Source organism: Vitis vinifera, chromosome 13 (genome assembly GCF_030704535.1).
Source record: "Vitis vinifera cultivar Pinot Noir 40024 chromosome 13, ASM3070453v1".
NCBI classification, from domain to species: Eukaryota; Viridiplantae; Streptophyta; class Magnoliopsida; order Vitales; family Vitaceae; genus Vitis; species Vitis vinifera.
The window spans coordinates 12,855,981-12,928,069 of NC_081817.1; the positions used below are offsets into that span (position 1 = coordinate 12,855,981).

Below are 72,089 nucleotides of genomic sequence, written 5' to 3' on the forward strand. Positions count from 1 at the left end.
ACCATTTTACCATGACAATCTATATCAATTTCCTAAAACTGGAAAAAAAAAATCATATCATACATACAATTATTCTACAATTAATGAGAAGAGAGTGAAAAGAATTATTCTTCATGATTTAAAGCTAGACTAATACAATCATTCTCAAAACTAGACAATCTATTACCTAGTCACTGTAACAACAAAAATTGCAACCATATTATTTAAATTGCTCAATGTGCTAATAAGGATTCACCTACTCAATAATGAAAAGAGACCACACAAAATCTGAAATCAATATCTTCCCAAAATAAATAAAAAAAGGAATTCTATTATCTAAGTATAACCACTTGGTTGCATGAGTTTCAATTGCATAAATAATGGACATGCTACCCAACCTAGAAAACAGCTCTCGACGAAGGTTCATGGCAAGCTCTGTTCCTACTACCAACTAGACTTTAAGGAATTTAGCATTTTTTTTTTCATAAACCAAATATTTGAAATATAGTATCCAAGTTGTGAACTTAGTTTATAACGGCATTAGAAGTTTCAAGAAGTTAGGAACCAAAGCATATGGTGTGCTTACTAAACTAAGCAGAAAGATCACAATTACATGTTTGACTTCGAATGAGGTGAACTATACACTCTAATATGTTGAAGGAAATTATAATATTTGGTTTGGTTTTTTTTTTTTTTACAAAATCCATAGCAATGGTAAGAAATAAAGCAAGAGGATTGTTGAATCTTCATCAGATTGAATGGTATCCAAACATGACTGAAGGAAAAACTATCCATTGCATTGTAAATGTTTAAAAAAACATCTAATTTCTATTGATCAGTAATGATTAGACCTCCTAAGTCGTAGTTCACCAAACAAAGAATTTGGGATTTCCAGATCTCTATAGGTATAATGAACCTGTTGAGTATAATCCCATTCCTAGTTACCATACAAGCATGGCAACATCCAACCTTGATATAGTAGCCTCTTAATTTAAATTGCATCTCCTTTAATAGTTGTTGCCAATTTATGCCATGAAATCAAGTAGAAAAATATGACATCATATATAATTTTAATTTAGGTAATAGTTTAAATTAAATAATTCAAAAAATATGAATTTACTCAAGGATCATTTTGGCAGAAGAAAAATTGATTAATAGAAGTACTAACAAAAATAGAGATAAGAGCAAAACATCACATATTGCCTATGAATCTAGTGGAATCCTCCCATATTCAATTGTACGTTACAAGACCCATAATTACTAAATTAACACATATTCAATTGTGCAATATAGCCCTCAAATATATCCATAATAGGACTCTCCATTAAAATTTCCCAAATTATCACCAATATGGTAATTGATGGTTGAATAGAATCCTCCCATATTCAGTTGTACGTTACAAGACCCATAATTACTAAATTAACACATATTCAGTTGTGCATTGTAGCCCTCAAATATATCCATAATAGGACTCTACATTAAAATTTCCCAAATTATCACCAATATGGTAATTGATGGTTGAATATAATCCTCCCATTTTCAATTGTACGTTACAAGACCCATAATTACTAAATTAGCACATTTTCATTATTGTTCTTCATACATAAATCCAAATTGTAATCACTCTTGTGTTGTAGAGATGAAATAAAAAACTAACCTCCTTTGGTAAAAGATATTCCTTAGACTCAAACATACGAACAAATTAGCCCATTTTGGTATTTTCTCAAAATCTGGATTGACACATCTTAGAGTAGTTAATAGCAAGAATTGATAAAACAATTTTTAGCAATATTAGAACTTAACTCAACTTAGCCCATGTTAAAGTTTTTTTTTTTTTTTTTTTTTAATTTCATGATCAAGAAAATGAAAAGAGAGACATTTAGATGTAGAATTGAAAATGGTTAACTGTTATGTCACCATCATTGTCACTTCCACCATTATGAACACAAATTAGTTGCAATAACCATTCAAAAACTCCCATCATAGTTCATGGGCCTAAAATGAATCTCCAACTAATGGTGGAAACAACAAGCTGCATTTGAAATTCTTAAATTGGTAGTATATATCTTTTAGAACAAATATATACTTAAAAATCAAAATGGAATTAACTAAACTACAAATCATTCATGGACTAACAACCTAAAAATTGAAACTTCACTCAATCATTGCTAATTCAACTATTCTACATACTTTTACTCATTTTTTCAACATTCTGCCATAATGTTTCATTTATTTTTCATCTTTTCCTAATTATCAATTGGAATTCAAAAACCTCCTTTTTTACCCTTAAATTTTCTTACTAACCAAATAGAGTACAAACTTCCTAAACGCAAAAACCAATCTCATGAAACTAAATCTAGAAGCAAAGCACCTCCTTACTGAGATCTCTAATGTTTTGTGGGCTTCCAACCACTTCAGATGAAGCAGAATATTATCCCTTCTTTGGAATCAATTTCCCACAATTTGAGGGATTTTCCTAATTAATCCACACAATCCCAAATTAGGAAAAAAAAACCCTAATAACATAAATAAATAAAAACCGTGTAAGGAGAGAAAACTGAATCAATCAAAAGCTTACCAAATAGAGAATCGTGTTTTGGTGGAGTTTCTTGAACTTAGCTCATTGGTAGCTTTGCTAATCCAAAAGTCTCAACGACTTGTGAGCTTCTAGTTGCCTACGAAACTTGTGGAGGCTCATTAACCGAAGATGATGATTGTGAGTGCTGGCTAGAAGTGCTAGTGAAATTTTCCGATCACAACTCGTCGGTAGTTTTTCCTTTTAGAGTTCTCGGTATGTGTAAGGTTAACAAATGTCTAGGGTTTGTTGGGTTCTGGGTGAGATGTGAAGGTGGGGTTTGAGTATATTTTTAAGTTGGAAAACAAAGGTATATAATAGAAGATAACACTTATAAGAAGTGCCAAGGTTTTCAGATTATTGCAATAATGCTTAAAAAGGGGCCAAGGTTGAGTAATGAAACTATGACCCTTCGAAAAAGCTTTGTTGTACACTCAACTATAGCTAAATAAGCCACATCTAACAATGACACTTCTAGTAAGCATCATAGAATTAAAAAAAATTACACTAAACAATGACATTTCTAACAAGCGCCATTGCATATCCAATTATTAACTAAATAATGACGTTCTATGAAAGCGCCAAGGAATGAAGCGTCATAAATTTTAATTTTTGTAGTAGTGGTTCCACCAATTCTCCAATTGATATACACAAATCTAGCTCAAAATTATCCCATTTATTTGGGACGACAAGCCTAGATTCGTATTCCACTCAAAACCAGAATTTTTATTAAAAACTGAGAAAGATGCAAACCGATCAAGACATGGTTGTATATTATTTAAAAAAAATGAGATTTTGATTCTAAGGACTCTAAATGAATTTTTTTAAAATAGATTTTCAGATGGATCTTTTGAGAAAAGTATTTTATTTTAAAATAAAAGAAATTAACTTAAACACAACAAAACATAAGAAATGAGCAAAATAACATAAAACAAAATCACAAAGTAGAATTTGGACAACCCAACAAACTAAAGTGGTGAGAATGGAAGCCAATCTTTATTATTTTCTGATGGCCTCTGAAAAATAAATTTGACAATAGGCTTATCGAAGTAATAAATTATTAAAACATAGACAAAATAAACTAATAAGATATCCACCAAGAATTAATGACTAAGATTCTAGAAATGTCTAAATTGAGAATAGAAAATCAAGAGCTAACATAAGATCAATTAAACACACAAACACATTTAAACTAAAAAGAACAAATTAAATCGAACTAAATTGGAATAAAAAAAATGTCAACTTTATCTAACATGATTATTTAAACTACTGAATTAAAATTACTAACACTTAAGCTAAAAGATAGATTAAAACTAAATTAATTCGGAATTAGAAAAACATGAACTTTATCTTATTGGATCAATTAAACTAATCATCTAAAACTCTGAAAAACACACAAATTGAAATTGAACCAGATTAATTCAATTAAGGTAAACTAAAAACATGAATTTTTAGACATAATCAATCTTATTAATGAACTAATATTATTAAAAAAAAATACCTAAACTGAATAGATAAGTGAAACTAAATCAAAGTAAGCTAAAGACATAAACTTTCAAATATAGAATTGATTTTATTAATGACCTAAGATTATAAAAGCACCTAAAATAATTAAAATGAATCGAATTAAATGAAAACAAACTAAAAACGAATAGGAATTCATGGAATCAACTTTCTAAATAAATTTACATTATTAAAATGAAATCTAAGCTTAAAAATGAATTAAACAATAATTAAGGTAAATTTAAAATCAAATCTTTAACACACAAGATCAATTATTTTAACAAACTAAAATTTTATAAGAGCACTTAAACCTAAAGTCGAATAAAAAACTAACCAAAACAGATTTTTTTTTAAAAACTAAATCTTTAACCTATAAGATCAATCCTATTAATAAATAAATAAATAAATAACAAGTAATCAAATAAATAAAAAATAAATAATTAAACAAATAAAACTCAAATGTTCTCAATCTGATGCAATGAATCAAAACTAAATTAAATAGAGATCAAATCATTCTTTTTTTTTTCAATAATAAATCAAGGCTAAAACTATATGAAATCGAATTTTCTTAATTTAATATGATAAATCAAAACTAAATTTAAACAAAGTTCTAGCCTTTATGTAATAGATCAAAATTAAATATTAATGAAATTCATGCTTCCACACCTTGATAAAACAAATCAAAACTGAAAGTAGTTTAAAAAAAAAAAAAAAAAAAAAAGGATTAACTCAACCTTACATAATGAATCCCTATTGAAATGAAACCAAACTTTAAATTTTCCAAAGAAAACCCATAAAAAAAAAATTAACTCACCTAGCCAGCTATGGTGCTACAAAGCAAACCGAATGGTGCATGACTAATGTGGTGAGGTGTGAGTAGATGGCAACGGGCTGTAATGTGGAGATGCTATTGAAGGTGCTTCCCATGGAGGTTCTATTGGTGTGTGGACTATTCTCTTCTCAAAGTGGAAACCGTGTGGATGAAGAATGAATGCGCGGACTGGCGATAGATGCAGCCCATGGGGATGAAGACTTGATGAGTGGACTGTTCTCAGCGAGAAACCCATGTCTGGCGAAGATGGTAGTAATCGACAGCGTTACTAGAGCGAGGACTTCTTCGACGATATCCTTAAAGGCGATCACTCTATGAATATCAATCCATGAGGGCACGATCTGGATCCAACTGCTATTGTGTCTTTAATGATGATCAAGTTAGTGATGCTTCAAAACCGTCCTGATATACCCAGTGATGCGCATCTCTTCCAGTTCTTGAAGCTACCCAAATTGTTGATATCTTGAATCTAATGAGGACGTTCAAGAGTCAGAAAATCAAGAGCTCTAATGACGGTCATCATTTATAGTAGCCGATCCCTTTCCTTCCTCTCCGAAATGCTGAATGGTACATGTTATCAGAGGCATTAGTGCTTTCCCCAAAGCTTCAATGGTGCAGCTGCACCGTTTTCCTCTCAATGGTGAGGCTGCACCTCCTTCCTCTCAATGGTGCGATTGCACCTCCTTTTCTTAATGGTGCGGTTGCACTTCCCTGAGTTCTCAAGGGTGTTGCTCATGTGGAGATCCCCCTTCTTCCTCCATAATGGTGCTACCTACTCCTAAGAAATTCTTCTCTCTTAGTGATTCCCCCCCCCCCTCCCCCTTCTCAATGGTTTGGCTACACCCTTTTCTTCTCTCTTAATGGTGCGGTTGCACCCCTCTTTCCCTTCTCAATGGTGTGGTTGTACTTTTTTCTATTCTCAAGGGTGTCGCTCCTGTGGAGATCCCCCCTCCCTTCTCAATGGTACGACTGCACCTTTTTATTCCCTCTCAATGGTGCAATTGCACCTCTCTCATGTTCTAGAATCCTCCTCGCTCCTATTGAGATTGTCGTTTTGTTCATCGTGATTCTATCATTCCCTTTATGGTAAGTATTTTTTTCCATGTAATGCTTACTATTCCCCTCATAATTTGCATGATGCTCTCCAAACCGCCCCTTATATTTTTCCCCAAAACCAACTTCATTCATCCACCAGCTCGTGTGTCTTCCTCATTCATTTCCAAAAAAAATTCTGATCCTTCTCTGTATCTTCCCCAAAAACCATCATCATTCATCCATTATTTATATTCTTCTTTCATGTCCCGAATCCACCCTTCCAAAACCACTGCGGTCCCTTTCCATGAGCGTCATTTGCACACCTTCTCGTTGACTCCACCTACATGGAAAAACCACTCACCAGCCTGGAGAGAGCCAGCAATCATCCGCATGCTGCTGAGTCACCTTACCAAAAATATTCTCCATCCTCAAGGACATCGCTTTCCAACTCCACTTTCCCCATGTTTCCTCATGCCAAATAAAAATAACAATAAAAATTCCAAAAAAGAAAGCAAGAATCCTTGAAGTCGAAACCATTCCCGTCATTCAAAGTCAACATTCATTTCATTAAAATTTCAAGAAGTCGTTAAATCCCAAATAAGAAAATATCAATACATAGATAAAATGTATAATACATAAAAAAAAAAAGACATATTTAATAAAAAAAAAGAAATTAAATTAATGAAACATATAATAATAATCGAAGTGTCAAACTCAAACAACCAAAAATAAAAATAAAAATTCCTTTCATGCAATCATAAAATAAAATAAATAAACAAAATACAAATAATAATAGTGATGAAATAATATAAAATAAATCAAAACTCACTTAATCCTAAAATCAATCAATAAAATAAATAAAGAAAGAAAAACAAGAAAACAAATCTAAGTGAAACTAAACCTAGAAAAGTGTTTAAGTGGGCCTAAGGTGGTTCCTAATGAGACAAATGTATCCAAATGAGCCTAGGGTGCCTAAGTGGACTTAAGATGGTGTGATTACTACTCAAAAAGTGCTATTTGATAGCTTGTAATTCACTCTTTTAAACACTTTTGAGTAGTAGTTATTACCTTTTAACTCAATTAACATATTAAAGACCTTTGCAATCATTTCTAATCACTTTGTGTAAGTTTTGGCATTTTTGTTAGTAATTTGATCACCAAAGTAATCCGCGATTGAGGAGAGTTCTTTGGAATCCATGGCAAAGCAATGGAAAGCTCATAAACATGAAGAACCAAAGCTTTGAAGCTTTAAAGTCCTTCACCATAAGCAAATTCGGAATGCAAGGAGGGGAAGCAAAGAGAAATCTGCCATGAAGCATTCTAGAGGACAGTCACTTTCAGCCAATTTTGGAGCACTTCCTGGAGCTCAATTTATGCATACTATATGTCGTTTTGAAGTCTGGAAAGTTATCAATCCAATGCTTTAAACGGTATATGATTCGGAGTTGAAATGAAAGAGTTACAGCCATTGGAAGCCAATCACTCCAAGCTGAAGGCAAATTTCGCAAGGCTGCGAAATTAGCCTTTAGCTGCGAAATCACAAGAGGACGGCTGTGAAATCAGCCTTTGGCTGCGAAATAGTGTCCTTCATGCTGCGAAATTTCATAACCATCTTACACGACTGTGAAATCCTCCTGAAGCTTCCCGATATTTGCGACCGACATTTTGAGATTTTTTGCTTTAGATATTTGATGTCTAAATCCCCAAACTCTCCTTGTAATCCACCTATCATAGGATTCCTTAATCTTTAAGCAAGAACAAAGGGTAAATAACCCCATATATAATGCTTGTAAATTTCCATTACAAGGATGCGAAGCTTGTTCTCAGAACTTTGTATAGTTTTGCAAGGAAGTAAAATACAGAGTCTTTGCTCTGCCTTACCTTCTCGTTTTGATTGTATATATTTATTTAATTTTTCTTACTAGCCAAACAAGCTCTGAGGATGATTCCTCAAAGAATGAGTGGCTAGGCTTTTAGTTCCTTGGAACTAAGGTTACCGGGAAAGGTCCCAAATGCAAGAATTGGTAATTTTGTTGTTTCAGCTATTAATGAAGAGAAAGTGTGACCCATTAATGATTTCTATGTTTTTAGTTAACTTAAAACACCTTTAATTAACCTGAGCCAACACTTGGTAAGGCAAGTGATCTCCGTCCATGGAGATGCACTAGTTTACCTCTTGCGAGCTTTTGGAAGGTGACTTGAAGGTAGGATTTTCTAGAATTGCCAACACTTGGTAAGCTTTTGGACTCCAAGGAGACATCCATTAGTTATCTCTTGCGAGCTTGAGAAGGAAAGTCCAAGGTTAATGATCACCTTGAATGGAAAATGCTAGGTGAGAGGCACGAGCCATTGCAAGTTGCATCAGTGAGAGGGAATTAGTGCTGAAATCCATTAAAGGGAAGCATCTGTACAACACCGGTTAAAGAATTGACTATATGTTAATTCTCTAATACGAGGAAAAGAACCAAGTGATCGGAGCTCTGTTTTTGCATGAGGAGCCTCCCCTGTGAACCTAAAACTCCAAGGAATGTTTTTCTTCATAAGTAATTTCCATTACTTTCTTTTTAGTTAGCTTGAAACAAAACCTTTTTCAACCAAAGTTTATGTTTTCTTCTTAAGCTAACCTTGAAATGAAAAAGCACCAATTTAACTTTGAATTGGTGTCAGTTGTGAGTTAAAAACCCTTCCCAGTGAACGATCCTAGAGCCACTATGCTATATTAGCTAAGACTATCCTAATGCATGGTGATATAGGTTATAAATTTTGTTGATTACTCCCTTTTGAGGACCACAATCGAGGAACACCAGCTGGACATGAATCAGTTGAGACACCAATTGGGGACACGAATCAAATGGCGCTGCTACCGAGGAAGGTGCCAACTTCACAATGATATTATTTTAGCGGACTTGTGATTTTCATCACAAGTTTGGTGAATTTTCTTTCATTTTACTAACTCTTTTAATTGTTTCTTTTACTTGTTCATATTCTAACATAGCTTTTAATTTAATTTTAGTTAATCTAAGTATTTTAGGTAGTCTTGTTTTTTTTGTTTTCCTCTGTTTTTTTTTTTCTTTGTTACAGTTGATACTAGTTGTGTATGCCAAATTGGATATGAGATAGTGGAGGAAGGCTTGTTAAATGTGAAACACCTCATAACAAGGAATTGGAATTGGGCTTGAACATCATGGAAACTACACTTGAAGATCAGCATAGTCACCATGGTCATCAGGACAATCCTAATGAATTCAAATCAATGAGGGACCGCATGCATCCACCTCGTATGAGTGCACCATCATGTATAGTGCCCCCTACAGAACAGCTAGTGATCAGACCCTATATTGTTCCACTTCTACCAACTTTCCATGGAATGGAAAGTGAGAATCCCTATGCACATATCAAGGAATTTGAAGATGTTTGTAATACATTCCGAGAGGGAGGAGCTTCAATCGACTTGATGAGGCTTAAGTTATTTCCTTTTACTTTAAAGGATAAGGCCAAGATTTGGCTTAATTCTTTAAGGCCAAGGAGTATCTGTACTTGGACTGATTTACAAGCTAAATTCCTCAAAAAGTTTTTTCCTACTCACAGAACAAATGGCTTGAAAAGGCAAATTTCAAACTTCTCAGCTAAAGAGAATGAGAAATTCTATGAGTGTTGGGAAAGATACATGGAAGCCATTAATGCTTGTCCTCACCATGTTTTGATACATGGCTGTTGGTGTGTTATTTCTATGATGGGATGTCTTCCTCAATGAAGCAACTCCTCGAAAAAATGTGTGGAGGGGATTTCATGAGTAAGAATCCTGAGGAAGCTATGGATTTCTTGAGTTATGTAGCTGAAGTCTCAAGGGGATGGGATGAACTGAATAGAGGAGAAGTGGGGAAAATGAATTCTCAACCCAATGCTTTTCATGCTAAGGTTGGGATGTACACCTTGAATGAAGATGTCGATATGAAAACAAAATTTGAAGCTATGACAAGAAGATTGGAGGGGCTAGAACTGAAAAAGATGCATGAAGTGCAAGCTGTTGCTGAAACACCAGTGCAAGTAAAGCCATGTTCTATTTGTCAATCTTATGAACACTTGGTGGAGGAGTGCCCTACAATTCCAGTTGCTAGAGAAATGTTTGGAGATCAAGCAAATGTCATTGGATAATTCAAGCCCAATAGCAATGCTTCGTATGGCAATACTTACAACTCAAGTTGGAGGAATCATCCAAATTTTTCATGGAAGACAAGAGCACCTCAGTACTAACAACTGGCTCAACCATCTCAACAAGCTTCAAGTCTTGAACAAGCAATAATGAATCTTAGCAAGGTTGTGGGAGATTTTGTTGGAGACCTCCATCAATGCTCAACTCAGTCAAAGAATTGACAGTGTAGAGAATACTTTGAATAAAATGATGGATAGGATGCAAAATGACTTATCTAAGAAGATAGATAATCTTCAATACTCAATCTCAAGGCTCACTAATTTGAACATAGTGCAAGAAAAGGGTAGATTTCCTTCTCAACCTCCCCAAAACCCCAAGGGTATCCATGAAGTGGAAACTCATGAGGGAGAATCTTCACAGGTGAGAGATGTCAAAGCCTTGATCACTCTAAGGAGTGGTAAAAAGGTTGAGTCACCAACACCTAAGCCACATGTTGAAGAGGAGGAAGAAGAAGAGACAAAGAAGATGGAGGAAATGAAAGGAAAGAAGAAAGATATCAGTGAAGGGAAAGAGGACCATAATTCAATAGTGAATGCAAATCCAGAGAAAGAGCCTATTAAGGAAGAACTGATGAAGAAACACACATCTCCACTTTTTCCTCAAGCTTTGCATGGGAAAAAGGGGATCAGAAATGCATCAGAAATCCTTGAAGTATTGAGGCAAGTGAAAGTCAATATTCCATTGCTGGATATGATTAAGCAAGTTGGAACATATGCAAAATTCCTAAAGGACCTGTGTACTATCAAAAGAGGGTTGAATGTGAATAAGAAAGCCTTCTTGACTGAGCAATTAAGTGCCATCATACAATGCAAGTCTCCTTTGAAGTACAAAGATCCAGGATGTCCTACCATTTCAGTCATGATTGGAGGAAAGGTAGTGGAAAAAGCTTTGTTAGACTTGGGAGCAAGTGTGAATTTGCTACCATACTCTGTCTACAAGCAATTGGGACTTGGTGAATTGAAGCTAACATCAATCACTCTATCTTTAACTGATAGATCAGTGAAAATTCCAAGGGGGATAATTGAAGATGTCTTAGTTCAAGTTGATAATTTCTACTATCCAGTAGATTTTGTTGTTTTTGATACTGATCCCTTTGTTAAGGAAACTAATTATGTTCCTATCATCCTTGGAAGGCCATTTCTTGCTACCTCAAATGCAATCATCAATTGTAGGAATGGACTTATGCAACTCACTTTTAGCAACATGACACTTGAGCTTAATATCTTTTATATGTCTAAGAAGCTAATCACTCCGGAAGAAGAAGAAGGTCCAGAAGAGGTATGCATTATTGACACTCTAGTGGAGGAGCATTGTAATCAGAATATGCAAGACAAGTTGAATGAAAGTCTTGAGGATCTTGAAGAAGAGTTGTCTGAACCTGCTGATGTGCTTGCTACTCTACAAGGTTGGAGGAGGAAAGAAGAGATTCTACCTTTATTCAATAAAGAGGAGGCATAAGAAGTTGATAAGGAAGAGATCCCAAAGGTCAATTTGAAACCTCTGCCCATGGAGTTGAAATATACGTACCTGGAAGAAAATAAGCAATGCCCTGTTGTTATATCTTCATCTCTTACTACTCATCAGGAGATTTCTCTACTTGAAGTTCTCAAGAGGTGTAAGAAAGCAATAGGATGGAAAATATCTGACTTGAAAGGAATCAGTCCTTTGGTTTGTACACATCTGATTACTACTCAAAAAGTACTATTTCATAGCTTGTAATTAACTCTTTTAAACACTTTTGAGTAGTAGTTATCACCTTTTAACTCAATTGACATGTTAAGGACCCTTGCAATCAATTCTAATCAAATTGTGTTAAGTTTTGGTGTTTTGATAGCTTTTTGATCACCAATGCAATCCGAGATTGAGGAGAGTTCTTTGGAATCCTTAAGCAAATCCAGAATGCAAGGAGTATATCCGGATAGGGCGTCCGGATACACCAGCGGAGGGCATCCGGATAACATATCCAGATAGGATGCTATCGTTGCATCCGGCTGCTGCAGCCATTACACCCGGCTACCGCCGCCATTACACCCGGCTGCCGCCACCATTACACCCGGTTGCGCCGCCATTCCATCCAGCTGCCGCCACTTTCCACCCGGATGTCTTGCATCCGACACATTCCACCTGGAGATTTTGCATCCTGCGCATGACGCCGGATGGGAGAGGAGGGCATTTCAAACTTCTCCGGATACACATATCCGAATCCGCTTATAGCACCTACCCGGATAGGAGAGCAGCCATTTTGCACAAGTGCTGTAGTGTTCTCCTGAAGCTTCCTGATATTTGCCACCGACATTTTGAGATATTTTATTTTAGATATTTTGAGATATTTTGCTTTAGATATTTTATGTCTAAATCCCCAAACTCTCCTTGTAACCCACCAATCATAGGATTTCTTAGTCTTTAAGTAAGAACAAAGGGTGAATAACCCCTTATATATAGTTTGTAATTTCCTTTACACAAATCATCGATCATAGATCGATCATATATGTAATAGATATATCATATATATGAAACCGACGAATAGAGCACTTGCTCTGTTTTTCCTATTTTTGTTTTCTCGTTAGTTTTCTTTCTAGTCAATCAAACTCTGAGGATTTTTCCTCAGAGGATGAGAGGCTAAACCTTTGGTTTCTTGGAGTGAAGGAAGCTAGGTGAAAAGTCCAGATGCAAAAGTGGAAAACTCTCGTGCTTTAAATACAGGTAGTTGGAGTTCATAAATGGCTTTTAAATCTAAAGTTTTGCTTTAAATCCCTTAGAATCACTTTGAATGGCCAATACATGATAAGCTTTTAGGTCTCTGTGGATACTTATTGCTAGATCCACATAAGACCATTAGTTATCATGTACGAGCCATTGGAAAGTGGCTCAAGGTGAAGACCTATATTGTCTAAAGCCATTAATGGAACTTGACTACCATTTCTATTGACTTTTTATGGATTAAATCTTCATTGTTAAACCTAAACCGGTTCGGGAAATAACTATATGTTAAATCCCCAATGCGAGGAAAATAAACAAGTGATTGGAACTCTCCTTTTTGTACAAGGAATCTATGCCCAGTGATCTAAACTCCAAGACACACTTTTCTTTGTAAGTAGAATCAGTTACTATTTTTGGTTAGTTTAAAACCAAACCTTTTCCGCCAAAGATTATGTTTTCTTTTAAAGCTAACCTTGAAATGAAAAGACACCAATTCAGCTTTGAATTAATATCAATTGTGAAGTGAAAACCCATCCCAGTGAACAACCCTAAAGCCACTATGCTATAGTAGCTTTGTCTTTGCTACCCTAGTTCATGGTGTAATAGGTTATAAATTTTGTTGATTACTCCCGCAATCAAGGAGCACCAGCTGGACATGAATCAGTTGAGACACCAAGTGGGCACGAATCAAATGGCGTCGTTGCCGAGCCTTGTGATCAGAATTGGGAACGAATCAACATCACATATATATGGAGGAAGAAGCTAAACCAATTCGTCAACCTCAAAGAAGATTGAATCCTCATTTGCAAGAAGTGGTGCTAGCTGAGGTGCTGAAGCTACTTCAAGCGAGTATTATTTATCCCATATTTGACAACCCTTGGGTGAGTCTTACTCAAGTGGTACCAAAGAAGTCAGGGATTACTGTGGTTCAAAATGAAAAAGGAGAAGAAATTGCTACACGCCTCACTTCAGGTTGGAGGGTGTTTATTGACTATAGGAAATTGAATGCTGTGACAAGGAAAGATCATTTTCCACTCTCGTTTATTGATCAAGTGCTAGAGAGAGTCTCTGGCCATCCTTTCTATTGTTTCTTGTACGGGTACTCAAGGTATTTCCAAATTGAAATTGATGTTGAAGATCAGGAGAATACCACTTTCACATGTCCATTTGGAACATATGCCTACAGAAGGATGCCTTTTGGTTTATGCAATGCACTTGCAACATTCCAAAGATGTATGATTAGTATCTTCAGTGATATGGTGGAGCGAATTGTGGAGGTTTTCATGGATGATATCAGCATATATGGAAGTACATTTGAAGAATGCTTAGTCAATTTGGAATCGGTTCTTAACAGATGCATTGAAAAAGACTTGGTGCTCAACTGGGAGAAATGCCACTTTATGGTACATTAAGGAATTGTCCTTGGCCATATCATCTCCGAGAAAGGCATTGAAGTTGATAAAGCAAAGGTGGAACTTATTGTCAAATTGCCATCCCCAACCACTGTAAAAGGAGTAAGGCAATTCCTTGGCCATGTAGGGTTTTACAGGAGATTTATAAAAGACTTCTCTAAGCTTTCAAAGCCTCTTTGTGAACTTTTAGCTAAGGATGCTAAGTTTATATGGGATGAAAGATGTCAAAAGAGTTTTGATCAATTGAAGCAATTTTTGACAACCACTCTAATAGTGAGGGCCTCTAACTGGCAACTACCCTTTAAAGTAATGTGTGATGCTAGAGACTTTGCTTTAGGAGCTGTACTTGGCCAAAGAGAAGATGGGAAGCCCTATGTGATCTATTATGCAAGCAAAACATTGAACGAAGCTCAAAGTAAAACATTTTTCCTTGCATTTTTATGAAGTACAATAGTTAATCATGAGGATTAGGTACGTGCACTAAATTCATTTGGATCAACCATTCAACTTTCCCACATAGTCCATGTATCAGGCCTCCCAAGTATATATAGTAGGTTCATGGAAACATGCTCCAAGTATGCATATATCTTCTGTTTATGCGAGCGGCTTATATATAGTAGAAACAATTGCAGAAACCAAAATGAAGTTGAATCTTGTAGTAGACAAGAACAGTCAGAAAGTCCTCTATGCTGAAGCAGGAAAAAACTTCGTAGATTTCCTCTTCAATCTTCTTACATTACTCGTTTGGACTATTATTATGCAGCTTACAGAGAAGGGCATGATAGGTTGCCTGGGTGATTTGTATTAGAGCATTGAAAATTTAAGTGAAACTTACATGCAGCCAAATAAGAGCAAACCTCTACTAAAACCCATATTCCGAACATCTTACTGTACTTTACTTGCTCCCAAAAAATTTTAGATCTGTTCCAAGAAGTGCCTCACTATTTCTCATTGTCCATCCGTTGTTTGTCCTTACTTCCATGACGCTAAGGCTAGTGAGGCAAATTAGACACTAAAAAAAGCCGAGGAAGGTTATGTGAAAGAGGTGGTGACATATATGGTAACGGATGCTTTGGTTATGAAGCCTCTCTCCACTATGTCCATTGTTGATCTCCTCAACAAGCCAAATATCAATGAAGTGGGTGGTGAACTGGAGGAGACATTGGTTGATTTCACCATGCTTGAAGTATGTAATTAAACTATCAGTAGCTCTTTTAGATTGAATAGCCTATCTTGATCATAATGGCATATAGAGTTGTATAGTGCTTATTTGCCTCATTCACCAACATTGTTTTTTCTATATTGATAAACCTTCCATTTCATTATTTACGATAAAATTAAACTAAATTGTTTATATATAGCTGTGGGTGAGAATTCTTTATGTTGTTTCGTTCTGTTTGCACTCATGATAGGGTTTGAAGCTGCTCATTGGCATCTATGCAGACTAAGCAATCTCTTGCCAATGGCTTCCTTTGTAAAAGTTACAAAGGGCTTCTTAGCTTATATATCTATACTTAAAATTAAAGTAGAAATTGGCATTATTACCATGGTTTGAATCTCAAGGCATTGTTTTCAGAGAAATGCAACTCTTACCACTGTCATTCTTTGGAGAAAAAAAAAAGAGCGAAATGAATGCTGGCAGTTGAGAGTAGTTGTTGATGGGTCTCTTCTTGTTCTTAGACTCACATTGCTTTATCTGATTACATCTCATTATACATCTTTAAAAATATTGGAGCCTGTTTTCCTTTTATTAGCATAGTTTTTATCTTACTCCGTTCATGAATGAAAAAATGAATTTTATAGAAAACATAGTTGGAGTTGCGAAGTGAATCGTATTGTTAAAGTTAAACTACCAATTTTCCTAAAGCCATTTTTGGACTTTCAAATATGCAAATAGGGAAACAAATATGCAAAATTGTGGATGACCTCTTGTCAAGTGCACCTCTAATACCATGTTAATTAATGATTTTCATAAAAGCTTGACTTGTAGGGTTTGAGTTTACAATATATATCATACTCCTTTAATAAATATGATATCACATGGAGATCTCTTAAGAAAATTCATGATGTAAGGTTTATATTGGCAACTTCAAAGTTAGAGTTCCATTAATTTATGCATAAAATAATTTATATATAAAGATACATAAGATTTTAACGTGATTTGACTAAATTTATATCTATAAACAAGAAAGATTTATTTTACTATACCATAGAAAATATCACAAAGGAAACAAATCAAATATGAAAACAACTACTAGGTCCTTGTATTCATGCTACGATACCTTAAATCATCCCGAATGACCTTATATCTACTTCTTTTATCTTTATAAGTTTATCATATTATAACATTTTCCCTTAACTGATATTCTCAATAAATTTTTTTATTTTATAAAGAAAACTAATATTAAAATGATATTCGACTATAGCAAATATTTTGTGTAACATTCTTTATACAAATATGAGTTTGAAGCTTCTATTAGACACAAATGAACAAAAATTAAAGTCCTTTTTACTGAAGCAAGAAAGAACTTTATAGATTTCCTCTTCAACCTTCAAGCTTTACCTATTGGAATTGTGATCCGTCTCCCAACAAAGAAAAGCAAGAGAGTGTTGAAAATCTCAGTGAAAGCACCTACCTTAAATGGATTCACTCTTTAAACAGCCATGTTGACTTTTGTTTGGTTTTATGATAGGGTTTGAAGTTGCTGAAGGAAGCTTGGTTATGTGAGATATTCTTTAAGAACATTGCCTATACCATTGTTAAGAAAGAATAGACCCAAAAACTTTTTAGAAGGGAAAGAATCAAAATTCAAAACCATACTTGCAAAAAGAGAACCAAAACCATTAATTGAGGAGAAAGGAAAGAACAAAAACTACTTTGCCTTTGCTCGTATATATAATGAATTTAAAATAAGAAGAGAGCCATTAATCCCACCTCAAGATTACTAGAAAGCTATTTTAATTTCATCTTTTTTTTCTCTCTCTCTATTTTAGTTTTGAAGCTCAATTCTAGGTACTTAACAGTTAGCAGGCTACTTTTCTTGAGGAAATGGCTTCCAAGTCATGTAAGTTTACCAAATTTGGGTTAAGTTATATGTTTGTTAATTTTCTTGTTTTCTTGATAAATTAAATCGTTTTGGACCTAAAGGGTTTTTATGGCATAAGAATACATTTATAAAGTTAAGAGAAGTTTATATGTGTATATGTATATATATGAAATTTTTTCTCCTATTTGTAACGGGATATCATGAAGGTGTATATATATACACTCACATTTCTATTAACTTTATAAATGTATTTTGAAGTTGTAAAAACCTTTTAAGCCCAAAGCGGACAATATTTATATGGTTAGAACCAAATGGTTAATTACATAACTAATTTTGGTTACAGTCCAAAACTAAATTTGGTTTTATGGTAAAATTCATGCATGGCAACCAAAGCAACCCGTAAGATAAGCTTGAAGCTTCTAATCAACAAAATGGACAATAAAGTTGTCTTCGCTGAAGCCAAAAAGGATTTCATAGATTTCCTCTTCAACAACTTCTTGACTTTGCCCATTGGCACCATCGTGAGTTTCCTCCCAAAAGAAAATTGCCTAAGAGACCTGCATGAGAGTATCAACAAATTGGAAAAAGCTTACCTGCTGCATAACGAGAGCGAGGACTTGACCTTGAAACTGAAAACACCAGTCTTTGTTTTTCTTCCTTTCTTTAATCGTTATTCATCAAGGAGTCGGAGTGATCAGCTTACCTACATGGTGGTTGATGACTATTCGGTTTCATCAAGGAGTCGGAGTGATCAGCACGACGACTTGGTTACCTACATGGTGGCTGATGACTTATCGGTTACACCCATGTCCATGACATCAACCATGGCTCTATTTAAGAAATACAACATACAGGAAGTTGATGTTCTTGAGGAAAAGGTGGTTTCAATTGGCCTTGAAGAGGTAAACAATTCTCTACCTTGTTGGGTTTTAATTGATTTCTTTTCTGCCCTAGTTTCTTGCAAATTTGGTTGGAGTTATCTTTTTCCCAAGACACAACTAATCAGTAAATGTTACTTGCAAATTATTAAGCCTTGTTTGGTAATTGATTTTGAAAATAGTTTTTTGTATTACAGAATAAATAGAAAAACACATTTTCGATTAATGACGTTTTAAAATAATGTCCTTTAGTTCATTGTTTTTATTTGTTTTTTCAGAGTTGCTTTAAAAAATAATTTTACAAATATGAAAAAATGATTAAAAATATAGTATTACAGATTAAATTATTTTTAAAACATATTTAAAAACATGAAAAAAAAAATTAAAGAACGGTTTAGGCTCCCCAACAAATTTTTATTCTACAAGTTATCATAAAATAGTTTTAAAGAACCATTCTCAAAAATTGTTTTCCATAAATGTTTTAAAAAACAATCTTAATTTTTGTTTGAAGTTTTGAAAGGTTCTTTCTTTTCTAATGTTGATTTAATCAATCTTTTTGTTCACTTTTCAGGCTTTGCACCTGTTGCATTGTGCTTTGCATTCCAAGGAAGCTCTCACTAATGTCTTCCTTTAGAAAGAAGAAACAAAAACAAATGAAGGATAAGGGGATGATTTAGTTTGTTCTCCTCCCTTACAATCTATAAATTTGGTTGTTTGAGGGCTGAACCATTCGAGTACGTAAACTCTCTTGGTTCTTGAATTTGTAAAAATCATAAAGTTTCGAATCTCTTAACAATGTTTATGTTTAATTGTCTTTATGTAATGTAAACTCTTTTCGTCCTTATAAGAATCCCCACATCGCCCCAATTTTATAGAACTAAAATAAGAATAATAATAAAAATTAATGTGTTATACATTTTGTCAAAGATCATTCCAAAATAAAGAGAAAGAGGAGGTAAGATTTGTGTGGTAGGGCATTCAAATAAGAATAATTTAGGCACATTACGAGGTTATTTCAAAGATAAAAGTATTATGACCATGTGGTAATGTTTTTTAAATGGTTATCATAAAATAGTTTTTGAGAACAATTCTTAAAAAGTTACCAATTATTTCCAAGAATAAAATCATGTTTGAGAATCAAATATGAAAAACAATTTTCATTGCTTGTTTTTTATGAAGATATTATGTAATTAACTATGATATAAAATTTTTTAAAGAATTTGTTGGTAAAAATACTCTACAAAAAATTGTTCAAATCCATCAAAACCAGCCAAATTGGTTCAATTTTTAATAATCGTGAAGTTCAGTTAGCTTTAGGAATCATGGAAATTGATTTAATTGATTCAAATCATTTTTATATCTGTTTTTCTTATCCCCTAGTTGACAAAAATGGAATCAAATCGATGTTCTAAAATTTGTATTTCTTGTATGTGTGTGGACTCTATTTAAGTAATTCATTAATAATTACACTCCAATCAATTTTCAAATGCAAAAATCATATTCTAGGCAAAAATTTTAAATATATTTGAGACTTTATATCCAAAAGAATTTTAAACAACTTTTGAAAATTAATTCTACTTAAAATCTAATGTTTTGTTTAAGAAATATTTTTGAAAATAATTTTAGAAAAAATAATTCTTAAGATATTCGTTCATAACATTGCTAGTACAATAATGACAACAAAATTAAGTATATATATGAGTTTGGTTATGTAAGATATTCCTTCGGAATATTGCTTATAACACTGTTAATAAAGAACAGTAAAAAAAAAAGAAGAGAAAAAACAAAAGGTTTTTGAGGAGAAAGGAAAGAATTAATCAAAATTCAAGAAGTGCCACATTGTTGCTCATTATCCATCCGTTGTTTGTCCTTTTTTCCATGGCGATATGGCAAGTGAGGCAAATTACACTTTTTCAGACACTGAAAAAGCCAAGAAAGGTTATGTGAAAGGAGCAGTGATAGATATGGTAACGGATGCTTTGGTTGTGAAGCCTTTTTCCACTATGTCCATTGTTGATCTCCTCAACAAGTCCAATATAAATGAAGTGGGAGGTGAACTGGAAGAGAAAGTGGTTGATTCCGCCATGCGTAAAGTATGTGATCTAACCATCTATAGCTCTTTTGGATTGAATAGCTTATCTTGATCATAATGTTATATAGAGTTGTATAGTGCTTATCTGCCTCATTCACAGACATTGTTTTTTCCGTATTGATAATCCTTTCATCTCATTGTTTATAATCAAATTAAACTGAACTATTTATATATAGTAGTGGGTCGGATTTCTTTATGTTATTTCTTCTTAAATGAATGCTGTTGCTTTCACTTCTCCTGTTCTGTTTGCACTCATGATAGGGTTTGAAGCTGCTGATAAACGCATCGCTCCAGTCCAAAATTGCCTTGACGAATGTCTTCCTAGGGAATACAGGCCAGGCATAAAGAATTATGTTGGATTTCAAGTGCTACTTTTAGAAATAGTCAAGGGTTTTGTTTTGCAAAGTTTTTGGTTTTGTAAGCGAAAAATTAAATCTGCTGTCTGCATCTTAATTTATGGAGGGTTTGAAACTGCGACGACATCTATGCAGACCAAGCAAGCTCCTGCCAATGGCTTCCTTTGTAAAAGTTACAAAGGGCTTCTTAGTTTATGTGTCTACCCTCACAAAGTAGAACTTTGCGTTATTAGCCACAGGGTTTGAATCAAAAGGCATTTTTTTAGAGAAATGCAGCTCTTACCACTATCATTATTAGACCCATTTACATCACTCCACTCCGTTCATGAATGAAAAAATTAATTTTACCGAAAGCATAGCTAAAGAAGCTGAGAAGTGAATCATATTGTTAAACTACCAATTTTCTTGCAGTCATTTTTTTGACATTCAAATATGCAAATAGGGAAATAAATATGTAAAATTGTGAATGACCTCTCCTCAAATGAACCTCTAATATCATGTTAAACTAACAATTTTCCTAAAAACATGACTTGTAGGATTTGGGTTCATAATGTAGATCATGCTTCTTTAATACTTATAATATCACATTGAAATCTCTCAAGGAAATTGATAGTGTAAGGTTGATATTGGCAACTTCAAAGTAACAGTTCCATCAATTTATATACAAAATGATGCACATAATAAAGATACATGAGATTTTAATGTGGTTGGACCAGACCTACATCTATGAATAAGAAAAACCACTTTACCATGCCATAGAAAATATAATAAAGGATATAAACCAAATATAAAAAAAAAACAATTGTTATGTCCTTGTTTTTACTCTATACCCCCAACCATCCTGAATAACCTTATGTCTACTCCTTGTATCTTCATAAGTTCCTCATCATGTTATAACCTTTTCCCTTAATGACTAACAATATTTATATTCATATTCTTAATAATTAACATTTTTTATAAAGAAAACTAATATTAAAATGATATATGACTATAGAAAATATTTTGTATAACATTCTTTATACAAATATGAGTTTGAAGCTTCTATTAGACACAAACAACAACAATTGAAGTCTTTTTTACTAAATCAAGACAAGACTTAATTTATAAATTTCCTCCTCAACCTTCAGGCTTTGCTTGTTAAAACTGTGATCAATCTCCTTACAAAGAAGAGCAAGGTAGGTTGCCTCGGTAACTTGTATGAGAGTGTTGAAAATCTCAGTGAAATCACCTACTTTAATTGGACTCACTCTTTACACAATCATGTTGAGTTTTGTTTTGTTTTATGATAGGATTTGAAGCTGCTGAAGGAAGCTTGGTTATGTGAGGTAGCCCTTGAGAACATTGCCTATACCATTGCTAAGAAATAACAGAACCCAAAAACTTTTTAGGAGAAGGGAAAGAATCAAAATTCAAAGCCATACTTACAAAAAGAAAACCAAAACCACTTTGTCTTTTCTTATATACATAATGAAATTAAAACAAGAAGAAAGACATTAATTCCACTTCAATCACCAGTTAGTTATTTTAATTTCATCTTCTTCTTTTTTTCTCTCTTTCTTTATTTTAGTTTTGAAGCTCAATTCTGAGTACTTAAAAGCTAGTAGGCTACTTTTCTCGAGGAAATGACTCATAGGTCAGGTAAGCTTACCAAACTTAGTTGAATTATATGTTTGTTAATTTCCTTATTTTCTTGATTAATTAAGCTGAGAACCATTTAGGTCTGGAGCAATTTAAGAAATTTTTTCTCCTATTTGATATGGGATTTCATGAAGGTATACACACACACACACACACACACACACACACACACACATTCTTCTTAACCTTATAAATGCATTTTGAAACCACGAAAACCTCTTGAGCCAAAAACAGACAATATCTTTATGGTTGAAAGTAAGTGGTTATATTACAAATTTTGGTTATGGTTCAAAACTAATTTTGGTTTTATGGTCCAATTCATGCATGGCAACTAAAGAAGCCCCTAAGATGAGCTTGAAGCTTCTAATCAACAAAAAGGACAATAAAGTTGTCTTTGCTGAAACTGAAAATGATTTCATAGATTTCCTATTCAACCTCCTGACTTTACCCATTGGCACCATCATGAATTTCCTCCCAAAAGAAAATTGCCTGGGAAACCTGCATGGAAGTATCAACAAACTGGAAGAAGCTTACTTGCTGCCTAACCAAAGCATGGACTCACCCCTAAAACTGAATACACCAGTCGATGCTATTCTTCATTTCTTTGATCTTTCTTTATCAAGGAGTGATAGACATGTGAAAGATGACTTGGTTACGTACATGGTGGCTAATGACTTGTCGGTTACACCCATGTCCATGACATCAACTATGGCTCTGTTTAAAAAGTACAACATAAGCGAAGTTGGTGTTCTTGAGGAAAAGGTGGTTGCCATTGGCCTTGAAGAGGTAAACAATTCTCTGGCTTATTGAGCTTTAATTGATTTATTTTTTGCCCTAATTTCTTGCAGATTTGGTTGGAGTTATCCTTTTCCCAAGATGCAATTAATCAATAGATGTTACTTGCAAATTATTAAGCCTTGTTTGGTGATTGATTTTAAAAATGGTTTTTTGTATTATGGAATAAACAAAAAAACATGTTTTCAATTAAGAAATAGAAAACATAATGTTTTTAAATAACATTTTTTAGTTCATTGTTTTTTTTTTTTCCTGTTTTTTCAGAGTTGCTTTAAAAAATAATTTTAAAAATATTAAAAAATAATTAAAAATATAGTATTACAAATAAAATTATTTTTAAAACATATTTAAAAACATGAAAAAAAATAGATTAAAGAACATTTTAGGTTCCCCAACACATTTTTATTCTACAAATTATCATAAAATAGTTTTAAAGAACCGTTCTTAATAATTATTTTCCATAAATGTTTTCAAAAATAGTCTTAATTTTTGTTTGAAGTTTTGAAAGGTACTTTCTTTTCTAATGTTGATTTAATCAATCTTTCTGTTCACTTTTCAGGCTTTGCTCTTGTTGCATTGTGCTTTGCATTCCAAGGAAGCTCTCACTAAGGTCTTCCTTTAGATGATTTAGTTTGTTCTCTTCCCTTACAATCTATAAATTTGGTTGAGGGCTAAACCATTCGAGTATGCAAACTCTCTTTGTTCTTGCATTTGTAAAAATCATAAAGCTTTGAATCCCTAAATAATGTTTATGTTTAACTGTCTTTATATAATGTAATCTCTCTTTGTCCTTATAAAGAATCCTTGCATAGCCCCAATTTTATAGAACTAGAATAAGAATAGTAATAAAAGTTAATGTGCTATACAATTTGTCAAAGATCATTCCAAAATAAAGAGAAAGGGGAGGTGAGATTTGTATGGTAAGGCATTCAAATAAGAATAATTTGGGTACATTACAAGGTTATTTCAAATATAAAAGTAGTATGACTGTGGTAATTTTTTTTAAATGGTTATCAGAAAATAGTATTTGAGAATAATTCTAAAAAAGTTACCAATTATTTTTAAGAATAAAATCATGTTTGAAAATCATCAAATATCAAAAACAATTTTCATTGCTTGTTTTTTTGTGAAGTTATTATGGAATTAAGTATAATATAAAACCTTGTAAAGAATTCTTCGATAAAAATACTCTATAAAAAATTGTTTGAATCCATCAAAACCAACAAATTGGTTCAATTTTTAATAATTGTGAAGTTCATTTAGGTGTTGAAATCATGGAACCTGATTTTATTGATTCAATGTTCATTTTTATATTCGTTTTTCTTATTTCCTAATTGACAAAAACGGAATCAAATCGATGTTCTAAAATTTGTATTTTTTGTATGCGTGTAGACTCTATTTAAGTAATTCATTAATAATTACACTCCAATCAATTTTCAAATGCAAAAATCATATTCCAAGCAAAAATTTTAAATATATTTGAGACTTTATATCCAAAAGAATTTTAAATAACTTTTGAAAATTAATTCTACTTGAAATCGTATGTTTTTTTTAAGAAATATTTTCAAAAATAATTTTTAAATAACTTTTGAAAATTAATTCTACTTAAAATCATATCTTTTGTTTAAGAAATAATTTTAGAAAAAATAATTCTTAAGATATCCCTTCATAACATTGCTAGTACAATAATGACAACAAAATCAAGTATGTATATGAGTTTGGTTATGTAAGATATTCCTTCGGAACATTGCTTATAACATGGTTAATAAAGAATAGGAAAAAAAAAAAAACATAAGGTTTTTGAGGATAAATGAAAGAATTAACCAAAATTCAAGAAGTGCCACATTCTTGCTCATTATCCATCCGTTGTTTGTCCTTTTTTCCATGGCGCTATGGCTAGTGAGGCAAATTACATTTTTTCGGACACTAAAAAAGCCGAGAAAGGTTATGTGAAAGGGGCAGTGACAAATATGGTAACAGATGCTTTGGTTGTGAAGCCTCTTTCCACCATGTCCATTGTTGATCTCCTCAACAAGTCCAATATAAATGAAGTGGGAGGTAAACTGGAGGAGAAAGGGTTTGAATCTAAAGGCATTTTTTCAAAGAAATGCAACTCTTACCACTATCATTATTAGGCCCATTTACATCGCTCCACTTCATGAATGAAAAAATTAATTTTACCGAAAGCTTGGAAGTGAATCATATCGTTAAACTATCAATTTTCTTGCATTCGTTGTTTGACTTTCAAATATGCAAATAAGAAAACAAATATGTAAAATTGTGAATGCCCTTTCGTCAAACGAACCTCTAATATCATGTTAAACTAACAATTTTCTTAAAAGCCTAAAAGTTTAACTTGTAGGATTTGGGTTCATAATGTGTATCATGATTCTTTAACACTTATTATATCACATTGAAATCTCTCAAGGAAATTGATAGTGTAAGGTTGATATCAACTTCAAAGTTACAATTCCATCAATTTATAGACAAAATGATTTACATAATAAAGATACATGAAATTTTAACGTGATTGGATCAAACCTACATCCATGAATAAGAAGAACCATCTTACCATACCATAGAAAATATAATAAAGGATATAAATCAAATATAAAAAAAAACAACTATTATGTCCTTGCTTTTACTCTACACCTCAAACCATCCTCAATAACTTTATGTCCACTCCTTGTATCTTCTTAAGTTCATCATCATGTTATAGCTTTTCTCCTTGATGACAAATGATATTTATATACATATTCTTAATAATTAAATTTTTTATTTAATAAAGAAAACTAATATTAAAATGATATGACTATAGAAAATATTTTGTAAAATATTCTTTATACAAATGCAAGTCTAAAGCTTCTATTAGACACAAACAATAACAATTGAAGTCCTTTTTACTAAAGTAAGACAAGACCTAATTTATAGATTTCCTCCTCAACCTCTAGGCTTTGCATGTCTGAACTGGAACTATGATCAGTCTCCTTACAAAGAAGAGAAAGGTAGGTTGCCTCCATAACTTACATAAAAGTGTTGAAAATCTCAGTGAAAGCAACTACCTTAACTGGACTCACTCATTAAACAATCATATTAAAGTTTTATTTAGTTTTATGATAGGGTTTGAAGTTGTTGAAGAAAGCTTGGTTATGTGAGATATTCCTTGAGAACATTGCTAAGAAAGAATAGAACCCAAAAACCTTTTAGGAGAAGGGAAAGAATCAAAATTCAAAACCATACTTGCAAAAAGAAAACTAAAACCATTAATTGAGGAGAAAGGAAAGAATCAAAACCACTTTGTCTTTGCTTATATATATAATGAATTTAAAACAAGAAGAGAACCATAAATTCCACTTCAATATCACTAGTTATCTATTTAATTTCATCTTTTGTTTTTTCTCTATTTTAGTTTTGAAACTAAAATTCTAGGTACTTAAAAGCTAGCGGGCTACTTTTCTCAAGGAAATGCCTTCCACGTCATGTAAGCTTACCAAACTTAGTTGAATTATATGTTTGTTAAGTTCATTGTTTTCTTGATAAATTAAACCACTCTGAACCTAAAGGGTTTTCACGGCTTAAAAATACATTTATATATATGAACCGTTTTGGACTTAAAGGGTTCTCATAGCTTAAATATATATACACACTTTAGTTCTGGAGCAGTTTAAGAAATTTTTTCTCCTATTTGATGTGGGATATCATGAAAGTATATATACACACACACACGTTCCTCTTAACCTTATAAATGCATTTTGAAGCCACAAAAACCTTTTGAGCCCAAAACGAATAGTATCTATATGGTTGAAATCAAGTGATTACATAACAAATTCTGGTTATAGTTCAAAACTAATTTTGGTTTAATGGTCCAATTCATGCATGGCAACCAAAGCAACCCCTAAGATGAACTTGAAGCTTCTAATCAACAAAAAAGACGATAAAGTTGTCTTCGCTGAAGCTGAAAATGATTTCATAGATTTCCTATTCAACCTCTTGACTTTGCCCATTGGCACCATTGTGAGTTTCCTCCCAAAAGAAAATAGCCTAAGAGACCTACATGAGAGTATCAACAAATTGGAAGAAGCTTACCTACTTGACCAGAGCGACGACTCATTCTTGAAACTGAAAACACCAGCCTATACTTTTCTTCCTTTCTTTAATCCTTATTCATCAAGGAGTCATAGTCATAAGCAGGACAACTTGGTTACCTACATGGTGGCTGATGACTTTTCAGTTACACCCAAGTCCATGAAATCAACCATGGCTCTATTTAAGAAGTACAACATATAAGAAGTTGGTGTTCTTGAGGAGAAGGTGGTTTCAATTGGCCTTGAAGAGGTAAACAATTCTTTGGCTTGTTGGGTTTTAATTGATTTCTTTTTTGCCCTAATCTCTTGCAGATTTGGTTGGAATTATCATTGTCTCATAACACAATTAATCAATAGATGTTATTTGCAAATTATGAAGCCTTGTTTGGTAATTGATTTTGAAAATAGTTTTTGCATCACAGAATAAACTGAAAAACAGTTTTCAATTAGGAAATAGAAAACATGATTTAGCTAATTATTTTTATTTGTTTTTTGATAGTTGCTTTAAAAAATTATTTTATAAATATGAACAAATGACTAAAAATACACTATTACATGTAAAATTATTTTTAAAATATATTTAAAAACATGAAAAAAAAATAGATTAGAGAACTTTTTACGTTTTTCAACACATTTTTATTCTAAAAATTATCATAAAATAGTTTTAAAGAACCGTTCTCAACAATTATTTTTCATAAATGTTTTCAAAAACACTCTTAATTTTTGTTTGAAGTTTTGAAAGGTACTTTCTTTTCTAATGTTGATTTAATCAATCTTCTTGATCACTTTTTATTTTATAGCTTGTAATTAACTCTTTTAGACACTTTTGAGTAGTAGTTATTACCTTTTAACTCAATTGGCATGTTAAGGACCCTTGCAATTGTTTCTAATCAAATTGTGTTAAGTTTTGGTGTTTTTGATAGCTTTTTGATCACCAAAGCAATCCAAGAATGAGGGAGATCTTTGTATAGTTCATGGCAAACCAAGTTGAAGCTCAAATTCATGAAGAAACTAAGCTTTGGAGCTTCATAACCCTTTGCCAAATCCAAACAGGGATGCAAGGAAGAAAAGCACAGAAGAAATCAACCATCAAGCAATTTCACAAGTTGTGGAATCCAACTTGCGAAATAAGAAGAGGAAATGAATCACTGCAGGACAGAGAACTGATAAGTTGCAAGATAACTTCACAACTTGCGAAATTTTCGCAAGTTGCATTTGAACTTGCGAAATCCACCTGCAATTTGAGATATTTGTGCACCGACTCCGTTTGATATTTATCTTCAGATATTTGTGTGTAAATCCCTATTTTCTCCTTGTAACCCACCAATGACAAGTTTTCTTGGTTGGGAAGTTAGCAGGAGGGGTGAATAGCCTCTCTATATAAGATCTATTGCAATTTTCTTTTAATATATCTTGGGAGTTTTTCTCAGAGACAACACTTTGTATAGTTTTTCAGAAGTAATACACAGAGCTTTGCTCTGCCTTACCTACTCACTTTGTTTTCTCTTTTATTTTTATTTCTAGCAAATCAAACTCTGAGGATGTTTTCCCAGAGGATGAGTGGCTAGGCTTTTTGTTCCTTGGAGTAAAGGATGCTAGGTAAGGTTCTAGATACAAAAGTGGAAGTTTTGTTGTTTCAGTTTTTAATGAAGAGAAAGTGTGACCTGTTAATGTTTTTATCTTTTTAGTTAACTTAAAATCACCTGGGCCAACACTTGGTAAGGCAAGTGGACTCCGTCCATTGAGTTACACTAGTTTATCTCTTGCGAGCCTCTGGGAAGTGGTTTAAAGGTAGGATTATTTAGAATAGCCAACACTTGGTAAGCTTTTGGACTCCCAGGAGACATCCATTAGTTATCTCTTGCGAGCTTTTGACGGGTAATCCAAGGTTAAGGATCCCTTGAATAACCAATACTAGGTGAGAGGTATGAACCATTACAAGATGATTCAGTGACAGGGATTTAGTGTTTGAACCCATTAAGGGAAAACATCTGTACCACACCGGTTTGGGAAATAACTATATGTTAAATCCCCAATGTGAGGAAAAGATCCAAGTGACCGAAATTTCCCTTTTTGTATAAGGAACCTGAGCCTAGTGATCTAAAACTCCAAGAAACACTTTTCTTTGTAAGTAATTACAGTTACTTTATTCTTGGTTTCACTTAAAACCAACCTTTTCAAACATACTTATGTTTTATTTTAAAGCTAACCTTGAAAAGAAAAAGCACCAATTCAGTTTTTGAACTAATATCAGTTGTAATTTGAAAACCCATCCTTGTGGACGATCCTAGAGCCACTATGCTATGCTAGCTAATGCTACCCTAGTATATGGTGAAATAGGTTTATAAATTTTGTTGATTACTCCCGTCTGAGGACTAAAATCAGAGTACACCAGTTGATTGAACACCAATCAACAAGGCTACACTAGCTGGGCAGGAATCAATAGCTCATGTCATCCACAACCCTGAGGTTTTCATAACATCTAGAGCCCTAAGCTCATGAAGAAGAATAGTTCATATCATCCACAGCCTTGAGTTGTTCATAGCATCTAAAGGCCTAAGTTCATGACATCCTGATTCGTTCATATCATCAATAATCATGAGCTATTCATAGCATTAAAAGCCCTGAGCTCATGAACTAAAGTTGCTCATGTCATGCACAACCTTGAGTTGTTCATAGCATCTACAGGCCTCAACTCATGACCTATAGTAGTTCATCTCATCCATAAGCTTGAGCTATTCATAGCATCTTGATCCCTCAGTTCACAACCTGAAGTCGTTCATGCCAACCAAAACTCTAATTTGTTCATAGAATCTAGAGCCCTAAGCTCATGAGCTGAAGTTGTTTATGTCATCAACAATTGTCAACTATGAAAAACATCTAGAGACTTGAGTTCATGACATATAATCATTAATATCATCCACAACCTTGACTTTTTCATACCATCTAGAGGCTTGAGCTCACTACCCAGATTTGTTCAAGTGAACCACAACCCTGAGTTATGCTTTTAGGGGCTATATCCTAACATATAACATCTAGAGCCTTGAGCTCGCGACCCAAAATCATTATAATCATCCATAGTCGTGATCAATTCATAACATCTAAAGCCTTGAGCTTACGACTTAGAGTCATTTATGTCATGGACAACCTTGAGTTGTTCATAGTATCTAGAGCCCTATGTTTACAACTCGGAGTTGTTCATGTCGACCACATTCCTTAGCTATTTATACCATCTAGAACCATGAGCTTACAACTCTTAGTCGTTCATGTCAAGCACAACCTTGACCTATTCATAACATCTTGAGCTTTTTACTCATGACCTAGAGTCGTTCATGTCATCTATAGCCCTTAACTATTCATAGCATCTAGAGCCTAGAGCCCACGACTCAAACTCGTTCATATGATCCACAATCGTGAGCTATTAATAGAATCCATAGGCTAGAGCTCATGGGACCCCTAGTCATTCACGTTATCCATAGCCTTGAGTTGTTCATAGCATCTAAAGTCCTAAGCTCACAACCCAGAGTCATTTATGTCATCCATATCCCTTAGTTGTTCATAGCATATAGAACCCTGAGCTAACGACACAAAACCATTCAAGTCAACCACAAGCTTGGGTTATTTATAGCATTTAAAGCCCTAAGCTCATGACCTAGACTCATTCATGTCATCCACAGCCTTGAGGTATTCATAGTATGTAGAGCCCTAAGCTCATGACTCAAAGTTATTGATTTTAAGCACAACCCTAAGCTATTCATCGCATCTAGAGCCCAGAGCTCATGACCCGAAATTGTTCATGTCATCCACAACCTTAAGCTATTCATAACATTTAGAACCTTGCTCTCACAACCAAGAATCATTCATTTTATCTACAACCATGAGCTATTCATAGCACCTAGAGACTTAAGCTCATAGGATTCTGAGTCATTCATATCATCTGTAACCCTGAGCTATTCATAACATCTACAACCATAAGCTCAAGACATAGAGCAACTCATGTCATCCACTAGCCTGAGTTGTTCATTGCATTTAGAGCCTTGAGCTCATGACCTAGAGTCATTCATGTCAACTATACACCTGAGCTATTCATTGCATTTAGAGCCCTAGCTCATGACCTAGAGTCATTAATGTCAACCATATACCTGAGCTATTGATATCATCTAAAGCCTTGAGCACATGACCTGGAGTCGTTCATGTCAACTACAGCCCCGAGTTGTTCATAAAATCTAGAACCCTAAGCTCATGTCCTTGAGTCGTTCATTTCGTTTTCAGTCATGAGTTGTTCATAACAATTAGAGCCTTGGGCTCACGACCAAGAATCGTTCATATAATCCACATCCATGAGTTTTTCATAGCACCTACAAGCCTAAGCTCATAGGATCTCGAGTCGTTCATATCATCTATAACCCAGAGTTATTCATAGCATCTAGAGTGATGAGATCATGACACAGAGCAGCTGTATACCCTCAATTTTGTCCCTTGACACTTGCATTTATCCTATGAGTGTCACATGCACCCATGTTTTCATATGGCACCACTAGGGCCTCCTTTTGGGCTTAGTCAGTTTCTTTTTGCCTTGTTTAGGTTCATATGTGGTTCATTGTGGTGCGAGTATGGTTCATTTTGGAGTGCCAACATGGCCATTTTCCTAGTTGTTGGCATCATGCCATAGGAAGGAAGTGGGGCCATCCCAAAGTTTTAGCTCAGTTGGAGTTTATTGGAGTGTGTCTAAGCTCGAAGCACTCGGGCTTGTTTTGGCTATATCTCCCTCATCCGACCTCGGAATCATGTACCATTTTTTCATGGACTCCTTATTCTTCAGGGAAAATTATTTCAAAATTTCATAATTTTTCTCAACCGACTCAACTAGTCCTTAAAGTTTCAGTTTAGGTAGAATGCATGGGAGCAAGTCCGAATTCAAAGCACTTGGGCTTGTTTTGGCCATATCTCCCTCATCCGACCTCGGAATCGTGCACAATTTTTTTTCATGGACTCCTTATTCTTCAGGGAACCTTTTATCAAAATTTCATAATTTTTCTCAATCGGTTCGATCAGTTAGCATCCAGTTCAGCCGGTTCATCGAGCTAGCTTGTATGGAGCACTGGTTTTGATGATTTTGAAGCCCAATTCCTACATGGCTTGGGCCCATAAGCTCTAGATCGGTATTGGGCTATATTGTGGGTCCATTTTGGGCCTTGTTTTGGGTTTCTTGCAGCCCACCATAATCCATATGGATCCTTGGTGGTGAAGCAAGCTGAAAACTTAAAGGAGTCAGCTTGCATGGAGAATTGGTGAGGAGAGTTATTGGGGAGTGTGGTTTCGAGGTTGAAGGGCTGTTTTCCAGAGCTGAATGCATGGGAAAATGAATGGAAGCTGGAGAAACAAAGGGGTCTGATATAAAAAGCCAAAAGAGGGGAAGAAGAGAGGGACTTCTCTCTAGATTCTAGGAGGAAACTCTGTCAAAACGGCGAAAGCCAAAGGAGAAGAGGGTGAGCTTAAAAAAGAGAGAGAGAGTGGGGGAAGAGATTTGGACCTGGGAAAGTTTTGTGTGTTGGGAAAGAAAGGAAAAGAAAGAAGAGAAAAAAAATATAAAAAAGAAACAGAGGAAAGAGTGAAGGAGACGGAGGTTTTAAGAGATTTTCTGGTTGTAGAGGGAATAGTTTCTTGTTCGTGCTGTTGAAGGGGAATGCCTTGATTTCTGAAAGTGGAACTTGGATGGTTGCTACCCTAGTGACTTCATTTCTACATCAGCATCTTCAATGCATGCATAGGTAACTGATTACTACCAAAAAGTGCTATTTTTTAGGACCCTTGCAATCGTTTCTAATCAAATTGTGTTAAGTTTTGGTGTTTTTGATAGCTTTTAGCTACACCAAAGCAATCCAAGAATGAGGGAGAGCTGTATATAGTTCATGGCAAAGCTTTTGGAAGCTTAAATTCATGAAGAACCAAGCTTTGGAGCTCCATAGCCCTTTGCCTAAGTCGTTCAAAATATGCAAGGAAAGAACAATGGAGAAGAGGAAAACAGAGTGAAGAAAACAGAGGACAGCAGCTACAGTCTTCTTTCACACTTTTGGAGCACTTTCCTAATTCCATTTTCTACATTCCATATACCATTTCAAAGCTTAGGAAGTCAAGAATCCAACGCTTCAAACCGTGTACGATTTAGAGCTGAAATGAGGAAGATATGGCCTTCGGAAGACAACTGCATCAAGCCATGGGAACACCATTTCGCAAGGAGATTTTCTTCATGGTGCGAAATTTGGCCATTTCGCACCATGAAGAACCACCTTGCGAAATTTCGCAAGGTGGCTTTTCACCTTGCGAAATTTGGACCCTTCATCTTTCCCCTTGCGAAAATGCCTTTGAAATCCCCTGTTTCTCCACGCACGCACCACCGACTTCTCAGATATTTGTAGCTTGATATTTTCTCGTGTAAATTCCTTTTGTAACCTTGTATTCAGCCGACATAAGGCTTTATCTTGTAATTTTGCTATATAGAGAGGGGCACAACGCCTCCAAAAGATATTGGGGGGATTGATCCTTTGTATATTAACTTAGAAATATATAAAGCTCTGTTTTTCTCTCTTCTCCTGTTCTTCCCCATTTCTATTTTCTTAGTAGCCAAACAGCCTCTGAGGGCTTTTCCTCAGAGGATGATTGGCTAAAACTTTTAGTTTCTCAAAGTATGTATGTGATGGCTTGGATGCAATCCCATGGAAATTTCTTGCACCTGGAAGGTAAGGTAGTCGTTTTTCATTAATGGTTCATTAATGCAAAGTTTGGTTTTTATTTCCTTTGGACAACTTCCAACAACCAATACTTGATAATATTTTGGATTTCTATCCATTAGTTATCTCCTACGAGCTATTGGAAGGTGAGGTTTTCAATTCCAAGTTTTGCATTAATCCGTTAGAACCAATTTCAATGGCCATTGAAAGGTGAGTTTATCACCTAGAATGACTTTGAGTTGCCAATATTTGGTAAGCTTTTGGCTTTAGACCATTAGTTATCTCTTACGAGCCATTCAAAGGAAGTCTAAGGTGAATAACCATTGATGAAATTCACTACCATCTATTTTGCCATTTTAAAGGATTAAAACTTGATTTGCTAAATCGATACCGGTTCGGGAAGCAAGCATCACCATAGTTGCAACCCCAACGCGAGGAGCCTATCCTGAGATTTCCAATATGCATAAGAGCCAGAGCATAGCTATCCTATCTTTGAGAAACTTGTTTTTACACCCTTTCATTTTAGTCTTTAATGTTAGCTTAGATTAGTTTAAATCTTTCTAAAACATTTACATCTTCTTTTAAAGCAAACATCCATAAGAAAATCACCTATTTTCCTAATTTGAATATCACTAGTGTTTGCGAAAACCCTTCCCAGTGAACGATCCTAGAACCACTATGCTATAGTAGCTTGGCTACTTTAGTAATAGTATTTAAGGTATAAATTTTGTTGATACGCCTTTAAAGCTAAGCTATCATGAGTCACATCAGTAACTCTTTGATCCTGCTTTCTGCTATTTTATATTCTCATTCTTTCTGAGGTTTCATGCAATAATCTGTTTAGACAAGAAAATGAGGGCCTTTGCTGATTAGTCTTTGGGTCAAGTTTGTAAGTTGTCTGAGACTATGCATGTCTGATTCAACTGAGAGTGATTCTGTTATTTTTTGAGCATTCAAAATGGTCATTGGAGGTATATGAAAGATAAGGTTAGGATCCTTGCATTTTCGTTATTGCATGCCTAAACTCCCATGTATGGTGTGATTTGTTTTGTGAACAAAGCAAGTATTTCTCTCATTAGCAACCAGTTTTGATTTGCTTTGACTAAGCAAAGGTCTCTGGTGCTCGGATTCAAGTTTGGAATGAGAGTTCCTTAGCCCTCAATTTAGGTTTGCTTTGCTTCCTTCATAAGGGCTTCGTGGTTTCCCTTGTCATTGCATCTAGAGGACCTTTGGGGTTTTGGTGCCCATTTGTTGGTAAGGTTCTGGGTTTTAGAATTAAACTGATCTCTTGTGTGATTTGGTTGCTATTGGAGATCCTCTATTTTTTTTCCTTTATTTCTTTTTATTTCTTTTTCCTGCTCTTATCTTCTTCTGCTATTACTTGTGTGTGGTTTTCTTGGCTAACTGATCATTGATTGGGTTTCAAAGGCTGCCCAAGTTTTGTTTTTTTTATATTGGCCCCTGAGGCCTTGACCTTAGTAGTTTGTAAATAAAAAAGGGGCATTGGTTGACTATTTGATGCATTCGTTTGTTTTAAGCTTGAATGTGGAAAGAGAATTAATAGTCCTAATGGTTTATAAGGCAACTATTTAAAGCTTTGGTCATATATGATTCCTTATGAAGGCAAGGCTTTTGTGCTCATCAAATGGCATTCTTTGGGATCTTGGTTGCATGTATGTTTGGGGTAAGGACTCCATTGTTTGGTTGCATAGTGAGGGTAGAATTTGCATTCTGCTTGTGGCATTCATGTAAGGTCCTTGCTGCGTTATTGGTTTCAGGTTTGGAAATGTAGTCAATTTTTTTTTTTTGGGTTGCCATTGGGCTTTCGTTCTAAGTTCCCAAATACCAAAAATGGGCTTGCACCTTTAGTTTAGGGAACCATTCCCTTTAGTTTTGATTTGAGAAAAAGTCTCTTTGGATTGTTTTGTTTGGAATTTGCGGTAGACCATTTCAGTTTTTCAATTAGGATTAGAGGTTATGGCATATTGGTTGAGCCACTGTGCTCATCATTCAGCCATTGGGGCCTCGTTGGTCCTAGATTTGGCAAGGGAAGGGACATGGTGTTCATTTCCTTTGATTGTAGGAAATACGGTTAATTTGTTTGGGAAGTAGGCCCTTTCATTTGTGGCCTTGCCCTTTTAGGCATGTATGCTAAAGGCTTATGGAAAAATTGCATCTACTAAAGCATTGGCTTAAGTGGCGAATTTTAAAGGAAGCAATGCATTTTGGGTGGCTCAGGTTTGGCCTTTTATGGAACACATCGCATTGTTTCGACTAGTTCTCCCTCATCCGAGCTCGGAATTGAGTGCCATTTGTTTTGTTGGATTCCTTATTCTCTGAGGAAGTGATTACTACTCAAAAAGTGCTATTTCATAGCTTGTAATTAACTCTTTAAAACACTTTTGAGTAGTAGTTATCATCTTTTAACCCAATTAACATATTAAGGACCCTTGCAATCAATTCTAATCAAATTGTGTTAAGTTTTGGTGTTTTAATAGCTTTTTTATCACCAAAGCAATCTGAGATTGAGGAGAGTTCTTTGGAATCCATGGCAAAGCAATGGAAAGCTCAGAAACATGAAGAACCGAAGCTTTGAAGTCCTTTACCATAAGCAAATCCGGTGACGTAGCAAGGCTTGTGCACTTTAGCCAATGATTCGGACAACACATCCAAAATTCTGCTCCGCCGACATTCCACCTGGATGTCTCACATCCGGAATTCATCTCCGCCGACATTCCACCCGGATGTATCACATCCGGAATTATGCTCCGCCGCCATTCCACCTGGATGTCTCACATCCGGAATTCTTCTTCGCCGACATTCCATCCGGATGTTTCACATCCGGCTCTTGACGCCAAATGGGAGAGGAGGGCGTTTTAACTTCCCCGGTCAGACATATCCGGATCTTCTGAAAGCGCTTACTCGGAGAGTTTCGCAGCCATTTTGCACAGTGCCGCGGTGTTCTCCTGAAGCTTCCCAATATGTGCGACCGACATTTTGAGATATTTTGAGATATTTTGCTTTAGATATTTGATGTCTAAATCCCTAATGTGCGACTGACATTTTGAGATATTTTGCTTTAGATATTTGATGTCTAAATCCCCAAACTCTCCTTGTAACCCACCAATCATAGGATTCCTTAGTTATTAAGTTTGGAAAAAGGGTGAATAACCCCTTATATATAGTTTGTAATTTCCTTTACACAAGACATCGATCATAGATCGATCATATATCATCATGTAATCGGTAATAGTAAGAAATATATTTTACAGAGCACTTGCTTTATTTTTCCTATATATTTTTGTTTTCTCATTAGTTTTCTTTCTAGCCAATCAAACTCTGAGGATTTTTCCTCAGAGGATGAGAGGCTAGGCTCTTTGTCTCTTGAAGTGAAAAAAGCTGGGTAAGTTTCCGAATGAAAAATTGGAAGTTTTTTTGCTTTAGTTTTTAATGAAGAGAAAGTGTGACCAGTTAATGGTTTTTATCTTTTTAGTTAACTTAAAACACCTTTAAATCACCTGGGCCAACACTTGATAAGGCAAGTGATCTCCATCCATTGAGATGCACTAGTTTATCTCTTGCGAGCCTTTGGGAGGTGGTTTGAAGGTAGGATTTTCTAGAATAACCAACACTTGGTAAGATTTTGGACTCTAAGGAGACATCCATTAGTTATCTCTTATGAGCTTTTGACGGGTAATCCAAGGTTAAAGATCACCTTGAATGGAAAATGTTAGGTGAGAAGCGCGAGCCATTGCAAGATGCATTAGTGAGAGAGATTTAGTGTTTGAACCCATTAATGGGAAGCATCTGTACAAAACCGGTTCAGGAAATAACTATATGTTAAATCCCCAATTCAGGAAAAGAAACAAGTGATCGGAACTCCCTTTTTGAACAAGGAATCTGAGCCCAGTGATCTAAACTCCAAGAAACACTTTTCTTTGTAAGTAAAATCAGTTACTATTTTTGGTTAGTTTAAAACCAAACCTTTTTCCAATCTTTATGTTTTCTTTTAAAACTAACCTTGAAATGAAAAGGCACCAATTCATCTTTGAATTAATATCAATTGTGAAGTGAAAACCCATCCCAGTGAACGATCCTAAAGCCACTATGCTATAGTAGCTTTGTCTTTGCTATCTTAGTTCATGGTGTAATAGGTTATAAATTTTGTTGATTACTCCCTCAATCAAGGAGCACCAGCTGGACATGAATCAACTGATACACCGACTGGGCACGAATCAAGAAGATTCTGGTAAAGTTTATTCTCAATCGGATGATCCAGTTGGGAACCGGTTCAACAGGTGGCTTGGTGGCAGCCTTGTTTTATAAATGCTTTGCATTGTTTCGGTCGGTTCTCCCTCATTCGGGCTCGGAATTGAGTGCCGTTTGTTTTGTTGGATTCCTTATTCTCTGAGGAATATTCTAGTTAAGTTTCAGATTTTTTCTCAACCGGTTGAGCCATTTGGGAATTGGTTCAACCGGTTCTGCTAGGTAGTTCCAATTTCAGCGTGTTTTGACCCCCATTTTTGTTATGGTTTGGGCACTTAGGCTCCAAGGCACTTGTAGGCCACCTTTAGGGTCTGAATCCAGATTTGGTTTGAATTAATTGGGCCCACCTATGAGTTAAGGGTATTATTGGCTAGGAAGGTCTGGGGGGTTTATTGTGAATGTTTGGCTTAGGCACATTTTGATGTTTGTTTAAAAAATGCTTGCCATGTGTTGACTAACCCCTCATTGCAGCGCTTGGCTAGGGACCCAAGGTACGTACTTTGACCCATGGATTGAGCTCATTTGTGGGCCTTGGTATCTAGTGATTGATGTTTTGATATGTGATTGCCATGCATGCTTGTTGAGTATTTATTCCTTTTGGCTAATCATTTATGCAGCACTTGGCTAGGGACCACATGTATGTGTTTGATTGTTGGCTTTTGTGTTAGTATGCCCACATGGCATTTAGATTGTGATGCTTGTTGTGCATTGATGCTTATTGACTGATCTTTTCTACAGCGCATGGCTAGGGACCTCAGGTACACCATTTGTTGATTTATTGAGTGCCTATGCATGCTAGATATCAAGTAGGTTTGTGTGATTCGTGTTATCTATGATTAGCCTAAGAGGCTATTTGATCCTTGACCCATATACTCCCATATGCCCAATTCAATAGTAGAGACTGAGTTCCGGGCCTAGAGGGGTGTTACCTCACATGAGGTACCTTCCCGATAGGTAACCTGATCCCCGGACCTAGACTCAAGTTTCGTAGACCGTTTTTTCCATACTGGAGTCATTAAGGGTTTTTGTTCTTACTTAATTTTTCCCCTTTAAAAAATAAAAATAAGAAGTAAGTGGCAACTCCAAACAAAATCGTTCCTCATCGGGGACAGATTTTTTCAAAACTCGAAAACCACTTTTCCATTCCATTCTACACTACTTTTTTTTAAAAAAAGAGATAGCGAGTCATGCCTAAGTTGTTCATAGTATCTAAAACCCTGAGCTCATGAGCTAGAGTTGTTCATGTCATCCACAACCTTAATCTATTCATAACAATTAAAGCCTTGGGCTCATGACCAAGAATTGTTCATATCATCCACAGACTTGAGCTATTCATAGCATCTAAAGGCTTGAGCTCATAGGATCCCAAGTCGTTTATATCATCCATAAGCCTGAGTTGGTCATAGCATCCAAAGCCTTGAGCTCACGACTCGGAGTAGTGCATGTCATCCACAAGCTTGACATTTTCATAGCATCTCAAGTCTTGAGCTTATGACCTTAACTCATTAATGTCAACCAGAAACCTAAGTTGTTCATATCAACTTAAGGCCTGAGCTTATGCCTTGAAGTCGTTCATGTCATTCATAGCCCTAAGGTGTTCATGGCATATGGAGCTCTGAGCTCATGACCTAGAGTTGTTCATGTTAACCATAGCCCTGAGCTGTTCATAGGATCTAAGGACTTGAGCTTATGAACCAAAGTCATTCATGTCAACCACAGCCCTAAGTTGGTCATAGCATCTAGAGCCCTAAACTCATGGGAACGCAAGTCGTTTATATCATCCACAACTCTATGTTTTTCACAGCATTGGTAGCTTTGAGCTCAGGACTAAGAGTAACTCATATCATCCACAATCCTAGGCTATTCATAGCATTTAAATCCTTGAGCTTAGGACCCGGAGTTGTTCATGTTATCCATAGCCTTAAGTTGTTCATAATATCTAGAGCCTTAAGCTCATGACCTAGAGTTGCTCCTGTCATCCACAACCCTAAGTTGTTTATAGCATGTAGAGTTGTGAGCTCATGACCTGGCGTCGTTCGTATCAACCAAAGCCCTGAGTTGTTGATAGCAACTAGAGCCCTAAGCTCATGACCTTGAGTTGTTCATGTCATCCACAACCATGAACTGTTCATAACATATAGAGCTTTGGGCCCATGACCAAGAACCGTTCATATCATCCACAACCATGAGCTGATCATAGCATCTAGAAGCTTGAGCTCACTGGATCCCAAGTAGTTCATATCATCCATAACCTTGAGTTCTTTATAGCATCTAAAGCCATGAGCTCACGATGTGGAGCAACTCATGTCATCGTTGTTCATAGCATCCAAAGCCTTAAGCTTATAACTCGGACTAGCTCATCTCACCAATAAGCCTGACATTTTCATAGCATCTTAAGCCTTTAGTTCATAACCCGGAGTGGTTCTTGTGAGCCAGAGACCTAAGCTATTCATATCTTCTTAAGGCCTAAGCTTATGACCTAAAGTTGTTCATGTCATCCATAACCCTGAGGTGTTTGTAGCATCTACAACCTTGAGCTCAAGACTTGGAGTCGTTCATGTCAACCAAAACCTTGAGTTGTTCCTAAGATCTAGAGCCCTGATCTCACGACCCTGAGTCATTCATGTCAACCACAACCCTGAGCTATTCATAGTATCTAGATCCTTGAGCTCACAACCCGAAGTCATTCATGTCAACCATAGCCTTGAGCTGCTCATAGCATCTAGAGCCTAAACTCATGGGAACGTGAGTCATTTATATCATCCACAATGCTGAGCATTTCATAACATAGATAGCTCTAAGCTCAGGACCAGAAGTAGCTCATATCATCCACAACCCTAAGTTATTCATAGCATCTAGAGCCTTGAACTTAAGACTCGGAGTTGTTCATGTCATCAATAGCCTTATGTTGTTCATAGTATATAAGCTCATGACCTTGAGTCATTCATGTCATCCACAACCCTAAGCTATTCATAGCATGTAGAGCCATGAGCTCACGACCAAACACCGTTCATGTCAATCAAAGCTCTGAGTTGTTGATAGCATCTAGAGCCCTAAGCTCACGACCTTGAAATGTTCATGTCATCTACAACCATGAGTTGTTCATAACATATTGAGCCTTAGGCTCATGACCAACAATCGTTCATATCATCCACAATCATGAGCTATTCATAGCACATAGAGGCTTGAGCTCATTGGATCCCAACTAATTCATATCATCCATATGACATTGAGTTCTTCATAACACCTAGAGTTATGAGCTCACAACACGAAGCAACTCATATCATCCATGGGCTTGAGCTGTTCATAGCATCCAAAGCCTTGTGCTCATTACTTGGACTAGCTCATCTTACCCACAAGCCTGACCTTTTCATAGCAACTCGAGCCTTGAGCTCACAACCCGAAGTGGTTCATGTGAACCAAAAACCTAAGCTATTCATATCATCTTAAGGCCTAAGCTTATGACCTAGATTTGTTCATGTCATCTGCAACCCTGAGGTGTTCGTAGCATCTACAACCCTGAGCTCAAGACTTGGAGTCATTCAGGTCATCCACAACCTTGAGCTTTTCATAACATCTAGAGCCATGTACTCACCAACCAAAGTCTAGAGCCTTGAGCACATGACTCGGAGTCATTTATGTCTTCTATAGCCTTGAGTTATTCATAGTATTTAGAGCCCTTAGCTCATGACCTAGAGTCTTACATATCAACCATAGCCTAGGTTGTGCATAGCCTTTAGAGCCTTGAGCTTATGGAATCCTAAGCCGTTCATATCATCCACAATGTTAAGCTCTTTGTAGCATCGATAACCCTGAGCTCACGACCCGAAGTAGGTCATATCATCCTCATCCTCGATCCATTCATAGCACCTAGAGCACTAAGCTCATGACCCAGTGATTACTACTCAAAAAGTGCTATTTTATAGCTTGTAATTAACTCTTTTAAACACTTTTGAGTAGTAGTTATTACCTTTTAAATCAATTGGCATGTTAAGGACCCTTGCAATCGTTTCTAATCAAATTATGTTAAGTTTTGGTGTTTTTGATAGCTTTTTTATCACCAAAGCAATCTAAGATGAGGGAGAGTTTTATATAATCCATGGAAAAGCAAATGGAAGCTCATTTACATGAAGAATTCAAGATTTGGAGCTTTGTAGTTCTTTGCCAAAGCCAATCAAGAATGCAAGGAGGAAAAACAAAGAGAAAAATCTAACATGAAGAATTCAAGAGGAAAGCAATTGTTGGACACATTTATAGTACTTCCTGGAGTCCATTTCATGCATACTATATCTCGTTTCAAAGCTTGGGAATTCAGGAGTCCAACGCTTCAAACGGTGTGTGAATTGGAGTTGAAACGAAGAAGTTATGGCCGTTTGAAGACAACCGCACAAAGTTGAGCAGAAATTTCGCAGCCTAAAGCCCATTTCGCAGCTGCGAAATGAGCTGTGAAACCCACCTTTGGCACACGAGTGCCATTTCGCAGCCCATACCTCCATCTTCGCAGCTATGAACCACGTTGCGAAATCACCTCCAAGCTGCGAATGAAGTTGCAAGTCATCTCCAAGTTGCGGAATCATTTCCAAGTTGTGAAATCACATTCAACTTACAAAATGAAAGTTCAAACTTGGAAAATGAACAATTCAACGTGCAAAATCCACCTGTGTAATCTCAGATTTTTGCTACCGACTAAGTTAGATTTTTTCTCAAGATATTTTGTGTAAATTTCTATTTTCTCCTTGTAATCAATCAAAGATATTATTAGGATATTTCTTAGAAAATATCTTCTCTATATATATCTTTGAACCAATGTAAAGAAATCAATCTTGTAATATATGTAATCCGACGAAAGGAGGATCATAGGAAGAAATATATTTTACAGAGCACTTGCTCTATTTTTCCTTCATATTTTTGTTTTCTCGTTATTTTTATTTCTAGCCAAACAAACTCTGAGGATGTTTCCTCAGAGGATGAGTGGATAGGCTCTTTGTCTCTTGGAGTGAAGAAAGCCGGGTAAGTTTCCACATGCAAAACTTGGAAGTTTTGTTGTTTCAGCTTTTAATGAAGAGAAAGTGTGACCCATTAATGGTTTTTATCTTTTTAGTTAACTTAAAACGCCTTTAAATCACCTAGGCCAACACTTGGTAAGGCAAGTGATCTCTATCCATTGAGATGCACTAGTTTATCTCTTGCGAGCCTCTGGGAGGTGGTTTGAAGGTAGGATTTTCTAGAATAGCCAACACTTGGTAAGCTTTTGGACTCCAAGGAGACATCCATTAGTTATCTCTTACGAGCTTTTGACGGGTAATCCAAGGTTAAGGATCACCTTGAATGGCAAATGCTAGGTGAGAGGCATGAGCCATTGTAAGAAAAATCAGTGAGAGGGATTTAGTGTTTGAACCCATTAAGGGGAAGCATCTGTACCACACCGGTTCGAAAAATAACTATATATTAAATCCCCAATGCGAGGAAAAGAAACAAGTGACCGGAACTCTCTTTTTGTATTAGGAACCTGAGCCTGGTGATCTGAAACTCCAAGAAACACTTTTCTTTGTAAGTAATTTCAGTTATTTTATTATTGGTTAGTTTAAAACCAAACCTTTTTCACTCATACATCTTTATGTTTTCTTTTAGAGCTAACCTTGAAATGAAAAAGCACCAATTTAGCTTTGAATTAATATCAATTGTGAAGTGAAAACCCATCCTAGTGAATGATCCTAGAGCCACTATGCTATGCTAGCTGAGGCTATCCTAGTACATGGTGTAATAGGTTATAAATTTTGTTGATTACTCCCTTCTGAGGACCGCAATCAAGGAACACTAGCTGGACACGAATCAAATGGCACCGTTGTTGGGGACCATTGAGAGGACATGAATAAGTTGAAACACTAATTGGGAATGAGTCACCCAGATTCGTTCATGTCAATCAAAGCACTAAGTTGTTCATAGCATCTAGAGCCTTGAGCTCATGACCATAAGTTATTCATGTCATCCACAACCCTAAGTTATTCATAACAATTGGAGCCTTGGCCTTATGACCAACAATAGTTCATATCATCCACAACCATAAGTTGTTCATAGCACCTAAAGCCCTCAGCTCATAGAATCTTGAGTCGTTCATATCATATACAACCCTTAGTTGTTCATAGAATCCAAAGCCATGATCTCTTGATGTGGTGTAGTTCATGTCATGCATTGGTGTAATTTCTTTATAGCATCTAGATCCTTAAGCCCATGACCTGGAGTCGTTCATGTAAACCACAGCTCTAAGTTGTTCATAACATCTAGAGCTTTGACCTCACAACTCGGATTCATTCATATCATCCACAGGCCTGATCTTTTCATAGCATCTAGAGCCTTGAGCTCACAACCTGAATTCATTTATGTACACCATAGCACTCAGCTCATAGCATCTAGAGCCTTAAGCACATGACCCGAAGTTATTTATGTCGTCTACAACCCTGAGTTGTTCATAATATCGAGAGCCTTGACCTCTTGACCTAGAGTTGTTCATGTCAACAACACCCTTGAGTTGTTCATAACATTTGGAGGCTTGAGCTCACGTCTTAGAGTCATTCATGTTAACCACAACCCTCAATTGTTCATAAAAACTAGAGCCTTGAGCTAATCATAGTATTTAGAGCCCTAAGCTCACAACCCAGAGCCGTTCATGTCATCTATAGCCCTAAGCTATTCATAGGATGTAGAATCTCGAGCTCATGACTTGGAGATGTTCATGTCATCCACAGCCTGAAGCTTTTCATGGAATATAAAGCCCTAAGCTGACAACCCAGAGTCCTTCACATATACCATAATTCTCACATGTTGATATCATTTAGAGCCCTAAGCATAAGACTTGGAGTCGTTCATGGCAACCACAACCCTGAGCTATTCATAGTATCTAAAACCCCAAGCTTATGACTTGGAGTCATTCATGTCATCCACATCCTTAAGCTTTTAATAAAATTGAGAGCCCTAAGCTCAGGACCCAAAGTTGTTTATGTTATCCACAACCCTAAGTTGTTCATAGTATGTAGAGCCTTAAGGTCACAACCTTAAGTCCTTCATGACCTTCAGTCATTCAAGTTATCCACAACTCTGAGTTATTCATAACAAAGAAAGGCTTGGGCTCATAACTAAGAATCGTTCATATCATCCTCAACCCTAAGTTATTCATAGCATCTAGAGGCTTGAGCTCACGAGATCCAAAGTTGTTCATACCATTCACAACCCTAACCTATTCATAGCGTCCAAGGCCTTGAGCTCACAACCCGAAGTAATGCATGTCATCCTCAAGCTTTGCCCTTCCATAGCATCTCGAGCCTTGAGCTTACGACCAAGAGTATTTCATGCTAACTAGAGACCTGAGCTCTTCATATCCTCTTGAGGCCTGAGCTCACGACCTGAAGTCATTGATGTCATCCACAACCCTGAGTTGTTTATATCATCTAGAGCCTTGAGCTCAAGAACGAGAGTCTTTCAAGTCAACCACAACCTTGAGATGTTCATAGCATCTAGAGCCTCAAGCTAACAACCCAAAGTCATTCATGTCAACCACAACCTTTAGTTATTCATAGCATCTAAAGCCTTGGGCTCCTGACTCGGATTCATTTATGCCATCCATAGCCCTAAGCTTTTCATAGCATCTAGACCCTTGAGCTCATGACCCGAATTTGTTTGTCTACCACAACACTAAGGTCATAGCATCTAGAGCCTTAAGCTCACGACCTAGAGTCATTTATGTCATCCACAACCCTTAGTTGTTCATAGAATCTAAAGCCCTGAGCTCATGACCTAGAGTCACTCATCTTAACCACAGCGCTAAGCTATTCATAGCATCTAAAGCCATGAGGACAGGACCTTGAATCTATCATGCCATCTACAGCCTTAAACTGTTCTTAACAATCAGAGCCTTAAGCTCATGACTAAGAATGGTTCATATCATCCATAGACCTAAGCTATTTATAGCATCTAGAGGCCTAAGCTCAAGGCATCCCAAGTCTTTCGTATCAGCCATAACCTTAAGTTGTTCATAGCATCCTTAGCCCTGAGCTCATGACCTAGAATTGTTCATGTCAACTAGAGACCTGCATCGTTCATATCACCTTCAGGACCGGAGTCATTCATGTCAACCATAACCTTGAGCTATTACTAGTATTTAGAGCCCTAAGCTCATGACTTGAAGTCATTCATGTCACCCATAGCCCTGAGCTATTCATAACATCTAAAGTCCTGAGCTCACGACTTGAAGTCGTTCATGTCATCCACGACCTTGAGCTTTTCATATAATCTAGAGCCTTGAGCTCAAGACCCGGAGTGGTTTATGTACACCACAACCTTGAGGTGTTGATAACATCTAAAGCCCTAAGTAGATGACTTGGAGTCATTCATGTCATCCACGACCCTAAGTTCCTCATATTATTTAGAGCCCTAAGCTCATGATCCAGAGTCATTCATGTTAACCACAATGATTCGTTCCCAATTGGTGTCTCAGTTGATTCATGTCCTCTCAATGGTCCCTGATGGTGGTACCATTTGATTCGTGTCCAGCTGGTGTCCCTTGATTGTGGTCCTTAAAAGGGAGTAATCAACAAAATTTATAACCTATTACACCATGTACTAGGATAGCCTTAGCTAGCATAGCATAGTGGCTCTAGGGTCGTTCACTAGGATGGGTTTTCACTTCACAATTGATATTAATCCAAAGATAAATTGGTGCATTTTCATTTCAAGGTTTGCTTTAAAAGAAAACATAATCTTTGGTGGAAAAAGGATTGGTTTTAAGCTAACCAAAAATAGTAACTGATTTTAATTACAAAGAAAAGTGTTTCTTGGAGTTTAGATCACTAAGCTCAGGTTCCTTATACAAAAAGGGAGTTCCGGTCACTTGTTTCTTTTCCTCGCATTAGAGAATTAACATATAGTTAATTCGCTAACCGGTGTGGTACAGATGCTTCCCCTTAATGGGTTCAAACACTAATTCCCTCTCACTGATGCACCTTGCAATGGCTCGTGCCTCTCACCTAGCATTTGCCATTCAAGGTGATCTTTAACCTCGGATTACCCGTTAAAAGCTCGCAAGAGATAACTAATGGATGTCTCCTTAGAGTCCAAAAGCTTACCAAGTGTTGGCTATTCTAGAAAATCCTACCTTCAAGTCACCTCCCAAAGGCTCGCAAGAGATAAACTAGTGTATCTCAATGGGCGGAGACCACTTGCCTTACCAAGTGTTGGCCCAAGTGAATTGAAGGCGTTTTAAGTTAACTAAAAAGATAAAAACCATTAACGGGTCACACTTTCTTTTCATTAAACACTGAAACAACAAAACTTCAAATTCTTGCATTTGGAAACTTACCCGGCTTTCTTCACTCCAAGAGACAAAGAGCCTAGCCTCTCATCCTCTGAGGAAAAATCCTCAAAGTTTGATTGGCTAGAAAGAAAAATAACGAGAAAACAAAAATATATATATATGAAAAACAGAGCAAGTGCTCTGTAATATATTTTTCTTCCTCTCGCTGATTACATGATTATTGTCTCTAAGAACAAGCTCCCCAGATCGATTCTTTAAAGAAAATTACAAACTATATATAAGAGGTTATTCACCCTTTGTTCTTACTTAAAGACTAAGGAATCCTATGATAGGTGGGTTACAAGGAGAGTTTGGGGATTTAGACATGAAATATCTAAAGCAAAAAATCTCAAAATGTCGGTCGCAAATATCGGGAAGCTTCAGGAGAAATTTCGTTGCACTGTGCAAAATGGCTGCAAAATTTTTGTAGCAAAAGGACAACATTTTTGCAACAAAAGGGTGATTTTGCAGCCATGCAAAATTTTCCTTCAACTTGTAGTGATCAGCTTCCAATAGCTGTAACTCCTTCATTTCAACTCCGAATCGTGTACTATTTAAAGCATTGGATTGTTGACTTCCTGAGCTTCGAAACAACACATAGCATGCATAAATTGAACTCCAGGAAGTGCTCCAAAAGTGGCTTACATGACTGTTATCAAGAATGCTTCATGTTAGATTTCTCTTTGCTTCCCCTCCTTGCATTCCGGATTTGCTTATGGAAAAGGACTTTAAAGCTTCGGTTCTTCATGTTTATGAGCTTTCCATTGCTTTTCCATGGATTCCAAAGAACTCTCCTCAATCTTGGATTGCTTTGGTGATCAAATTACTAACAAAAACACCAAAACTTACACAATTTGATTAGAAATGATTGCAAAGGTCCTTAATATGTTAATTGGGTTAAAAGGTAATAATTACTACTCAAAAGTGTTTAAAAGAGTTAATTACAAGCTATAAAATAACACTTTTTGAGTAGTAATCACACAAACCTGAGTTGTTTGTAGCATCTAAAGCCTTAAGCTTGTTGGATCCTAAGTCATTCATATCATCCATAATGCTGAGTTGTGCATAGCATTGATAGCCATGAGGTCAAAACCGTTAGTAGCTCTTATCAAACACAACCTTAAGCTTTTCATAGAAACTAGAGCCTTAAGCTCATGACCCAGAGTCATTCATGTCAACCATAACTATGAGTTATTCATAGGATGTACAACCTTGAGCTCATGGCTCGAAGTCGCTCATGTCATCCACAACCTGAAGTTTTTCATGGAATATAGAGCCTTAAGCTGACGACCTAGAGTCCTTTGTATATATACCATAACCCTGACTATTGATATGATCTTGAGCCCTAAGCATAAGGACTAAAGTCATTCATGTCAACCATAGCCCTAAGCTATTCATAGTACCTAAAGTTGTAAGCTTATGACCCAATGTCATTCATGTCATCCACAACCCTAAGTTGTTCATAACATGTAGAGGCTTGAGCTCATGACTTGGAGTCGTTCATGTCATCCACAACTTTGAGCTTTGCATAAAATTGAGAGCCTTAAGTTCACAACTCAAATTCTTTCATGTTATCTATGACCCTAAGTTGTTTATAGTATGTGTAGCATTAAGATCACAACCCTAAGTCCTTAATGACCTTGAGTCATTCATGTCATCCACAACCTTGAGCTGTTCATAACAAATAAAGGCTTGGGCTCACGACCAAGAATCGTTCATATCATCCACAACCTTGAACTATTAATAGCATCTAGAGGCCTGAGCTCATAGAATCCGAAGTCTTTCATATCATCCACAACCCTAAGTTGTTCATAGCATCCAAGGCCTTGAGCTCACAACCTGGAGTAACGCATGTCATCCATAAGCCTTACCCTTTCATAGCATCTCGAGCCTTGAGCTTACGACCAGGAGTCGTTCATGCTAACTAGAGACTTGAGCTCTTTATATCCTCTTGAGGCTTGACCTCATGACCCAAAGTCATTGATGTCATCCACAACCTTGAGTTGTTCATATCATCTAGAGCCCTAAGCTCAAGACCGAGAGTCGTTCATGTCAACCACAAATCTGAGTTGTTCATAGCATCTAGAGCCTCAAGGTAATGACCCGAAGTCGTTCATGTCAACCATAACCCTGACTTATTCATAGCATCTAGAGCCTAGAGCTCCTAACTCATATTCGTTCATGCCATCCACAACCCTAAGCTTTTCATAGCATCTAGACCCTTGAGCTCATGACCTGAAGTTATTTATGTCTATCACAACAATAAACTCATAGCATCTAGAGCCTTGAGCCCATGACCCAGAGTCATTTATGTCATCCACAACCCTTAGTTGTTCATAGAATCTAGAACCTTGAGCTCATGACCCAGAGTCACTCATCTTAACCACAATGCTGAACAATTCATAGCATAAAAAGCACTGATGTTAGGACCTTGAATCATTCATGTCATCTTGATTCATTCCCAAATGGTGTCTCAGCTAATTCATGTCCAGTTGGTGTTCCTTGATTGTGGTCCTCGGAAGGAAGTAATCAACAAAATTTATAACTTATATCACCATGCATTAGGATATCTTTAGCTAATATAGCATAGTGGCTCTAGGATCGTTCACTGAGAAGGGTTTTCAACTTATAACTTATACCAATTCATAGTTGAATTGGTGCTTTTTCATTTCAAGGTTAGCTTAAGAAGAAAACATAAACTTTGGTTGAAAAAGGTTTTGTTTTAACCTAACTAAAAAGAAAGTAATGGAAATTACTTATGAAGGAAAGCATTCCTTGGAGTTTTAGGTTCACAAGGGAGGCTCCTCATGCAAAAACAGAGCTCCGGTCACCTGAATCTTTTCCTCGCATTAGAGAATTAACAATATGTTAATTCTCTAACCGGTGTTGTACAGATGTTTCCCTTTAATGGATTTCAGCACTAATTCCCTCTCACTAATGCAACTTGCAATGTCTTGTGCCTCTCACCTAGCATTTGCCATTCAAGGTGATCATTAATCTTGGACTTCCTTTCTCAAGCTCGCAAGAGATAACTAATGGATGTCTCCTTGGAGTCCAAAAGCTTACCAAGTGTTGGCAATTCAAGAAAATCCTACCTTTAAACCACCTCCAAAAAGCTCGCAAGAGATAAACTAGTGCATCTCCATGGATGGAGATCACTTGCCTTACCAAGTGTTGGCCCAAGTGATTAAAAGGCGTTTTAAGTTAACTAAAAACATAGAAATCATTAATGGGTCACACTTTCTCTTCATTAATGGTTGAAACAACAAAACTTCCAATTCTTGAATTTTGGGCCTTACCCGGTAACCTTAGCTCCAAGGAACTAAAATTCTAGCCACTCATTCTTTGAGGAAACATCCTTAGAGCTTGTTAGGCTAGTAAGAAAAATATATAAATACAATACAATCAAATTGAGTAGGTAAAACAGCAAAAGCTCTGTATTTTACTTCCTTCAAAAAACTATACAAAGTTGTCTATGAGAACAAGCTCTCCGACCTCCTGTGTAATGGAAAATTACAAACAATATATCTCAAAGGCTATTTACCCTTTGTTCTTGCTTAAAGACTAAGGAATCCTATGATAGGTAGATTACAAGGAGAGTTTGGGGATTTAGACATCAAATATCTAAAGAAAAAAATCTCAAAATGTCGATCGCAAATATTGGGAAGCTTCAAGAGAATTTTGTAACCGTGCAAGATGGCTGCAAAATTTCACAGCATGAAGGACACCATTTCGTAGCCATCCTCTTGTGATTTGACAGCCAAAGGCTAATTTCGCAGCCCGCGAAATTGGCCTTCAGCTTTGTGTGATTGGCTTCCAATGGCTATAACTCCTTCATTTCAACTCCGAATCATGTACCATTTGAAGCGTTGGATTACTGACTTCCTGAGCTTCGAAACGACATATAGTATACATAAATTGAGCTCCAGGAAATGCTCCAAAAGTGTCTGATAGTGACTGTCCTTTTGAATGCTTCATGGTGGATTTCTCTCTTTGCTTTCCCTCCTTGCATTCTAGATTTGCTTATGGCAAAGGACTATAAAGCTTCAAAGCTTTGGTTCTTCATGTTACTGAGCTTCCCATTGCTTTGCCATGGATTCCAAAGAACTCTCCTCAATCTTGGATTGCTTTGGTGATCAAATTACTAACAAAAACACCAAAACTTACACAATTTGATTAGAAATGATTGCAAAGGTCCTTAATATGTTAATTGGGTTAAAAGGTAATAACTACTACTCAAAAGTGTTTAAAAGAGTTAATTACAAGGTACCAAATAACACTTTTTGAGTAGTAATCACTCCCCCCAACCGACATATTGCTAGTCCCTTAGCAATAAAGGAGAGAAAAAGTAAACTAAAAAGTATTATACTTTACAAGATCATGCTTATCACTTCCAAAAAATTTTAAGTGGCATGATGATCAAACTCTCACATGAAACATTAAAGAAATATAAACTCAAATTTCAACAAGAGTTATCAAATACTTTGCTAAACACAATTTATAAAGAGAAGGCATTATGCAAATTGAAGCTTTAAAATCATTTCCACTTCCAAAGGACCAAACCTTACTCTTCCACAAAAATCTAAGTGTTAGTTGATAGTTTCTGAATATAGTATGCTGAACTAATCTCTTCCCCCAACCTAGTTCTTTTTCAACACTTAGCAAGCTGACCAAATTCAATAGGCTAAGAACGCACCCTTTTGTTTCACAATTTTTTTTCATTGTAGGAGTACAAAGTTGAAGGGTATTCTTTTCTAAATTGTCCATGTAACAGGGGTCCATCAATGACTCCCAACCAATTAAGGTTTAGGGCATCAAGCTTTAAGGATCTTTCAACCACTAACTCCTTGGATTTTACCCTAGACTTTTGAGAATGAATTTTAATACCCAAGCACCTATGGTATGTTAAACTCCACCTATTCACCCTTGTAACGAGCATTGAGGTCGGTGACTCCCAACCAATTAAGGCTTAGGGCACCAGGCTTTAAAGATTTTCACCATATACCCCTCAAACCTTGCTCGGCTTTCAAGGCAAGCAAACATTTTTTCTTGCTTTTTTTTTTCCTTTTTCAAAGGCTCATTGGCCTTTTATAAGGTGTCCCAACACTATTAAAACGAGGTCAAAGGTACCAAGTATAAATTTTCCTAAGTCAAGCGGGAAATAGTTTCTCATCTTATAATCGGAATCTATTGTGCACAGTGTGTGAATAGCTTAAAGTGGAAGAACTAAGCTTGAATTCAATAGAAGCTTCAACAATTCATCAACTTTAGTAAGAATAATACAAACTCTAAGTCAAGTGAAAAACAAAAATTCAATTTCTCCCATTTCAATTTGAAAATTTTTCCTTAGTAACCATGGAGAGTAGAATAAAAAACTTTCAAATTTTTTAAAATTAAACGAAAAATCAACTAAATTACCAAAATAACTTAGCATAAATAACAAAAAACTTCCTTCCTCAATTCTCCCCCCAACCAAGCTGAACATTGTCCTCAATGTGGCATGAGTGATTGAGATTATAGGGAGGAAGTAGTACCTCGTGAATGATATCAATTTCGAATATTGATTGGAGAAACCACATGTTTCAATATATATATATATATATATATATATATATATATATATATATATATATATGAGTAGAGGAAATAAAATAAAATAATGCTAAGAGTGATAAAAAAGTGATAGATTTGTATTACTTCAATTCATGTAAGTACAAAAAGGAAAAGTAATACAAATAATCCCAGTATATAATACCAAAAGCATGGGATTTCAAGTGCTACTATGATAAGGAAATACATAATCGAAATATATAAAGGAAACTATCAAAATGATCAGATGATGGGTGGAAGATGTTGTGGAGATGATTGCTCAGCTGCCTCTGTCTCTCCTGTAGTAGGCTCCTCAGGAGGCATAGTCTGGTCTACGAAAGGAGGGGCCTGTGATGGCTCTGGTGGGCTAGGAGTGGCATGCTCAGGAACTGATATAATACCCAGATGATGCTGAATCTGCCTCAGGATGGTAGTGTGTTGGGCCTGAGTGGTAATAATTTGCTCTAATGAGCACGAAGAGTTGTCATCTGCTGAGTGAGGATGCTCTGAGAAGTGGCCAATGCTTGGAAAGTGTGGCATAGGCCTCTATACTCAATAATGGGTATAGCTATCCTTGGCTCAGCTGAAGGAGATGGCTCTGATGTGGATGGAATAACAGGGGGAGTATGTGGTGTGGCCTGAGGAGCAGAGGGTGGAATCTCTGGTATAGGCTCACTAGAGGCCATTATAGGGGTTGCATAGGCTGGTGCTCTCATGTCAGCTGGTATGTCAACTAGCTCCTCTGGAAGCTCTGGTCTAGCTAGGGCTTCCTAGTCTGCACCACCATAAGCTGTCATACTGGTCCATTTGTTGAGAGTGAATATCTCTCGACAAATGCGTTTGCGCTCATGCTGAGGCTCTACTGGGTATCCCAAGTGCTCCAATATCTGGCATAATAGTCTGGGGAAGAGAAGTGGAATAGCATCCGCTCAGAGTAGCTTCTTCCGATGGACCTTCTCTTCAAAGTACAGAAGAGCGGCCATGATGAGATGGTGAGGGCCAAAGAAGTATCCCTCAGATATCCTAAACAATGCCTCCAGCAAAACTCCTCTCCTATGCACGCAATGCTGAAGTGAAAAAATGTTATGGCGTAGGAGTGCATCAATGAAGAACATGCTGGGAGGAAGCTCCTTTCTTAAGATATAGTGGCGTGAGGATGCCCCTCTAGACAGAGTATGAACTATGTCGCTCTAGGTAGGATGAGTCCAGGCTCAAAAATCCTCTAGATGAGCTGGCTTATAGGGGATATGGAGTGCCTCTACTATATGTCGGACTCTTGGAATACCATGGCGTCCGTCTATGGTGAAGTGGATGACTGTAGGATCCCAAACCTGGTTTGTGGTCATGGACTAATAGAAGTCCAATGCCACACGAGGATAGAAAAAATCCTTGGGAGTCAGCAAGTGCTCCATATGATACCTCTGTAGCAGACGAAAAGAATCCTTGAGATCAGGCTGAAGTCTGAAAATGGCTATGTCGAAACAGAGTTCGGAGTGGAATGACCTTGCCTTGCAATCCAAATTTCTTTCAATTAGTGGCTGAGTGACCATGGGGCGTTTGATAAAGACCTCAGGGGTCATGCCTGAGGGAATCTGAGACTCTTTTGCTGGTGTCTGAGATGGCTGAGGCTTTTTGGCAGGTGGTGGAGACTTTTTGACAGGTAGCGGAGATGGTGTAGGCTTTGATTCAGGTTCTGAAGACGACTCTGTTAGATTAATTGGCTAAGAGACCTTGGCTTTCTTCTTTGGGGGACTGGTACCTGATTTTTGGCCTCTGGAAGAGCTCACTCTGGCCATGGTAAGTGACCTTCTTGTGTTATAATGCCTGGGTAAAGGACTGATGGGTGCATCCTCAACCAAAGGTGGGACGACGCGTGGCCGCGGCGGCTCGGATGTGGAGCCTTGGATAGGTGTGTCTCTTAGGATTCTCAAGCGAGTCGATGGGGACGAGGACTTAGTTCCTCGAGTTATAGCCATGGTTGTGTCGGAGAAAACGACCAGAGGTGCGCGCGGCTTGTGCAGGCGGAGGAGGCAGACCGAAGGGTGCTCTGGCTTAGCTCCTCTTGGTACCTTTTTGAAGTACAAATGATCGGTTAGAATAGAAAAAATGGAATTTATACTGTTTAAAAGGATGCCAAGGGACACTGTTCATTTTCGCAGCAAGAGGGTAATTTCGCAGCGGGAGGCAGATTTTGCAGAGGGGGCCATTTTTGTAACATTTTCGTAGCCCATTTCACAGCTGTAAAACGGGGGTACGACGCTGTGAAATGTCACTCGTGTGCCAAAGGGAGGTTCGCAACCATTTCGCAGTTGTGAAATGGGTGTTCGGGGCTACAAAATGGCACTTGTGTGCCAAAGGGTCACTTTGCAGCTGCAAAAATTTTCGCAGAGGGGGATAGGAGGTTGCGAAACCATTTCGCAACAGGAAGCGATTTTCGCAGCGATGCTTGGGGGCTGCGAAATTATTTCGCAGCCAATGGCCATTTTCCCAGGGGCCCTTTTTAGGCTGCGAAATTTTGTAGACCATGCTTTCTCCTTGTTTTTGAGCTCCTCTTGATTCCTAGCTTCCTTCTTTGAATTTCTTTGCAATTCCTCCTGATTTTGATCATTCAAAAATATTAAGTTGCATATAAAAAACACAATTTAAGACCAAAATTAAAATAAAAACAATTTACAAAGCTTAAAATTAACATTATTAAACAAAAATATGGACTTTGGTGAAACCAAGTCCATCTAACCCTTCTCTGATTAGGCTTTCTATGGCTCAAGGAGGTTGATTTCCTCCTTTTCTTGCTTGAATGGCTCAATGAATGGCTTGAGACGATGACCATTGACTTTGAAGATGTTTGTGCCATTGGAATTCAGTAATTCCACCACTCCATTGAGATGCACTTGATGAATAATGAAAGGACCTATCCACCTTGACTTGAGCTTCCCTGGAAAGATATGGAGCCTTGAGTCATAGAGTAAGACTCTTTGTCCTTTCCAAAATTCTTTGTTGGAGATTAATTGATCATGCCACCTCTTCATCCTTTGTTTTGGAACTTTGGAATTGATATAAGAATCATTTCTTAATTCCTCCATCTCATTAAGGTCTAAGCACCTCTTTGCCTCGGCTCTTATCAAGTCCATGTTTAACCTCTTGATTGCCCACCAAGCCTTATATTCAACTTCCACAGGGAGATGGCATGCTTTTCCATAGACTAGGCAACAGAGAGACATGCCAAGAATAGACTTGTAAGTTGTTCTATATGCCCATAATGAATCATGATGCTTAATAGACCAATCTTTTCTACTCGTGATCGCCATCTTCATTAATATGTTCTTGATTTCCCTATTTGCTAGCTCCACTTGCCCAGAAGTTTAAGGGTGATAAGGTGTAGCTACCTTATGCTTCACTCCATACTTGGCTAATAGGGTTTCAAAAGGTTTGTTGCAAAAATGAGTACCTCTATCACTGATTATGGCCTTGGGCACCCCAAATCTTGAGAAGATGTTCTCCTTATGAAATTTGAGAACCACCCTGTGATCATTGTGTTTACAGGGGATTGCCTCAACCCATTTAGAAACATAGTCCACCCCCACCAAGATATAAGAGTTACCAAAAGACATTGGGAAAGGTCCTATGAAGTCAATACCCCAAACATCAAAGATATCAACTATTAGGATGGGGTTCATGGGCATTTGATTTCTTTTTGTTAGTTTCCTGAGCCTTTGGCATCTATCACAACTCCTACACATGATATGGGCATCTTTGAAAAGTGATGGCCAAGTAAACCCTGATTGCAACACCTTCATGGCTATTTTCTAAGAGGCAAAGTGGCCTCCACATGCATTCTCATGGCAATGGCTGAGGATTCCTTATTGCTCTTCTTCAGGGACACACTTCCTTATGATCTGATCTGCATAATACTTGAAAAGAAAAGGCTCTTCCCAATAATAAGCATAAATCTTTGCAAAGAAGTGCTTCCTGTCTTGTGCTTTCCACTCACTTGGAACTTCACCAGTAACCAAATATTTAGCAATATGAGCATACCAAGGAGTTTTCTCTAGTAACATGAGTGATTCCTCAGGAAAGTCATCATTAATAGGTAAGACATGGGAGTTGTGTGCTATAGCCAACCTTGAAAGTGGTTAGCTACCACATTCTCCACTTCTTTCTTGTCTCTGATTTGGAGATCGAACTCTTGTAATAAAAGAATCCATCTAATCAACCTTGCTTTTGCATCTTGCTTTGTTAATAAATACTTCAAGGCTGAATGGCCAGTGAAAACAATGATGAAATACCCTACCAAATAAGCACGAAACTTGTCTAAGGCAAACACCACAGCTAACAATTCTTTCTCCGTAGTTGTGTAGTTCCTTTGAGCTTCGTTCAATGTTTTGCTTGCATAGTAGATCACATAGGGCTTCCCATCTTCTATTTGGCCAAGTATAGCTCCTATAGCAAAGTCACTAGCATCACACATTACTTCAAAGAGTAGTTGCCAGTTGGAGGCCCTCACTATTAGAGCGGTTGTCAAAAATTACTTCAATTGATCAAAACTCTTTCGACATCTTTCATCTCATATAAACTTAGCATCCTTAGCTAAAAGTTCACAAAGAGGCTTTGAAAGCTTAGAGAAGTCTTTTATAAATCTCCTATAAAACCCTGCATGGCCAAGGAATTGTCTCTCCTTTTACAGTGGTTGGGGATGGCAATTTGACAATAAGTTCCACCTTTGCTTTATCAACTTCAATGCCTTTCTCAGAGATGATATGGCCAAGGACAATTCCTTGATGTACCATAAAGTGGCATTTCTCCCAGTTGAGCATCAAGTCTTTTTCAATGCATATGTTAAGAACCGTTTCCAAATTAACTAAGCATTCTTCAAATGTACCTCCATATATAGTGATATCATCCATGAAAACCTCCATAATTCGCTCCACCATATCACTGAAGATACTAAGCATACATCTTTGGAATGTTGCAGGTGCATTGCATAAACCAAAAGGCATTCTTCTGTAGGCATATGTTCCAAATGGACATGTGAAAGTGGTCTTCTCCTGATCTTCAACATCAATTTCAATTTGGAAATACCCTGAGTACCCGTCCAAGAAACAATAGAAAGGATGGCCAGAGACTCTCTCCAACACTTGATCAATAAACGGGAGTGGAAAATGATCTTTCCTTGTCACGACATTCAATTTCCTATAGTCAATACACACCCTCCAACCTGAAGTGAGGCATGTAGCAATTTCTTCTCCATTTTCATTTTGAACCACAGTAATCCCTGACTTTTTTGGTACCACTTGAGTAGGACTCACCCAAGGGCTGTCAGATATGAGATAAATAATACCCGCTTGAAGTAGCTTTAGTACCTTAGCTCGCACCACCTCTTGCAAATGAGGATTCAATCTTCTTTGAGGTTGACGAATTGGTTTAGCTTCTTTCTCCATATATATATGATGTGTACAAACCACAGGACTAATGCCTTCAGCTTTGTATGATCAGCTTCCAATGGCTGTAACTCCTTCATTTCAACTGCGAATCATGCACCGTTTGAAGCGTTGGATTCCTGACTTCCCGAGCTTTGAAACAACATAAGTATGCATAAATTAAGCTCTATGAAGTGCTCCAAAAGTGGCTGACAGTGACTGTCGTTTTGAAGGCTTCATGGTGGATTTCTCTCTTTGCTTTCCCTCCTTGCATTCTGGATTTGCTCATGGAAAAGGACTATAAAGCTTCAAAGCTTTGGTTATTCATGTTTCTGAGCTTCCCATTGCTTTTCCATGGATTCCAAAGAACTCTCCTCAATCTTGGATTGCTTTGGTGATCAAATTACTAACAAAAACACCAAAACTTACACAATTTGATTAGAAATGATTGCAAAGGTCCTTAATATGTTAATTAGGTTAAAAGGTAATAACTACTACTCAAAAGTGTTTAAAAAAGTTAATTACAAGGTACCAAATAACACTTTTTGAGTAGTAATCACATCTATAACCCTGAACTATTCTTCACAATTAGAGACTTAAGCTCACGACTAAGAATTGTTCATATCATCCATAGCCCTGAGTTGCTCATAGCATCTAGAGGCCTAAGATCAAGGGATCCCAAGTCTTTCATATCATCTATAACCCTAAGTTGTTCATAGCATCCCTAGTCCTAAGCTCATGACCTAGAGTTGTTCATGTCAACCAGAGACCTGCGTTGTTCATATCACCTTGAGGCTTGAGCTCATGACTCAAAGTTGTTAATCTCAACGACAAACATGATCTATTCATAGCATCTAAATCCTTGAGTTCATGACCCAGAGTCGTTCATGTCAACCATAACCCTAAGCTATTCATAGTATTTCGAGCCCTAAGCTCATGACCTAGAGTCATTCATGTCATCCATAGCCCTGAGCTATTCATAGCATCTAAAGTCCTGAGTTCATGACTCAGAGTCATTCATGTCATCCATAACCTTGAGTTTTTCATATAATCTAGAGCCCTGAGCTGAAGACCTGGAGTCATCCATGTACACCACAACTTTGAGGTGTTGATATCATCTAAAGCCCTAAGCAGACTATTTGGAATCATTCATGTCATCCACGACCTTGAGCTCCTCATACTATTTAGAGCCTTAAGCTCATGATCCAGAGTCATTCATGTCAACCAAAACCCTGAGCTGTTCGTAGCATCTATAGCCTTAAGCTCGTTGTATCCCGAGTTGTTCATATCATCCACAATGATGAGTTGTACATAACATCGATATCCATGAGGTCACAACCCTGAGTAGCTCTTATCAAACATAACCTTGAGCTTTTCATAGCAACTAAAGCCTTAAGCTCATGACCCAGATTCATTCATGTCAACCATAACAATGAGCTATTCATAAGATATATAACCTTGAGCTCATGAGTTAGAGTCGCTCATGTCATCCATAACTCTAAGATGTTCATAGCATGTGGAGCCTTGAGCTCACAACCCAAAGTCACTCATGTCAACCACAATTCATAGCATTTAGAGCCCTCGGTTCACGACCTTGAGTCATTCATGTCATCCATAACCTTGAGTTATTCATAACATTTAGTGCCTTAGGCTAATGACTAAGAATCATTCGTAACATCCACAACCATGAATTGTTCATTACAACAAAAAGCCTGAGTTCATAGGATCCCAAGTCATTTATATCATCCACAACCTTGCACAGTTCATAGCATCTAAAGCCATGACCTCAGGAAGCGGAGCAGCTCATGTCATCCACTGGCTAAAGCTTTTCATAGCATCTAAAGCCTTGAGCTCATGACTATCATCCAGATCCCTAATCTATTCATAACAATGAAGGGAAAAATCTAGATCTCTCATTTTCCTAAGTCCAAATCAAGTTAGGAACATGCATAACTATCCTATGATTTTTCTAAATCTTATCCACAATATAAAAATAACATTTTTATACTTTAAAAAGATTTAGGAAGTGCTAACAAAAACCATACCTTAGATTCGAATGTTCTTGAATCAAATCCACTTGGTGAAGATGAAGATCAAAATCGCAAAAGTCTCGTAAACTCGAAGTCTTTCGCCCGATGACTCGAACTTTAATCTTGGCACACTTCTGGTGGGGAGGAAAAGAGGGTAGAGGCTATGGCTCTCAATCTCTTTGGATGGTGGAAGATAAAAGCTATGGAAACCCTATCCCCTAGGGGGTATTTATAGGGTTTCTAAGTGGGCTTAAGTGACTTGAGCCCACATGGGTGTGGACCCTCACCCGATCCACCGGACCGGGGCGACTCGCTTTTAAAAGAAAAGAAAGAAAGAAAAAGTTTGTGTTTTCCAGTTTTGAAAAACCCGCCCCCGGTAAGGAACGGTGTTGTATGGAGTCGCCACTTACTTTTTATTTTTATTTTTAAAATGGGGAAAATTAAGTAAGAACAAAAACCCCTAATGACCCTAGTATGGAAAAAAAGCGGTCTGCGAAAACTAGATTCTGGGTCCGGGGATCAGGTTACCTATTGGGAAGGTACCTCATGCGAGGTAGCACCCCTCTAGGCCCGGAACTCAGTCTCTACTAATGAATTGGGTATGTGGGAGCATATGGGTCAAAAATGAAACCCTAGGCTAAATAGATGTCATGAATCACATAATCCTAATTGGTATTTGGCATGCATATGAATTCAACCAACCAAAACAATGAGTGCATACCTATGGTCCCCATCCAAGGGCTGCATAAAAGGTCAGCCAAACACAGATAAACACATAACAAACATTCAGGATTAAGCACCATGCATGCATATGATTCAACAATCAAAACCAACGATGCATACTTGTGGTCCTTAGCCATGTGCTATAGCACAGGGTGAGTCAGCCACGCAACATGTATTCAAAATCAAGCATCAAAGCTTGTGCCAAAAAGGAAGATAGCTGGTTTAAATGAGGTAAGGGACTCCCCAAATGTCATACAAATCGAACTAGACTCATCTAGACCACACCACCCATAACTTCAAAATTGCCCATACTAACTGAAATCAAGCACTGACTTAAACCTTCAAGATGGCTCACAAGTGCCCTATAGCAAATGGGTTTGAGCCCCAATGGATACGGGCTCGAAAAATGCCAAAATCGAGGGCTACCTAAAGTCCTCCAGCAGAACAGGTTGAACTAGTTCTCAACTGGTACAACCTATTGAGAAGAATTCCTAAATTATTTTTAGAAAACTCCTAAATGAGTAAGGATTCAAACAAAAGTAACGACACTCAATTCCAAGCCCGAACGAATGAGAACCAGACAAAGAAAGGACAGGTGTTCCTCATGGCTGATAGAGGCAGCCAACTATGGTGCTAAACAGGTTGAACCGGTTCCCAACCGGTCCAGCCGGTTGATAAAAAATCAAAAATTTGGTCAGAAAGTTTCTAACTAAATAAGGAAGCAAACAAAAGAAACGGTTCTCAATTCCGAGCCTGGATGAGTGAGAACCAGACAAAGAAAGGTCAGGGGTTCCTTATGGCTGACAGAGGCAACTAGCTATGGTGCTGAACAGGTTGAACCGGTTCCCAACTGGTACATATGGTTAATAAAAAATCCAAAATTTGGTCAAAAAGTTTTTAACTAAATAAGGAAACAAAAAAAAGAAACGGTTCTCAATTCTGAGCCCGGATGAGTGAGAACCGGACAAATAAAGGTCAGGGGTTCCTCATGGCTGACAGAGGCAGCCAGCTATGGCACTGAACCGGTTGAACCGGTTCCCAACTGGTTCAGACGGTTGATAAAAAATCCCAAATTTGTCCAAAAAGTTTCTAACTGAATAAGGAAACAAACAGAAGAAACGGTTCTCAATTCCAAGCCTGGATGAGTGAGAACCGGACAAAGAAAGGTCAGGGGTTCCTCATGGCTGGCAGAGGTAGCCAACTATGGCGCTGAACTGGTTGAACCGGTTCCCAACTGGTTCATACGGTTGATAAAAAATCCCAAATTTGGTCAGAAAGTTTCTAACTGAATAAGGAAATAAACAAAAGAAATGGTTCTCAATTCCGAGCCCGGATGAGTGAGAACCGGACAAAGAAAGGTCAAGGGTTCCTCATGGCTGACAGAGGCAGCCAGCTATGGCGCTGAACCGGTTGAACCGGTTTAGCCGGTTGATGAAAAATCCTAAATTTGGTCAGAAAGTTTCTAAACCATTGATAACCAATCAACAACAATCATGTGTGGCCTTTATTACCCACACCTAAGCAATACAATCTTCATATCAAAGGAAATAAAAGATGATGCGGAAGGAGAAAACGCATATGAAGAAGATGAAGATAAACTGTAGGTAAAAAAATTCAGCCTACTTACCTCTGAATCTCCACTAGATATGATCCGTGTATGCCGATGATGACCTCCAAAAACTGAGATGCTGTAGCTCTCCTCTTCAAAATAACCACAGTACTGAAGCTTTCCCCCACGCTCTTAACTCAGAAGATGCCCTGACCTTTTGTTTTTCTCACCAGCAAAATATTCCCTCTCCAAAGTGCCCTCCACTTTTTTTTTTTTTTTTTGCCCTCCTATCTTCTCACCTTTTATACTCATACCCCTATCAGCATTTGGGCCTCCTGGGTTCCTTCCCCTTCAGAACCGAAATCCCCTCCATCAGCATGGAAAACACACCCCCCATTATTTCTCTTGCACTTACGAGGCCAGCTCACTCCCTTTAGTTTTCAACTTGCTTTACCACCAAGAATCCATATGGATTCGTGGTGGGCTGCAAGGAACCCAAAACAAGGCCCAAAATGGGCCCGTAACATTGCCCAAAACCAATCTGGAGCTTATGGGCCTGATCCATGTAGGATTTGGGTCCCAAAATTACCAAAATCAGTGTTTTACACCAGCTGACTCGATGAACCGGCTGAACCTGCTGAACCGGATGTCAATCGGTCGAACAGATTGCAAAAAAAAATTTGAAAATTTGACAGAATGTTCTTGGAAGAGTGAGGAATCCATGAAAAAAAATGGTGTGCAATTCTGAGTTCGAAAAAGAGAGATATGATTAAAATAATTACCAAAAATCAGTGTTCTACATCGGCTGACTCGATGAACCGGCTAAACCAGTTGAACCGGATGCCAACCGGTCAAACCGGTTGCAAAAAATCTTGAAAATTTGACAGAATGTTCCTGGAAGAGTGAGGAATCCATGAAAAAAAATGGTGTGCAATTCCGAGTTTGAATGAGGGAGCTATGATCAAAACAAGCCCAAGTGCTCCGAACCTCAACATGCCCCTATAAACTCCAACTAAGCTAAAACATCGGGATGACCCCACTTCCTTCTTATAGGGTGATGTGAACGACTAGGAAAATGGCCATGATGACCCTCCAAAATGAACCACATACGCACCACAATGGACCACAGACAAGCCCACACGAGGCTCAGACACTGACTAAGCCCAAAAGGGGCCCTAGTGGTGCCATATGAGAACGATGGGTGCAGGTGACACCCAAAGGATAAATGTCAGTGTCGAGGGACAAAATTAAGGGTCTACAATGGGCTTGGGTCACTTAATCTAGCCCAAAATGGTTTCTAATTAATTAATTAACCTAATAGGGTTTACTAATTAATCAATTAGCCTAATCCAGAGACCTTGTTCACTTACCCCTATGCAACCTTATATAATTACCAAAATACCCTTATGCACAAAAGTGAACATAGAGCCAATCCAACCCTAATAACCCATGCCAACAAGGTATATAAGCTCAAAGCAGGGGCCATTGGGTCTCACACGAATACTAGCTCCCTCATAATCCATTTCAAAAGTTGATTCAACATACCACCATAAAGAATCAACTAAACTCCAGTATCCTATATAAATAACGAGACACCAAGTGCTCAGGTTTATGACCTGCTATCCCTTATGTTCAGACTCCGCATGAATTGGTGTTCGTAGTCTAACAAAGTGAAAACTATCAATCTTTCAAGACTAGCTCTACTATCCTTAAGTTATAAATCCTTCTATTGTGTGTTCAATTAACATATCTTAGCTCTCAATGAGCCTATGTCAAGTTCTTCTTAAGGAACTACTATGGCTATAGTTTTCATGAACACACCTCCTTAAAATCATCCAAGGGGACACACTATCTCAATCCCAAGAGATATCATGGTGCCTTTATTGAGAATACCTATTGCTATTGGCTTCCATCAACAATGACCCAATCCATAGGGAATATATGATCAGCGTACGATCTCACTCGTAGGTCAAAGTCATTGCTAACTTTAACACAAACTCAATATTCTCTCAATGTTGAGAGACAACATAATGAAGCAGTTTGGTAAGGTCATGACTACTTGATAGCCTTAAGTCATGACTCACCGTAGGTCTTATACAATGTGTAACCATACACACTAGTGCACTAACCATGGGAAGCCCGTCCCGATAGCTAAATACCAAACATCCCTCCAATTAGGAGTTGATGCACTACAATCTCTATGGGTTGCTTAGACCCATGAACTGGTTGTGAATAAGTCATCTATTTACAAGGAACCCATGACGTAGATCTTTTGTGCAACTCCTAATGCACCTAATTCACATATAATGCAAAATATACAGGCAAGAATGCTCATAAAGTATAATACATGGAATAAGGACAGATAAAAGTAAAATTGGAACATCATTAAATAAATAATGAAGTCCAAATTTATTACCTCATGTCATGCTTTTAAGGGCTCTATCATAAGAAACAAATAAAGGCTTGGGCTCACAACCAAGAATTGTTCATATCATCCATAGCTCTGAGTTGTTCATAGCATCTAGAGGCCGAAACCCACGAGATCCTAAATTGTTCATATCATTCACAACCCTAAGTTGTTCATAGCGTCCAAAGCCTTGAGCTCACAACTTAGAGTAGCACATGTCATGCACAAGCCTTACCTTTTCATAGCATCTTAAGCCCTAAAATCACGACCAAGAGTTGTTCATGTCAACTAGATACCTAGGTTGTTCATATCATCTTGAGGCCTAATTCAAGACCTAGAGTAGCTCATATCATTAATAGCTCCGAGCTATTAATAACATCTAGAGCTTTGACCTCACAACATGGAGTTGTTCATGTCAACCAAAGCCCTGAGCTATTCAAAGCATCTAAAACCCTCAGCTCATCACCTTGAGTCGTTCATGTCATCCACAGTCCTAAGTTGTTCATAATTAATAGAGCCTTGGGCTTAAGACTAAGAATCGTTCATATCAACCACAACAATGAATTGTTCATAGCACTTAGAGGCCTGAGCTCATAGGATCCCAAGTTGCTCATATCATCCACAACCTTGAGTTGTTCATAGCATACATAGCCATTAGCTCACGACATGAAGCAACTCATGTCATCCGTTGGCTTGAGCTATTCATAGAATTTAAAGCCCTAAGCTCATGACCCAAAGTCATTCATGTCATCCACAACCTTGAGCTATTCATAGCAATTAAAGCCTTGGGGTCACGACCAAGAATCATTCATAACATCCAAAGCCCTTAGCTCATGACCTGGAGTTGTTCATGTGAACTAAAGACCTAATCTGTTCATATCATCTTGAGGCCTAAGCTCATGACTCAGAGTCGTTCATATCATCCACAGCCCTAAGGTGTTCATAGCATCTAAAGCATTGAGCTCATGGCTTGGAGTCGTTCATCTCAACCATAACCCTAAGTTTTTCATAGGATCTAGATCCTGAGGTTACGGCTCGAAGTCATTCATGTCAACCACAATCCTTAATTGTTCATAGTATCTAGAGCCTAAGCTCGTGGGATCTTGAGTCGTTGATATCATCCACAATGTTGAACAATTCATAGCATCGATAACCCTTAGCTTAGGACCTAGAGTGGCTCATATCATCCATAGCCTTAAGTTGTTCATAGCATCTAAAGCCTTGAGCTCATGACTCGAAGTTGTTCATGTCAACCAAAGCCCTGAGTTGTTCATAGCATCTAGAGCCCTGAACTCATGACTTGGAGTTGTTCATGTCATCCACAACCTTAAGTTATTCATAACATTATGAGCCTTAGGCTCACGACCAAGAATTGTTCATATCATCCACAACTATGACTTATTCATAACACTTAGAAGCTAGATCTTATAGGATCTTGAGTCATTCATATCATCCACAACCCAAAGTTCTTCACAGCATCCAGACCCATGAGCTCATGACGCTGAGCTGGTCATGTCATCCATTGGCTTGAGTTATTCATATCATCTAGAACCCTTAGTTCACTACCTAGAGTCATTCATGTCAACCACAAACCTAAGTTGTTCATATCATCTATAGCCTTAAGCTCACGATTTGGAGTCGTTCATGTCAACAACAACCCTGAGTTGTTCATAGCATCTAGAGCCCTGAGCTCACGACCCTAAGTCGTTCATGTCATCCACAACCTTGAGTTGTTGATAACAATTAAAGCCTTGGGCTCACGACCAAGAATTGTTCATATCATCCACAACCATGAGCTGTTTATAGCACCTTCTATGCTCACAGGATCCTGAGTCCTTCATATCATCCATAACCCTAAGTTGTTCATAGCATCCAGAGCCATGAGCTCACAAAATGGAGCAGCTCATGTCATCCATTAGCCTTAATTGTTCATAGAATCTAGAGCCTTGAGCTGATGACCCAAAGTCATTCATGTTGTCTACAACCTTCAATTGTTCGTAACTATTAAAGCCTTAGGCTCACAACCAACAATCATTCATATCATCCATAGCCCTAAGTTGTTCATAGTATCTAGAGACTTAAGCTCATGGGATCCCAAGTCGTTCATATAATCTACAACCTTGAGTTGTTCATAGCATCCAAAGCCTTGAGCTCACGACCTAGAGTAGCTCATTTCATCCACAAGCCTAACCTTTTCATAGCATCTCGAGGCTTGCTCTCACAACCTAGAGTCATTCATGTCAACCAGAGACCTCAGCTATTTATATCATCTTGAGCCATAATCTCACGATCCGAAGTTGTTCATGTCATCCCAACCTTGAGATGTTCATAGCATCTAGAGCCTTAAGCTAAGAACACAGATTCATTCATGTCAACCACAGCCTTGAGATGTTCATAGCATATAGAGCCCTTTGCTCACAACTCAAACTCATTTATGTCAACCACAACCCTGGGCTATTAATAGCATCTAGAGCCTTGAGCTCATGACTTAGAGTCATTCACAACCCTGAGCTTTTCATAGCATCTAGAGCCCTAAGCTCAAGACCTGGAGTAAATCATGTACACTTTAACCTTGAGTTGTTCATAGAGTCTAGAGCCCCAAGCTCATGACCTTGAGTCGTTCATGTCATCCACAGCCCAGAGTTGTTCATAATAGTTAGAGCCTTGTGCTCACAACCAAGAATTATTCATATCATCTACAACACTTAGTTGGTCATAGCTTCCAAAGCCTTGAGCTCACAACACAGAGTAGCTCATTTCATCCACAAGCCTAACCTTTTCATAGCATCTCGAGCCCCGCACTCACGACCCAAAGTCATTCATGTGAACTAGAGACCTCAGTTGTTTATATCATCTTAAGCCCTGATCTGATGACCTAGAGTCATTCTTGTTATCCACAACCTTGAGATGTTCATAGCATCTTAAGCCCTAAGCCGAGGACACAAATTCGTTCATCTCAACCATAGCTTTGAGCTGTTCATAGCATCTAGAGCCCTTTCCTCACGACTCGAACTCATTTATGTCAACCAGAACCCTAGGCTATTAATAGCATCTAAAGCCTTTAGCTCAAGACTCGGAGTCATTCATGTCAGTCATAACCCTAAGCTTTTCATAGCATCTAGAGCCCTAAGATCATGGCCTAGAGTCGTTCATGTAAACCGGAGACTTGAGATATTCATATCATCTTAAGGCTTGAGCCCACAACAGTAACTTTTTCATAGCATCTAGAGCCTTTGCCCATGACCCTGAGTTGTCCATGTCAATCATAACCTTGACCTATTCATAACATTTAAAGCCCTGAGCTTACAACCTTGAGTTGCTCATGTCAACCATAATCCTGAGTTGTTCATAGCATCTAGAGCTCTAAGCTCATGACCTAAAGTCATTCATGTCTACCACAACCCTTAGTTGTTCATAGCATCTTAAGCCCTAATCTCATGATTTAGAGTTGTTGATGAGAGTCATTTGTGTACACCACAGCCCTATGTTGTCCATAGCATCTAGAGCCTTCAACACATGACCCAAGGTGATTCATGTCATCCACAAGCCTAAGCTTTTCATAGCATCTAGAGCCTTAAGCTCACAACCCGACATCATTCATGTCATCCATAGCCCTAACCTATTCATAGCATCTAAAGCACTGAGCCAACGACTTGGAGCCATTCATGTTAACCACAACCCTAAGCTATTCATACCATTTAGAACCCTAAGGTCCTTAGATCTCGAGTAATTCATATCATCCACAACACTTAGTTGTTTATAGCATCGATAGCGTTGAGCCCACAACTCGGAGGAGCTCATATTTTCCACAGCCTTCAGCTCACGACCTAAAGTCATTCATGTCAACCGTAGCCCTGAGATGTTCATAGTATATTGAGCCCTTAGCTCATGATATGGAGTCATTCATGTCATCCACAACCCTTAATTGTTCATAGCATCTAGAGTGCTTAGCTCATGATACAAAGTCATTCAGGTCAACCACAACCCTATGCTGTTCATGGCATCTAGACCCCTGAGTTCATGACCATGAGTCATTCATATGATCCACAACCCTGAGCTCTTTATAACATTTAGAGCCTTGGCCTCATAACCAAGAATAGTTCATAACATCAACAACTCTAAGTTGTTTGTAGGATCTAGATACTTGGGCTTATATGATCGCAAGTCATTCAAATCTTTAACAACCTAAGTTGTTCATAGCATACAAAACCCTTAGCTCATGATCCAGAGTAGCTCCTGTCATATACAAGCCTAAGTTGTTCAAAGCATATAAATCTTAGATCTCATGACCTGGAGTCGTTCATGTAAACCATAGCCCAGAGCTATTCATAGCATCTAGATGCTTTAGCTCACGACCTGAATTTGTTCATGTCAACCACAACCTTGAGTTGTTCACAGCATCTAGAGCCCTGAGCTCACGACTTAGAGTCGTTCATGACATCCATAGCCTTGACCTTTCCATATCATATAGAACCCTAATCTCATGACCTAGAGTCGATCATCTACACCACAACCCTGAGTTGTTCATAGCATCTAGAACCTTAAGCTCACGACCTTGAGTCATTCATGTCATCTAATACCTTGAGTTGTTCATAACAATTAAAGCCTTGGGCTCACGAGCAACAATCGTTCATATCATCCAGAGCCCTAAGTGTTTTATAGCATCTAGAGGCTTAAGCTCATAGGATCCCAAGTCGTTCATTTAATCCACAACCTTGAGTTGTTCATAGCATCCAAAGGCATAAGCTCACAACCCGAAGTAACTCATTTCATCCACAAGCCTAACATTTTCATAGCATCTCAAGTCTTGCCCTCAGGACCCGAAGTTGTTCATGTCAACCAAAGACCTCAGCTGTTTATATCATCTTGAGCCTTGATCTCACAACCCAAAGTCATTCATGTCATCCAAAACCTTGAGATGTTCATAACATCTAGAGCCCTGAGCCAAGGACACTGATACGTTCATGTTAACCACAACCCTTAGTTATTCATAGCATTTAAAGCCCTTTGTTCACGACCTGAACTCATTTATGCCAACCACAACCTTGAACTATTAATAGCATTTATAGCCTTGAGATCACGACTTAGAGTCATTCATGTCATCCACAATCCTGAGTTTTTCATAGCATCTAGATCCCTGAGCTCAAGACCCGAAGTAAATCATCTACACCTTAACCTTGAGTTGTTCATAGAGTCCAGAGCCCCAAGCTCATGACCTTGAATCATTCTCGTCATCCTTAGCCCAGAGTTGTTCATAACAATTAAAGCCTTGGGCTCACAACTAAGAATCATTCATATCATCCACAACACTTAGTTGTTCATAGCTTCCAAAGCCCTGATCTCATGAACCAGAGGAGCTCATGCCATCCACAAGCCAAAGCTTTTCATAGCATCTAAAGCCTTAAGCTCACGACTTGGAGTCTGATTCATGCCCAATTGGTGTCTCAGCTGATTCGTGTCCAGTTGGTGCTCTTTGATTGAGGGAGTAATGATTCTTTAAGCTTGACTTCCCCAGCCGGATCTTTTAATCAAAAACAATTATAAAACCTATGACCTTATACTGGCGTAGCAAAGCTACTGTAGTATAGCAGTTCTAGGGTCGAACTCAGGGATGGGTTTTCACTCTACCAATGATAGACTCTAAATTAGAAATTGATTCTGATGATTTCCTTTAGCACAAACTTGAAATTTAAAAGAAATTAAAATTGTTTTGAAAGTGGTGATTTAAACTAAACTCACATAGAACTAAGTAAAAAGTGGAAGAAAGAAAGTCTCTCGGAGATAAAGGTTGCTAGGTTCAAGTTCCAGATGCAAAGTGGAAAATTCCGGATTTTTCTCCTCGCATTGGGGATTTAACCTATAGTTATTTCCCGAACCGGTATAGGTTTGACAATGAAGTTTTAATCCATAAAAAATCATTAGAGATGGTAGTCAAGGTCCATTAATGACTTAAGACACTATGGACTATCACCTTGAATCACTTTCCACTGGCTCGTACATGCTAACTAATGGACTGATATGGATCTAGCAATAAGCATCCACAGAGACCTTAAGCTTACCATGTATTGGCCAGTCAAAGTGATCCTAAGGAATTTAAGGCAAAAACCTTGGCTTTAAAAGCCATTTATGGACTCCAACTACCTGAATTCAATGCACGGAAACTTTCCACCTTTTAATCTGGACTTTTCACCTAGCTTCCTTCACTCCAAGAAACTAAATGTTTAGCCTCTCATCCTCTGGGAAAACATCCTCAGAGGGTGTTTGGCTTGCAAGAAAATAGAAAATAGAAGAGAAAAGAAAGTAAAAGAGATCTCTGTATTTCACTAAGTAACAAATTTACAATAGTTGGTCCCCTGGAGAAAGCTCCCCGACGAAGATCTATATTCAGTGATTACAAGAGAATTTATATAGGAAGGTAGTTTTACCCTTCCTTGGATACTTCCTAGCTAAGGAATTACATGGTTGGTTGAATACAAGGAGAAAATGGAAATTTAAACACAAAAATATCAGAAGAAAAAGAGTCGGCAAAAATATCCAATTTTCGCACGCTGAGTTCCAATTTCGCATGTTGGTTTGAGGTGTGCGAAAATTTCGCACAGTGGACTGAGGATTTCGCACCTTAAACAGTGGTGTGCGAAATTGTTCCTCAGCTTGATGCAGTTGTCTTCCGAAGTCCATATCTTCCTCATTTCAGCTCTAAATCATATATGGTTTGAACCGTTGGATTCTTGACTTTCTGAGCTTCGAAATGGTATATAGAATGCAGAAAATGGACTTCGGGAAGTGCTCCAAAAGTGCACTAAAAGACTGCAGCTGTGTCCCCTATTTTCATCCCCTGTTTTCTTCTTCTCCATTGTTTCTCCCTTGTAAACTTTGAACGATTAAGGCAAA

General features: G+C 37.3%; 2 protein-coding genes across 2 annotated transcripts; both read left to right on the forward strand.

Annotated features, from left to right (window-relative positions):
* The first annotated feature begins 17,676 nt into the window (after positions 1-17,676).
* On the forward strand, positions 17,677-18,900 carry LOC104881216 (uncharacterized). Its single transcript, XM_019224063.2, has 2 exons — positions 17,677-18,198; positions 18,746-18,900. Exons 1-2 carry the CDS (start codon positions 17,677-17,679, stop codon positions 18,806-18,808), a joined length of 585 nt encoding a protein of 194 aa, XP_019079608.2. The 3' UTR covers positions 18,809-18,900.
* Positions 18,901-22,553: 3,653 nt separating this feature from the next.
* On the forward strand, positions 22,554-23,704 carry LOC104881215 (uncharacterized). The gene is made up of 2 exons (XM_019224019.2): positions 22,554-23,046; positions 23,615-23,704. Exons 1-2 carry the CDS (start codon positions 22,585-22,587, stop codon positions 23,675-23,677), a joined length of 525 nt encoding a protein of 174 aa, XP_019079564.2. The 5' UTR covers positions 22,554-22,584; the 3' UTR covers positions 23,678-23,704.
* The last annotated feature ends 48,385 nt before the right edge of the window (positions 23,705-72,089 follow it).

Bases quoted from the DNA above. Each gene is read 5' to 3' on its own strand.
- LOC104881216 (XM_019224063.2), top strand. From the start codon at position 17,677: ATGGCAACCAAAGCAACCCGTAAGATAAGCTTGAAGCTTCTAATCAAC. The intron at 18,199-18,745 runs GTAAACAATTCT...TTCACTTTTCAG, and splicing joins TTTCAATTGGCCTTGAAGAG to GCTTTGCACCTGTTGCATTG.
- LOC104881215 (XM_019224019.2), top strand. From the start codon at position 22,585: ATGGCAACTAAAGAAGCCCCTAAGATGAGCTTGAAGCTTCTAATCAAC. The intron at 23,047-23,614 runs GTAAACAATTCT...TTCACTTTTCAG, and splicing joins TTGCCATTGGCCTTGAAGAG to GCTTTGCTCTTGTTGCATTG.